Raw genomic sequence first — 72089 nt, forward strand, 5'->3', positions numbered from 1 at the left:
TCTTCGCTTTTCTTGAGTCTGTTCAGTCTTCTACCGTTGCGGAGACGGGCTCCCTCTTGATAGCGGAGATCCCGCTAGGAGACTGCCCTGATTACTTAATGATCCTCGACGCGGGAAAATGTTAAGAACAGGGGGTTGGAGTGGCAGGCAGAATCATAACACCCCAACGACAAGCAAATCCAGCTCTTTTACTCTGTTACTTCCCGATATCCTTTTGCACCCTTCCTTTTCAAATACTCCTCTCATTCTCTTTCCTGATGGTCCTTCTACCTGCTTCCTCCAGTTGAAGGAGTAAGTGAGATGTCTGGCAGCTGGGCGTCAGTGGGAACTGGGTAGGATTGAGATGGCCCTGTCCTCCTAGTACAGTCCCCACCACTCGCATCGTCCCCGCTTATCCCGGACTGCCGCCTGTATCGGGCAAAGGGCGCTGACCGTTTGCCAGCACCATCGGCATCAATTACAAAGGTTCCACCTAAGCCGTATTGAACGGGCCGACTATTTTGGGCATTTCGAGCAGCTGTTCGGGGGTCGCCTTCTGTCTGCCCCGTCCCGGTCCACTGCCGACCCCCCTGCAACACTGGTTTAACGTACCTGAATCACCCCCTTATTAAATGTTAATTTCTGAAAGACATTCACAAACAGCGGCTCAGGGACTTTGAAATCGACCAGGCCAGGGCAGTGTCATTTTTATTATTTAAAGTGGTTCCACTGAGTGGGATTAAGAGTGTGTTGTCTGTACAGCCCTGGCATAAATACTACGCGGTTCGGAGATGCATTAGGACGAGGAAGCAGCTGCAACTCAATCTTTTCTGTTCAGGGCTTTTCCCCTCTTAGAGGACGTTTTTTAGGGAGTCTGATGGATTCGCCATCCACCAAGTCTAGCGGGCAAATCCCGTTTGCTCGAACGTGCCCGCGATATGCAGTGGGGACTGTATCGATGGCTCCGCGACTGACTCTCTCACATCTGCTGCTGTGGTGACCGGCTGGTCCTGTCTGCTTTCTGGCACATCTTCTAGTTATTTGGCCAACAGGTCAGTGTGGCGTCACCCAGAGAGAGAGAGAGAGAGAGAGAGGCTCTCAGGCACGCTTATTCCTATCACGCCATTGCTGCTAGGCTGTAAGGAAGGGGTTAATCAGACTGTCTTGAAATCGGCTAGTATTGTGCTGCCTGGTGTTGTGCTTCAGGTTTTGCCTCTGTGAGAAAGGATGATTGGGGGAGAGGAAATAAGAGGAAGCCAATGGTACTGGTGGAAGAGTCTTGAGGTTCATCCTCTCCCATTCCCTCCATACCTCAGCAGTCCCTCTCCCACATCCAGCTTAAAGAGCATATTATTTTTTTTCTTTAAAAACAAGCATAGGAAAAGCTGGGATGATAACTGAGAGGATAGTACCAAGGACTTTTACAGGCTCTTATAATTCAAAGTGTAAAGATGCGGTATCATGTAATGAAATCAAATATAATCGAAAGGGAGCCTGAAAGGAAAACCACTTGAATCAATTTGGGTGGAACCCTGAAGTAGCAAGAGTAGAAAAATTATTGTACATCGGCCGTTAAGCAAAGTGAGCAAGCTGACATTGCATCATGTGGACAAATAAGGGAAGCTGCAGGAACATGTAATGCCGTGATCGCGGAGGATTTCAATTATCTGAGAATAGCAGAGGTCACCCTTAGAGGAAGGAAATCAATGTATTCAAATAGCTCAGGACTGCTTTGTGATACAGCACGAGAATCAGTGCACCGAGGCAGGTTATATTTAGTGTCTAACAGTGAGTTGGAAGTCATCAGTAATCCAGGAGGGAGAGCAAAATCTAGGTGCAAGCAATCATATATTATTAAAGTTAATCCAGGTGAAGGCACCTGCCGTCATAGAGTAAAGTTTCAATACTGCAAAGGAGAAACTGGGGAAAGATTAATTGATGGGATTTTATAACCTTTAGAGGAAAACCAGAAGGTATCCAGGTAAAATTCATTAAGGCAAAGGGACAATATAAAAGTAACAAAGTGCAAAGATAAAGAACAGTATACAGATTCTGTCTGTCTAATTATTTATTTTAAGGTTTCTTTCCTTCTCCTTGCTTCGGCCTCTCAACACACACAACTTGCATTTATATAGTGCCTTTAACCGAGTAAAACTTCCCAAATATCTCAAGATTTGCGAGGGGGGGGGGCTCCCAGGAATATCTCAATATTTGTAGGGGATCCCAGGAATGGCTCAATATTTATAGGGGAATCCCAGGAATGGCTCAATATTTATAGGGGATCCCAGGAATGGCTCAATGTTTATAGGGGGGGGGGGGGTTTCCAGGAATGGCTCAATATTTATAGGGGATCCCAGGAATGGCTCAATGTTTATAGGGGGGGGGGGGGTTTCCAGGAATGGCTCAATATTTATAGGGGATCCCAGGAATGGCTCAATGTTTATTTGGGGGGGATTCCAGGAATATCTCAAGATTTATAGGGGATCCCAGGAATGGCTCAATGTTTATTTGGGGGGGGGGGATTCCAGGAATATCTCAATATTTATAGGGGATCCCAGGAATGGCTCAATGTTCATAGGGGGGTTCCAGGAATATCTCAAGATTTATAGCAGGGTGGGGTGAGGGGGGGGGGGGGCGGGGTTCCCAGGACTATCTCAATATTTGCAAGAGGGGGGTCCGAGGAATGTCTCAATATTTGCAGAAGTGGGGATCGTGGGTATGTCTCAATTTTAAAGGGCATCCTGGGGAATGCATCAATAATTGCAGGGACCCCGACCCATCAGAAACGTTTGAAAATAAATTTTATTATACAAATTATATTTTTTCTAACATCCAACACTCTTGCAGGTGGCGTTCGTTCCAATATAGCTAAAAATATTTCTGTTTCTACAAGGCAGCCGAGTACTTTTTAAAATTTAATTTAATTTTGCGTTATTTTATTTTTTTTTGTCCACTGGTTGCAGCTGACTGATGTTCAGTGAGGAGCGCAATGAAATAGCCCCCACTCACTTCCTTTCGAACGTTTAATAGCCCTCAGCGAGACAGAGTCCTGCTGAATTCTGCAATCTCCTGGTGGACATGATGGTTAAATAACGTTATTCATGTTTGGGGAACATTTGTGTTAATGGTTTTTATTCTGCTATTTACAAAAGAGCCAGTCTTTGATTGCTGTGGATGATTTCAATCATTAAAGCTCATTGACATTCGATAGGAGCAAAATGTAATGGAGTTAAACCAATTAGTTTAAAGGGTGCTCTGGGTAATTTGAATCTTCCGCGCATCTGTGTGTTTATTGTGCACTTAAACAGGTTGTCCCCCTCCGTCCCTGCTGCATTGTACAGTTAATGACAGATTGCAAGTGAAAACAAATTTATTTTTCAATTCTCTCTTATCCTCGCCTAGCTCCCGCTGGGGCATTGCTGCACAGATGCCAGAGCTAATGTACCTCACCCTCGGGGTCATTCTTCATGTTGAAGCATCACCCCCCAATCCCACCCTCACCGCCCCCCCCACCGCCGCCATTTCCACCCAGGTGTGCTTCTCAGCAAGGATCACTGAATTTTGCCTTTAATCACGAGCGCTAATGGTCTCACGGGGACTGACTCAGGTTAGAAACCAGAGGACACGGTTACAAAGGTAACTGGCAAAAGAACGAGTGTGAGGAGTCTTACAACACCAGGTTATAGTCCAACAGTTTTATTTGAAAATCGCAAGCTTTCGGAGGCTTCCTCCTTCGTCAGGTGGAGTGTGCTCACCTGACGAAGGAGGAAGCCTCCGAAAGCTTGCAATTTTCAAATAAAGCTGTCGGACTATAACCTGGTGTTGTAAGACTCCTTACATTTGTCCACCCCAGTCCATCACCGGCATCTCCACATCAAAAGAACCAGAGGGGAGATGAGGACAATTTTTTTTTTAACGCAGCGAATTGTTATGATCTGCAATGCGCTGCCTGATAGGGCGGTGGAAGCAGATTCAATGGTGACTTTTACAAGGGATTTGGATAAATGCTTGAAAAGGAAAAATTTGCAGGGGTCATGGGGGAAAAAGCAGGGGGGGGAGTGGGACTAATTGGATAGCTCTTTCAAAGAGCCGGCACAGGCACAATGGGCCGAATGGCCTCCTTCTGTGCTGTACGATTCTATGATGATTGTGATGAGGAGTGGGAGCCTTAGTTTATTTTCCCCTCTTTAGCTGAGACCATTAACCCATTGGAGAAGTGGGGCTCACACTTGAAAAAAAAAGAACCTGGGATTTTCAGTAAAAAGTATTAGCATTTCCATATCTCCAAATTTATAGCAGTGACTCCTCCTTATGTAAATTTAAGGGGCTCTGCTGGTTTTCTCAGATCAGTTTAGCTGTACTCTGGTCTCCTGTGCTAGATCTCGCTCCTCCACTGCCTCCTAGTTTAGTCCCGAGTTCCCCTTGGCTCGCCCTCTGCTTTCCTGGATTCAGCCTCTGTTCCTGCAGTTGGTTGTTGGACCGTTTTCCACCTCTTCTCTGGCCTCCTGCCCTGTGCCAGACTCTTCCCCGGCTCCTAGGCTGTTAATGCTCTTTCCGGTTTTCCGACACTCCGCTTCATTCCCGGATCATTCTCTGCTCCTATTCTGACCTCCAGGATCATCCTCAGTTTTGGCCTCCATCAGCTCCCTCTCTCTCTAAGCTACTATGGGCCAACCTCTACGGAATCTTAACCCATCTTCTCTAAGCAGCCCCTGGTTTACCACTGCTCCTTGTCCACCGGCTGTTGTCATTATCCCTTAAGCCGGAAACCTCACTCCTCCATTGTCCTGTTATCTATTTTCATTTCAGCATTACCTTCCAACTTCTTTACCCAGAGAGTGGTGAGAAGGCGGAGTGCGCTACCAAAGTAGGTAGTTGAGGCGAATAGCATAGATGCATTTAAGAGGAAGCTAGATAAACACATGAGGGAGAAAGGAATAGAAGGATATGCTGATAGGGTGAGATGAAGTAGGGTGGGAGGAGGATCGTGTGGAGCATAAACACTGGCATGGACCCATTGGGCCGAATGGCCTGTTTCTGTGCTGTAAATTCGATGTAATTCTGTGTAATTTCAATGAATTCCCATATTTGGTTCTCCATGGTATAATAGTATAATTTGAAAGCAACACTTTATATGACACATGCAGCAGCTTGGTGCACTTATATTGATTGCAGTCAGGTGAAAGGATCATCATATGTCAACTGTGCTGTTACCAGATTCATTACATTACTTTGCTAGTAAGTATTATTGTAAAATATGTGATAGAAGAAGGGGCAGTGACAATTTACGTGGCTGACAAGGTGACTTTCAGTATGTGGGTTCCCAGCAGATGTTTGCCACATATTTTGCTTTGATAGGCTGAGAAAACAGGTTTGTCCAGCAAATACCCTAACACCAGCATCTCATGTACTTCATATCGTGGGGTTCGGATGCAGAGTGACTGTGGGTTCATAGAATCATAGAGGCACACAGCACAGAAGGAGGCCATTCGGCCCATCGTGCCTGTGCCGGCTCTTTGAAAGAGCTATCCAATTAGTCCCACTGCCCTGCCTTTTCCCATAGCCCTGTAAATTTCCCCCCTTCAAGTATTTATCCAATTCCCTTTAGAAAGTTATTATTGAATCTGCTTCCACCGCCCTTTCAGGCAGCGCATTCCAGATCGTAACAACTCGCTGCGTAAAAAAAAATTCTCCTCATCCTAGCTAAGGAAAAGGTGGGACCTATCAGGGATGATAAGGATAGCTTGTGTGTAGAAGCAGTGGATGTGGGTAGGGTTTTAAATGAATATTTTGTCTCCGTATTCACAAAGGAAAGGGATGATCCGGACGTAGTAGTTAAAGAGGAGAGATGTGAAATATTGGATAAGGTAAATATAATGAGAGAGGAGGTACTAGAGGGACTGGAATCCATGAAAGTTGATAAGTCACCAGGGCCGGATGGATTGTTTCCTAGGCTATTGAAGGAAGCCAGGGAGGAAATAGCGGATGATCTGAGGATCATTTTCAATCCTCACTAGATACAGGGGAGGTACCGGAGGACTGGAAGACTGCAAACGTAGTACCATTGTTTAAAACGGGTACGAGGGAAAGGCCGAACAATTATAGGCCGGTCAGTCTTACCTTGGTGGTGAGCAAACTATTAGAATCAATACTGAGAGATAGGATAAACTGTCACTTGGAAAGGCATGGTTTAATCAGGGATTGTCAGCATGGATTTGTTCAGGGAAGGTTATGCCTTACAAATCTGATTGAATTCTTTGAGGAAGTGACAAGGTGGATTGATGAGGGTAGTGCAGTGGATGTTGTCTACATGGATTTTAGTAAGGCATTTGACAAGGTCCCACATGGCAGACTGGTCAGAAAGGTAAAAGCCCATGGGATACAGGGAAATGTGGCGAATTGGATCCAAAATTGTCTCAGTAACAGGAAACAAAGGGTAAAAGTCGATGGATGTCTTTGCGAATGGAAATCCATTTCCAATGGTGTGCCACAGGGCTCAGTGTTGGGTCCCTTACTGTTTGTGGTATATATTAATGATTTGGACTTGAATATAGGGGGCATGATTGGCAAATTTGCAAACGACACAAGAATTGGCCGTGTAGTTGATAGTGAAGAGGATAGCTGTAGACTTCAAGAAGATATCAATGGGTTGGTGGAGTGGGCGGAAAAGTGGCAAATGGAGTTCAACCTGGAGCAGTGTGAGGTAATGCACTTAGGGAGGGCAAACAGTAAAAGGGAATACACAGGAAACGGGAATATATTGAGAGGGGTAGAGGAAGTGAGAGACCTTGGAGTGCATGTGCACAGGTCCCTGAAGGTGGCAGTACAGGTAGATAAGGTTGTGAAGAAGACATATGGAATGCTCTCCGTTATTAGCCGAGGTATAGAATACAAAAGCAGGGATGTAATGATTGAACTATATAAAACGCTGGTAAGGCCACAGCTGGAGTATTGTGTGCAGTTCTGGTCACCACATTACAGGAAGGACGTAATTGCTCTGGAGAGAGTGCAGAGAAGATTTACAAGAATGTTGCCAGGGCTTGAAAATTGCAGCTACGAGGAGAGATTGGATAGGCTGGGGTTGTTTTCCTTGGAGCAGAGGAGGCTGAGGGGAGACTTGATTGAGGTGTACAAAATTATGAGGGGCCCAGATAGAGTAGACAGGAAGTACCCGTTTCCCCTAGCGGAGAGTTCAAGAACTAGAGGACATAGATTTAAGCTGATTGGCGGAAGGATTAGAGGAGACATGAGGAAAAACTATTTTACCCAGAGGGTGGTGGGTGTATGGAATTCGCTGCCCGAATTGGTGGTAGAGGCAAGGACCCTCAACTCTTTTAAAAAGTACCTGGACCTGCACGTAAAGTGCTGTAAGCTGCAGGGCTACGGACCGGGTGCTGGAAGGTGGGATTAGAATGGGCACCTGGTTGTTCTTCGAGCCGGCACGGACACGATGGGCCGAATGGCTCCCTTTTGTGCTGTATCTTTTCTATGGTTCTATCTCCCCTCTGATTCTTTTTCCAATTACCTTAAATCTGTGTCCTCTGGTTACCGACCCTCCTGCCAGTGGAAACAGTTTCTCCTTATTTACTCCATCAAACCCTTCATATTTTGAACACCTCTATTAAATCTCCTCTTTAACCTCCTCTGCTCTAAGGAGAACAATCCCAGCTTCTCCAGTCTCTGCACATAACTGAACTCCCTCATCCCTGGTATTATTCTACTCTCATATACAACGGGTTGCATAAATAAATAAATCTCTGCATACAAAATGGGATAGTAGGGTGACTCAGGGATATGTGGCTGCATAATTCTTTTGTCCAGTCGAGTGATGTAAGGAATAGTTTTGAAACTGGGGTCCCCAGACCTGAGGGAGTCTATGAGGGAATCTCAAGAGGTTCACATAGTCATCAGATCTGACAACAGAGCTCTGTATTCCTCTGCATTTGTTAACTTACTAGCAAATTACTTCCGTTGCTGTATACTAATGAATAAATGTTTTCTAAAGCAAACTGACGACAGCGTGATGTTGCTATCAAAGCACCCCATGTGATCTGTAATGACTGGTGTCCGTCCCTTTCCGCAGAAGATATGTATTTCCGACAGGCGTACAGACGGGTGTAGGAAGTTTCCACCTGAACTGGCAGAAACTTGAGACTGTATGGTGATGATAGGAAAGTGATGCAGTAATATCTTTCAGTCATAGTGTAACGGGCAAAGAGGGGGAGGAATTTCTGAAGTGTGTTCAGGAGAACTTTCTTGATCAGTATGTTTCCGGCCCAACGAGGAAGGAGGCATTGCTGGATCTGGTTCTGGGGAATGAGGTGGGTCAAGTGGAGCAAGTGTCAGTGGGGGAACATTTAGGGAACAGTGATCATAGTATCATAAGGTTTAGATTAGTTATGGAAAAGGACAAGGAGCAATCTAGAGTAAAACTACTTAATTGGAGGAGGGCCAATTTCAGTGGGTTGAGAACGGATCCGGCCCGGGTAAATTGGAATCAAAGATTGGCAGGCAAAACTGTAATCGAACAATGGGCAACCTCTAAAGAGGAGATGGTTCGGGTACAGTCTAGGTACATTCCCACGAGGGGGAAAGGTAGGGCAACCAAAGGCAGAGCTCCCTGGATGATGAAAGAGATAGAGAGTAAGGTGAAGCAGTAAAGGGGGGCTTATGACAGATGTCGGGTTGATAACACAAGTGAGAACCAGGCTGAATGTAGAAAGTACAGAGGAGAAGTGAAAAAGGAAATAAGAGGGGCAAAGAGAGAGTATGAGAATGGACTGGCGGCCAACATAAAAGGGAATCCAAAAGTCTTCTATAGGCATGTAAACAGTAAACGGGTAGTAAGAGGGGGGTGGGGCCGATTAGGGACCAAAAAGTAGATCTACACATGGAGGCAGAGGGCATGGCCGAGATACTAAATGATTAATTTGCATCTGTCTTTACCAAGGAAGAAGATGCTGTCAGTCACAGTAAAAGAAGAGGTAGTTGCGATACTGGATGGGCTAAAAATTGATAAAAAGGAGGTACTAGAAAGGCCGGCTGTACTTAAAGTAGTTAAGTCACCCGGTCCAGATGGGATCCGTCCTAGGTTGCTGAGGAAAGTAAGAGTGGAAATTGAAGAGGTGCTGGCCATAATTTTACAATCCAACTTAGATATGGGAGTGGTGTCAGAGGACTGGAGAATTGCAAATGTTACACTCTTATTCCAAAAAAGAGTGTAAGGATAAACCCAGCAACTACAGTTCAGTCAGGTTAACTTCGAAGGTGGGGAAGTTTTTGGAAACAATAATCCGGTGATTGGCAAAAAAAAAACCAAAGGCGACATGAGGGAAAACTTTTTTCCGCAGCGAGTAATTATGATCTGGAATGCGCTGGAGGAGGTTACAGAGATAGGGAGGGGCGAGGCCATGGAGGGATTTGAAAACAAGGATGAGAATTTTAAAATCGAGGCGTTGCTGGACCGGGAGCCAATGTAGGTCAGCACAGAGGTGATGGGTGAACGGGACTTGGTGTGAGTTAGGATACGGGCAGCAGAGTTTTGGATGAGCTGAAGTTTATGGAGGGTGGAAGATGGGAGGCCGGCCAGGACAGCATTGGAATAATCAAGTCTGGAAGTAACAAAGTCATGGATATTCAACAATCTTTAGGTTATTTCTGGACCCTTCTTCGTAATTGTTTTTTTTTGCAGACACTTAGGTTCTTAAGACCGTTTTCGTCAATTGTTTCCACTTTATTTGCTCCGGCACCATTCTTGACCATAATGGGTTTCCCAATTGGAATTCCCCTGTCTGAGGTTCTTGGAAGAAGAGGATGAGAACAATTGAAATGAGGCAGATCAGGCTCCACGAGAGGTGATCTATACCAACCTGCCTGTACATACACACTCACATCTGCAGACAGATGTGAACCTAGCTCACTTTGGCAGACAGTTAGAGCATGCCGAGGCTCCAACTCTCAAATGTAAGTTGTGACATCAAGGCTCGTGGCACCGATACATGTGAAGACTTGATGGATGAATAGATATCAGCACCTTATGAACAGGAAGAAATCACCTTTAGCCAATAAGATTGCAGTTCAAAGAGAATTTAAAGAAATAACTTGCATTTATATAGCGCCTTTCATGACCTCGGGACGTCCCAAAGCGCTTTTCAGCCAATTGAAGTACTTTTGAAGAGTAGTCACTGTTGTAAGGTAGGAAATGCTTGAAAAAAAATGCTTTCGCCACTTTACGCATAATGGTTTACACCATAAGGAAAACATACTGCACCTTCACAACACACACCTCCCCTCCTCACATAGACACAGGAGGAGGCCATTCAGGTCATCGAGCCTGTTCCACCATCTACAAGGCGCAAGTCAGGAGTGTGATGGAATACTCTCCACTTGCTCGGATGAGTGCAGCTCCAACAACACTCAAGAAGCTCAACACCATCCAGGACAAAGCAGCCCGCTTGATTGGCACCCCATCCACCACCCTAAACATTCACTCCCTTCACCACCGGCGCACTGTGGCTGCAGTGTGTACCATCCACAGGATGCACTGCAGCAACTCGCCAAGGCTTCTTCGACAGCACCTCCCAAACCCGCGACCTCTACCACCTAGAAGGACAAGGGCAGCAGGCACATGGGAACAACACCACCTGCACGTTCCCCTCCATCCCGACTTGGAAATATATTACCGTTCCTTCATCGTCGCTGGTTCAAAATCCTGGAACTCCCTTCCTAACATCACTGTGGGAGAACTTTCACCACACGGACTGCAGCGGTTCAAGAAGGCTGCTCACCACCACCTTCTCAAGGGCAATTAGGGATGGGCAATAAATGCCGGCCTCGCCAGCGACGCCCACATCCCATGAACGAATTTAAAAAAAATAGGGGGAGCACCATCTGAGGGCATCTGGTTTGGCAAAGTGCAGCCTTTCATTCTTCAAACTCTTCCTACATAACACCTGCATCTGGAGCTGTGCAAACTATCGTCAGTTGACTTTTGAACTTGTAGAGTCTTGAGAGCCGAAGCATCTTTCATTTAAAGCAGTTATGTCACGAGCCCTTATCTTGGCATCAAGGACTCACGTACGACACAGGTCAGGGCAGAACCATCATATTTTATTTTGTACGCCGATATTGATAGCTGTTCTGCCCCATGCTTCCTTTTATTGCCTAATATTGCATCTGAGTTCCACAACAGTTGAAGTTTTATCCACTGTCTCAACATTTCTTCCATTAAAAGGAGCCATCAGTTAGTTGGTTCACTTCAGCATTAACTATTTGTGTAGATAAGGTGAAAGGCTTCATCACTCTGCTCTGTTGTTTTATTTCATTTGGACATAAACCTTTTGGTAAGACTATCATTAAGTAAGGGTTAACAGACTGGCTGCTCTGTTTTAATTCCTGGCAAGTTACGTGGAGAGACTGGAGAAGCTGGGGTTGTTCTCCTTGGAGCGGAGAAGCTTAAGAGGAGATTTGTTAGCGGTGTACAAAATCATGAAGGGTTTTCATAGAGTAAATAAGGAGAAACTGTTTCCAGTGACAGTGGGGTCAGTAACCAGAGGACACAGATTTAAGGCGATTGGCAAAAGAACCTGAGACGACATGAGGAAATTTTTTTTTATGCAGCAAATTGTTATGATCTGGAATGCACTGCCTGAAAGGGCGGTGGAAGCAGATTCAGTTGCAACTTTCAAAAAGGAATTGGATAAATACTTGAAGGGGACAAAATTTCAGGGCTATGGGGTAAGAGCAGGGGTATGGAACTAATTGGATAGCTCTTTCAAAGAGCCAGCACAGGCACGATGGGCTGAAGGGCCTCCTCCTGTGCTGAATCATTCTATGATTCTATAAGCGACACCCACTGGGGAGATCTATTACTTGTATAGTGGCTGCTTATTGAGACAATACGCAGAGAACTCCCCTGGAGCCCATTCGTGAGGCAGCAGTCTGGACTAGTGTGCATGCATTCATTGGTCATAACTGTCCTGTTTGAACAACGTAGGGCAGCGAGCACTTTGCTCTGTTCCAAGCTGGCCTAAACAACGTAGAACCTCAGAACCCCATCACCAATTTTTGCTCAAATTTAATATACTCCTAACTTTTGTGCGGAAGTTCCACGAGGAAGACGGTTAGACTACCTGCAGCGGGTGCGATCTTTCTCATCGAAGGGAATTCAACTTCTACATTTTAAACCTTCTCCCGACCTCTCATTTCTCTTTCTGGCCTCGTGAGGTTTTCATTATTGCTCGTTGGGTATCTAGGGTTGTGTCTGCTGGGCAAAGAATTAAATGTTCAGCCCAAAATAAAGTCTTTTATAAAGCAAAGTGAAAGAAAAGCACTCAGGAATATGTTTTTCTTAAACAGAGATTGTCTTAAGTGATTTTCACCCATGGGAAGCTGGCAATATCCTATTTGCATGTTGACATTATACTTCTTTCAAAGAATGAGGAATATAGCTCCTACTGTAGGTAATTTAACATTCTGGTAGAATACAGCCCATATCCCTTGTAATGAAGTTTAAAGACTAGAGGATTGATATGATCCTCTCCCAAGTGACATTCATAATGCTCTGCTAACAGTGATATTCTTATCTTGTGAATGACAATACCAGAGCACAGTTTTACATTGAAATGAAATGCATTTTTCATCTTGTTCAGATTATTCATGCATAATGCATTTTAAAAGTACATGAACTCATATTTCTTAAAAAATATTTCCAGACACTGTCTTCAACAATTCATAGAGTCAGAACATTATGTATAATTCATATGCTGTCAGAAGACTGGGCATAAATCATCGATTTGATTACATAAATGCATTAAATGCCTCTTTTTAAAATATTTTTAACCCTATATACGCCTCTGTAACCAAATGGTCAAAATGTTCCATTTGGACTTGTTAGCTATTCCCTCCAGCTATAAACAGAAATAAAACATTTCCTGAGTTTTCTTTTAAGGCAGAATAATAACTGTTATTAAGGCAGGTGGCAATATTATTCTTAACAGTTACAACTACTTCTACTACTACAACATGCATTTATATATTTTTTAATTCGTTCATGGGATGTGGGCGTCGTTGGCGAGGCCGGCATTTATTGCCCATCCCTAATTGCCCTCGAGAAGGTGGTGGGGAGCCGCCTTCTTGAACCGCTGCAGTCAGTGTGGTGAAGGTTCTCCCACAGTGCTGTTAGGAAGGGAGTTCCTGGATTTTGACCCAGCGACGATGAAGGAACGACGATATATTTCCAAGTGGGGATGGTGTGTGACTTGGAGGGGAACGTGCAGGTGGTGGTGTTCCCATGTGCCTGCTGCCCTTGTCCTTCTAGGAGGTAGAGGTCGTGGGTTTGGGAGGTGCTATCGAAGACGCCTTGGCGAGTTGCTGCAGTGTTCCCCACATTAGAAAGATATCTCAGAGCACTTTTCAGTGCGGAGAAGATAAAAAGTGGACACTGATGGGGAGGAATAAATACGTTCATGGAATTAAGGGATGGGGCCAAAAAGATGGGAAGAGAGAAAAGTTTTGAGAAAAGCAGCAATGGAGGAGACAAGGCAGGGGGGTTTTATGGAGTGGGTACTACAGGGCAGGAGCATGGTGGTTGAAAGGGTGACCACCAACGGTAGAGTGCAAAGGACAGGGAACAAGGTACAGACTAGTGTCAGAGGAGTGAAAGATGAAGGCAAGAGACATAGGGCTGTAGGAAGCCACTGAGGTATAAAGATTATGGACGTGGACTCAATTTCCAATGCACACTCCAGGAGGACGAGGCTCCCCACCAGGAAATCAGCATCATAAAATGACTCCCCATAATGTCATCTGTGAGACAAGTATAAATGGAACTAGTAAATGGTGCCATGTTAGGTGGGTGCTGAGGAGAGAATTAAAGGAGGATAGACTAACTAATGGTGTCAAAAATTACTCGAGAAAGTACAGACAGCTGTCACAGTGGATGTCAGTAATGATTTAAACCAGAGAAGCCTCTGTTTTATGGGCAGCGCAGAAACCAGATTTGCAAGCTTTCATGTTGAGACCAGTGAGACAGGTAAGGTGTGCAGTTGCGAGGCAACAATGCATTTCAGGATTTTGGACAGGAAGGGTCGTTTCGAATTCGGGTGCCAACTGAAGAGGGTGGAGGTGGATACTTTGAGATGGGGAAGGGAGGGGTTGATGATGCTGTTTTGAAATCAACCGGATGAAAATCGAGCAGGTTCTACAAGAGGGCGGGTGATCCACTACACCAGATTACCACTCAGGCATAGAAGGTGAAAATCAACATTGGTAAACATAACGGCTCATGTTTTGTGTTCAAAGTTAAAGAATGACGGTAATTCCAGTCACTCAGAGCTGCCTGGAATCATCGAATCTTACAGCACAGAAGGAGGCCATTTGGCCCATTGTGCCTGTGACTGGCACTTGGTAAGCATTATCCTATTGGTCCCACTCCCCTGCTCTTTCCCCATAGCCCTGCCAGTAATCACATAATTGGTGCCAGCTGTGGCTCAGTGGGTAGCACACTCACCTCTGAGTCAGAAGGCTTGTCCCACTCCAGAACCTTAAGCATAAAATCAAGGCTGACACTCCCAGTGCAGTAATGAGGGAGTGCTACACTGTTGGATGAGATGTTAAACCATGGCCCTATCCGCCCTCTCGGGTAGACATAAAAGATCCTGTGGTACTATTTCAAAGAAGAGCAGGGGAATTCTCCTCAGTGTCCTGGCCAATATTTGTCCCTCAACCAACATCATTAAAAACATATTATCTGGCTCATTATCACATTGCTGTTTGTGGGAGCTTGCTGTGCACAAATTGGCTGCTGTGTTTCCTACATTTCAACAGTATGTCATTGGCTGTAATGCATTTTGGGAAGTCCTGCGGTTGTGAAAGGTGCTGTGTAAATGCAAGTCTTTCTTTCAGGTTGGAAGATGGCACGAAAGCCAATTATTTCCCATCACAAATTCCAGCAGTAACCGCTGGCAATGTCTGCTCCAACTTAAAGTTGGCCTTAATACCATTAGACTAATATAAAGTGCCCTCAGAAACATCGTCCCTCTGAAATCTCTCACACGGCAGTCTCTATAAGGTGAAGGTGGAGAAATGGCCAATATTCACAGCCCCAAGAGTATTCTTTGCTCTGACAGGCAATGCCGAAGGCTTTCAGGGCTCAGTAAACTCTTGAATTAAATATTTTCACCAACGCATAATGCATATACATAAAGTACACGAGTGGACGTAATTTCTGCCACGTTGCCAAACGCCTTTAAAGTGACAGCAGCCACTTAACCATTATGCTACTGGTGCTGTCAACAAAAAAATAACCGCACATGAAATGGGTATCTGGAGATCTACATATGTCTGATAAAAATATTGCACCCTTAACAAAAAGGTATGTCACATGTACGGCACTGCATATCATGAAGCACTGTACCGCCGAGCATTTCTAACCCATACAGATTTATTTTGGTGACGAAAAGGAACTCTCAAAAGCAAAATGGAGATAACTAAACTAGAGACTAGTGTTTTGGGAGAAAGTTAATTGCCAAACTACTTTGGAGCGTGTAAATATATTTTACATTCTGTAAATAAAGTTTTGAATTCTTTACTGCTTACTTGAAGAAAACATTTCTGGGCTGATCGGATTGGACTTGCAATCGGGGATGCGCAAGAGGCCAGAATTGGAGGAGTGCAGAGATCTCGGAGCGTTGTCGGACCGGGGGAGGTTACAGAGGTAGGGAGGGGCGAGGCCACGGAGGGATTTAAAAACAAGGATGAGAATTTTAAAATCTCAAAGCCTCAAAGTGTTTTCTCTGTTAAACCATGATTGAGGTACATGGCAAGCTTGATAAAACAGTTCTTTCCCTGCTTCAGATGTATACTGTAATGCAGCAGGGCACATGGGGGACAATTTTAACAGAACCCTCCCGTTGGGAAACTGACAAGATCGGGTGCAACGTTAGCTTTACATCCCATCCAATTTTACTCTCCCTTCTTTCCTCAATGTGTACTAATCCAGGTAAGCAACTCACCATCCTATAGGTAATGTTTTTATGTGTCCAATGTGATTACAACCTTCCTGTGACCTGTAAACTGCTTCTTAGTTCAAGCTGTCCTCTCTGTTTTTTCTATTTCCTCTTCTGAGACCTTGGGTGGTAATTTTAACCCAACTCTCTGGGCGGGAAACCCACAGGATCGGGTGGAATGCTGATTTTACTCCGCTCCCGATATTAATCTTCATTGACTCCAATGGAGAGTAAAATTGGGTGAGGTGTAAAACCAGCATTGGTAAGTTAGGTTAAAATTGTCCCCCTCTTGTTTCTTTCATCACTTGTGGTCAGTGGCTGGGTATCTGTTTGTTAATATAATCTATTCAGTGACGTCTGTGGGCTTTTTTTTCTAGTTTTACCAAACTTAGTGTATCCATTATCCCCATTTTGTTGGTTTCCCACGGCACTTGTTTCCAAAACATGGCAACTCTGTCCTTGGTTGTCCTGGTCTCTAACTCCACTCTCTCATGGTTCACTTTCAAGGTCTAGTGATAACCTGCACCTTTCACTAATCTGTGGTTTAATTCTATCCATTTTCCTGTCACTTACATCTGCCCTGGTAAGCTTTTGTACCTTTCTCTCTAAACCCATAATCTTTCCTTTAAGGTTATTGATCAGAAGGCAATTTTTCAGCTTTTCGCCCATCTATTAAACCTGGCAATTTCCTTCTTAAACATCTCACAGCGAACGCGCCTTATTACTTCCATCTTACTTTTCCTTCTCTTTTCTATTCCTCCTTAAATCTTACTTTTCCTGTTCACTCCTTTTTGCTTTTGATTTGGAGATGTGCCCCTATATTTCTTTATCTCTTCCGTTTATCTCCTTTTAGTTAAGCTTCTGTCAGGTATATCCTTTATGAATTTACTTCAATCTTTTGTTCCCTTTGATTGCACTCCTATCTGTAATCCACTATGTCCCTCGATCTTGATTTCTTTCTGATGATTTGCCTTAACTTTGCTGAATCCTCTTTAGGACAGAGATTTCCTGTAATTTCTCCTCCTCTCTTTGAACTCACCTAGTTTGCTGAGATTTTGTACTGTTTGGAAAGTTTAGGACAACGGAACTCTCCCAGTGGCAAATCATTTCCCCAATTAGATTCCCTAAATTCTAATTGGGATAGTTTCCGATGAAGTCTAGCTCCAACAGTGCCTCGGGTTGCCAACTCTCCAGGATTGTCCTGGAGTCTCCAGGAATTAAAACTAATCTCCAAGACACCGCTGCCAGCAAAAACCCAGCCGAAAAATCACAGGGGCATTAAAAAAATTGTGTGTTATTTTCATTTTCTTTCAACGCTTTTGTTTATTAGTTATAAAAATATTGGAGATGGGGGAAAAAGGCTGTTTGACTGACAGTCAAGAATCATCCAATCAGGTAACAAAGAGTCTGTTCGCTTTCCAATTGGCCGTGGGACGGCAGGGCACCGCGAAGATGGACGTGTCGGGTGGCCAATGGCAGGAGCGTGGGGGCGGGGTAACTGGCGACGGGAGGTCATGTGATGAAACCTCCAGGAATACGTCCAACCAGAAATGGCAACCCCTACCTGTATCTCGGGTGCTGCTGATGATAAATCTTTAGCATCTGTCCACCATGATATTTGTGGATTTATGTTTAAATCCAAAGTCAGATTGCAAGGAGCCCTCCTGGAATGCAGGACTGGAAATTTAAACAAAGTAAATTAGGATGATATTTCAGCACAATATCGTAGAACTACACAGCTGTGTCACATATACCTATGGAATAACATGCATATCATGTCTGTGTTAAAGAACTTAGAACATTATTTACTGTGTTACCTGTGAATAAAAGGAACGAATCACTAAAGAACCACAAGTCAAGAGGCTTAAGAACCTTGGTACTAAACATAAAATCAACACTATTCTCAGTGATGATGGTCACATTGAGCATCACTGTGAAAGTGTACCAATTTATTTATCCCAATCCGGTAACAGGGTTTATAGTGATATCGTCATGTACTTTGCTGAATTTACCCCAGTTTAATTGTCTTGGGGGTGGAAGGTTAATATTTCTCATGTGCCAAGATGTACTTAATGCAGGAAATTGTATTTTTGCTGGTGTAAATTTGAAATATTACATAAATTCGAATGGGCGTTGCATTTTACTGTCATTTCCATTTGTACTGAGTTATAACAGCAGTGACCTATGACCCTCCCATTAGCATTTGTGCGCACAAATGTATGTTTCCTGGAAGCCCTTACTTTCTGCCCCATATAAATCTTACTTTCAAGGGTACAGAGCAATCTAGCAGTGTGTTTCCCATCTTTTCAATTCACCACTATCTAAGCTCCATTCGGTAAAATATTACATGCCACTTTCGGATGGCAGTTTGTGATTTGAGAGGCAAGTTTTTTTAATATTGTACCCACCTTGGGAAACTCTGCCGCTAGCTCATGGGAACTGCGAGTAAAATTTGTTGTGAGTGCCACTTTGAGTTCATGCCCTTAAGCTGAATAGAAGTAGAACAAATCTATTTCCATGTGACTGATAGCACTGATTATGTCTGAACTATGACAACATCATTTTATTTGCAGAAGGACTTTCTAAAGTTAAAGGCAAAGTTCCATTCAATGTGGTTTTTTTATTCCATGAAGAGGATAATGTTTCATATTTATTTTGTTTGAAGTGCTGCACATCTCTGAAATTACATGCAGGTATTCCCAGTGCAGAGAAGCAGTAAAATACGACATACATCTATTTGTTCAGTCGATTAAAATCACATTCATTTATAGCTGTGTGATGATTTCAGTAATTTATCCCAATAAAATATTGTTTGATGACATATAAAGGATAATATTCCAACTTCACGCTCCCAGTGAGAATCCTCACCAGTCCAGAGTACGTATTGGAAATTTGGGCTTATGAGGCATTTGATTTGTTGGCCATTAGGTGGAAAATCATTTGTGGCGTGCCCACGTTTTCAACCTCTCCCAGTACTGAGGGTGTGCTGCACTGTCAGAGGTGCCGCCTTTCGGATGAGATGTTAAACCGAGGCCCCGTCTCAGGTGGATGTAAAAGATCCCACGGCTGGCTATGAAAGACCTGTATCAGCACCTTAAATAGGACGGGTATTAACACTGGGAATAAAAAGAAGCAGAACTTTGTGGGCAATAAGCAGCAAGTCTGTTTAAACTACTGCAGCTGAGGATCCCATTATTGCTGTAAATGACCAGTAAACAACTTTAACCACCCGTGGTCGGTGAGTAGGAGCAGAAACTGGTGGTCGTCAGACCGTCCGTATAAATATATGTACAAGCCTCCCGCCTGGTTTTGACAGAAGTTCCATTTTCCAGGACGGAGGTCCGCCTGAAAGTTAGGATGGAGGACAACACAACAATAAGTCAGCACAACCACCCGCTGTTTGAATTTGATCTCGAAACTGCCCGTTTTTGACGCACAGGGGCAGTAGCAACGTGAAAATCAGCCCCGATACCTCTTATTTTGTTTTAATTCTGTCTGAGGAATGCTACATGTGTTTTTCTGTATATGACTTCAGGAAGGACATTCCAGTGATTAATAAGAAGTTAACAAGCCCTTAACAAGTTTTTTTTCTCTCTCTTTTTGTTACTTTTCTTTCTTCACTTTCCCAGGGAAAACTGCCCAAAATAGTGAAAATATGAACTTTACTCACCATTTTACTTACATCTAACTTTTTGGAGTGCCTTATTTATTGAGGAAAAGATATTCCATTGAATCAATGACCAGTCACTTAGTATCACACTATTTGCTGTTGCTCAGTTGGTAGCGCCTTCACCTCTGAGTCAGAAGGTTGTGGGTTCATAATCCCACTCCAGAGACTTGAGCACAAAATCTAGGCTAATACTCTCAATGCAGTACTGAGGGAGTGCAGCACTGTCAGAGGTGCTGTCTTTTGGATGAGATGTTAAACCGAGGCCCTCTCTGTCCTCTCAGGTGGATGCAAAAGATCCTGTGGCACTATTTCGAAGAAGAGCAAGGGAGTTCTCCCCTGTCTCCTGGCCAATATTCATCCCTCAACCAACATCACTTAATCAGATTATCTCATCATTATCACGTTGCTGTTTGTGGGTCCTTGCTGTTTGCAAATTGGCTGCCGCGTTTCCTACATTACAACAGTGACTACACTTCAAAAAAGTACTTCATTGATTGTAAAGCACTTTGGGACGTCCTGAGGTTGTGAAAGGCACTATATAAATGCAAGTCTTTTCTTTTAGAATGAACCTTGAATGATATAGCACAGAAGGAGGCCATTCGGCCCATCGTGCCTGTGCCGGCTCTTTGAAAGCGCTATCCATCTAGTCCCACTCCCCTGCCCTTTCCCCACAGCCCTGCAAATCTTTCTCCTTCAAGTATTTATCCAATTCCCTTTTGAAAGTTATTATTGAATCTGCTTCCACTGCCCTTTCAGGCAGCGCATTCCAGATCATAACACTTTGCTACTGATAGGACATGGACTCTATTCCATTATTTTACCATACCAAGTTCCAACCTTCTTAAAAAAATTGCATGTGTACATTTTTTGGGGGGGAATGGGGGAGAGAAGAATACTCTTATGAATTTCCAAGAACAAAATAGACTTACTGTCATTTTTTTTAAGTATACATTTAGAAAATGCATGAGGTGGAACATGATACAAAAGCGTCAGATTTATAAAATCTGGCCAGTTTTCAAAATACTGTGACAAATACAGAAAACTTATTTGATACCGAAAATTGTCATGATGCAAAAGCGGTTTTGTTCATCAGCGGGCTGTGAATTTCATCTATGCAGCGCTTATTAAATATAATTAGTGATAAAGTAAAACTATTTCTTGCAGCAAAACATGAATGGGACGACTAGAAAAATGAACAAGACCAGGTTTTCATAGACAGCAGGCAAGAATTACTTCTTTTTAAGTTTTAACACCAAAGGTATTTTAATAACTTCTCTTATGTTGGAGCAATTTACTATTTATGAAGAATATAAAAACAGAGAGATGAGGATATGGAATAGAACCTAACACATTAATTCACTCCCATGGGTCCTATACATAATGCTATATATGTTCTTTATTTGGCATTCATTTTTATCTGGTTACAGTATATTTAAATATTGTAATTAGAAACATTTGTTTCGCTTGTGTAATTATCTGCTGCGTATAAATAGCACAGTAACATGCTGTGCCTCAAATGCTAAGTAGTAAATTTACGCTCATGGTTCCCCGCACAAAGCTTTAAGTTTTAGCCGTGTCATCAGTGAAAGGGTAAATGAAGGCGACACACTTTCCTGCAGGGAATGAGGGAAAGCAGATGAGCCAATTATCTCAGACAATCTCGCACGTCTCTTACTGGCCTCTTCGTGTACTCACATGAGGCTTAGGAAGATGGTGTAATCCTTTTCTTTTAGCTGTGGGGATGATGCTGGTGCCGGGAACAAAACCCTAAAATGACAAATCTTATCTGGACGGATGATACCTGATATCACGTGGCGATGTATTTGTTTTTTTTTTAATTGACAAATTGACTGAAAAGCCTAAAGGATAACACGGGCCGAGAATTTCCTCGGAGCTGCTCCCCTTCAGCTGCCATAACTTCGCCGGAAGTGCGACGGAAAACCTGTCCATGGGCGTTAACGGGGTTTCTGCCGCACTTCCAGTGAAGTTATGGCGGTGGGTCAGAAACGGCTCCGAGGAATTTCCCGGCCACAACCTTTTGCTCTCAACACATAACTAATTCAGTTCAAGAATGAATGCTGCAGCTGGATAGAAGCACCTCTGGCAGGTGAAAGCTGTGGCTCAGTGGGTAGCACTCTAGCCCGTAAGTCCTAGAAGGTTGTGGGTTCAAGGACCCACTCCAGAGACTTGAGTATAGAATCCAGGCTGATACTCTAATGCAGCACTGAGGGAGTGCCGAACCATCGGAGGTGCTGCCTTTTGGATATGATGTTAAACCGAGGCCCTATCTGCCCTCTTGTCGACATAAAAGATCCCATGGCACAATTTGAAGAAGAACAGGGGAGTTCCCCCTGGTGTCCTGGCCAATATTCATCCCTCACCCAACATCACTAAAACAGATTATCTGGTCATTATCTCTGTGTGCAAATTGGCTGCTGTGTTTCCTACATTACAACAGTGACTACACTTCAAAATAAGTACTTAATTGGTGCTATATAAATCCAAGTTCGTTCCTAAAGCACTTTGGGATGTCCTGAGGTCACGAAAGGCACTATATAAATACAAGTTCGTTCTTTCTTTCCGTGATCTTGGTCACAGCAAGCTCAGAAAGCTATTATCTTAGACACATGGTCATTTCTGGAATGTCGAATGGATCTTTACTTTGTAATTGGTTGCTTCATGTCAAGAAACCTTCAATAAAAACAAATCTTTGCTTGTTATTATTATCTGTGTCTTCTGACCTAACCAAGGAGAGTAAATAGATGTTGGAAATTGTGAGTCATTACGGATTTGGAGGGCATAATTTTTCCTCAGCAGTGAAGTTGATTGCTAATTCCCTTTCTCCTTACTATTTAAAAATACAATGTATTTGTCATTTTAAGACATTTTTCATCACTTGTGTTTGTGCCTTTTTGCCTCCATAGTAGAATCATTTCGAGTTAAAATTAAAACAGAATGTGTTCTGAGAGGTGGCTCTGTGCATTACACAATTACTTCCTGGAGTGTTCAAGTCCCTGTGGTGATTTTTTATCCTCTGGGCCTTCAATACTTTACCGTGGGCGTGTAAAGCTGGCTTGACCCATGCGCGGAAATTCATAACAATATCAGTTTGTACAAATATCATAGTTTGCAAATTTCCTTTAAAGGGGAAGGAAAGTTCAGGGAATTTACCACCTCCTCTCCCCCCCCCAACCTCCTTCCTATCTGTTTCCCTCAAGAAGGCCTTTTTTACTTTCAAAAATTCACTTTTTTTTAAGAAATCACATAAAATGCGAAAAGAAATTGCCTATTTGACTTTCTCTCCATTTGTGTCTTATGCTGGGAATTTCCTCAGGGATTCTCCCAATCAACCACCTAACTTCAGCAGAAACCCTGAATAAACAGGGTCTGCACTGATCTTCCACTGAGGTTATGGCAGTCAATGGGGAGAAGTCTACGGGATGTCCCAGCAATGGTCTCTCCCGTGCTCCCTCCCTCTTCCTCACAGGCATTGGAAATTAGAATGTTTGTCTCACAAGTGTCAACAAAACACAATTGTGATAATCAGTTTGCTTCAAAATTCAACGTATTTATTTTGAAAATTGAAGTATTAGTAAATGAAAAAAGACACACTCTATCTCTCTCTCTCTCTCTCCCGTCTCTCTCTCTCTCTCTCTCTCCATCTTTCCCTCTCTTCCCCCTCAGCTTAATACACTTTCTAAAATTTGTACAACAAAAAACAAAAGCTACAACAGGTGTGTAATCAGAACATAGTCATTTACTTTATCTCTCTGTTTTGTTTGAAAAATCAATAGAAATTTTGACTCAAAGCTTTTGAAATTTATTTTCTTTATTTTCAAAATTATTTGAAAAAAAAAGCCACACCAACGAAAATGTTAGAAGGTAATTACGTAAAAAATATCCTGTAAACACGGCTGACTGAACACGGGGTTGCAGCGTGGGAAATCAGGCACACTGCACGTGTTCAGACTGCACAAACCAAAGTCAGTTCTTAAAGCCAATTTAAAACGTGCGATATTGGCTCACCCACCCATTAAACACCTCTCCAGATTTTTCCATTGGCCATCACTATCATCCAGTCAAAATTACCCCCATTGTGTCGAGAGTTCCTTCATCCTGGGCACTTGGCAGGGGATGTCTGCAATAGGCCCTCCCCTCAGGTTGTCAACACAGTGAAATAAATGCAAAAGGCAGGAACACGCATTGACAGTCAGGGTTTTGCAACAGAAAGATGTGTGGGAAGACGTTTGCAAAGCTCCGAAGGCCAGAATGCTGGAGGATAGTTGGAAGTTATTTCGTTTAAGTCAAGCAAGACGGCCCTTTGATGTAGGGAAGTGTCATTATTTTGTATTACTACATGAAGACAAGTTGTACTGATTGAGTTTGATCATAACTGTTACTCCGTATGTTCACTTGCTGTGAAATAAAGCAGCTTAACAATTCCTACCGGGCCTCACCTTAAGTGATTTTGGTCCACCTTCAAAAAGATTGAAGAGATATACACGGAGGCAAACACGAAAGACATGAATATCCAGTTCACGTCACATGGAGATATTATTGTTACACCCTGGATTTTGTTATTGTACAGTTAAGACTTTGGACAGTATGGGCACACCCTCCTATACATGAGACAACAGACTGCTTACAGGAATGAATAGCCCCTCTGGACCTCAGAATAGCTAAGATAAGACCTGAAACTTCTAACAGGAATCTTTTACGCCAACTTGGTCAGCGAAGCAAGCCTTCGTTTAATGTCTCATCCAAAATACAAGACCTCAGACAATGTTGCACTCCCTCAGTACTGCAGTGAAGTGTCGGGCTAAATTATGTGCTGGAATCCTAGATGGGGAAAGGCAAGAATGCTGCCAATGAGCGGAGTAATAGGAAAAATAATACCACCCCCATCCAAAAAAAATCACCAAGAAAAGAATCAGTTGTTAGAGTATTGTATTTAATCTGTAGGCAAGATAAAAAGTAAAATATCTGCCGGTAATAGCAGTCCATGATTACCATGGAGAACAATCTGTTTCAGACCATCAGTGGGCTATTCTTCGCAGTATGATATTACTGTGTTCTTTATGAACCAATTATGGTTGTATTTGATAGAGATAATCTATTTTGTGTTTTTAAGAAAGAAGTGTATTAAGCCGTTGGTTTGGGCCCGAGACGATTGTTGAGCTCAGTAATTGATGTTGCGTCTCATTGAGAACAGATCAGTTCTTTCATGGGAAACAGGTGATCATAAAGCTCTGTCTGAAAATAACTATTCATCTGCCGAATAGCTCCATATAAAAACAGTTATCGCTTGCAAAATAGCTTTATACCGCCAGCCATCTATCTGAACCATTACAGCTCACAGCCACTAAAGAAAATATATAACTTACTAACTCACTTCTGGTTAGAGCCGCATGCAGGATATTCCTGAATAAAAACAGCCTTCGGATTTTTGGGGTCGAACCCAACTAAACCAGAAACTTTCTTGCTCAAAGATAAATTCCAAAAGTGGGTCTAATGCTAATAAAACATGGAAATAAAAACGTCAGCGTTCTCCAGCTCTGGTGCGGACCAGGCAGCTGCCTTTCCCTTTTGGAGTAGGAGCATTTCATCTTCCCTCTGTAGTGACAGACAGCATCTGGTACATAGAATTAACAGCACAGCAACAGGCCATTCGGCCCAACTGGTTTATGCTCCACACGAGCCTCCTCCCACCTTACTTCATCTCACCCTATCGGCATATCCTTCTACTCCTTTCTCCTTCATGTGTTTATCCAGCTTCCCCTTAAATGCATCTATTCTATTCGCCTCAACTACTCCACGTGGTAGCGAGTTCCGCATTCTCACCACTCTCTGGGTAAAGAAGTTTCTCCTGAATTCCTTATTGGATTTATTAGTGACTATCTTATATTAATGGCCCCTAGTTTTGGTCTCCCCCACAAGTGGAAACATCTTCCCTACGTCTACCCTATCAAACCCTTTCTTAATTTTAACGGCCTCTATTAGCTGACCCCTCGGCCTCCTTTTTTCTACAGCGGCACACCTTTAGTTCCATGCTGGAGGAGACAACTACTGATACCAACCAACTCACTTGAGCATTGTACGTTACAAAGGAAGTGTTTCGTTTTTGCTGGTTAAACCTGAAACTTTCTAATTATGAATATCGGCCTAGAGATCGGATCGCACCCGAATCGCGCCGAGTGCGGCACCCGTCCAACGAGGGCAGTGGCAGGGCTGCAGGAAATCGCTCCATCGGCGTAATTTTAGGACCACGCTACCTCAACGTGTTTTGTTTTGGGTGGATTCTAGGGTTGGAGTTTGAAATGTAGGGGCGGATTTTACTCTTTATTGTGTTTCAGGAGAATCAGACAGGCTCCATTACAAACATACAATCCCCCTCGCCAGATTCTCCTCTGATCCCTTTACATCCAAATGCATGAAGAGGAAACTCTGCGCTATGTTTTTAATTTTATTTTGCACCAAGCGTTAGCGTCAAGTACACTTAATGCAAAGTAAAGTTTCTCCTCTGTTGTCTGCCCCCCCACCCCCCACAACGATATCTTTTAACCCTCAACTTCAGATGGGAACTCCCACTCCCCCGACTGTATCGGCCTGACATTTCTGTGCAGCAATTCTTGCGCCCTTTCTAAGTGAGGTGACAGGTACAGTTCAGCAGGAGCAAGCGTAAAATAATTAGTATGGGAACGAGGAGCCTCAAAAAGGGAGTTTGTGATAAATGGAACAATCATACAGTGCGCCGGTCAGGGGAAAGATCTAGGGGCTAGTGTCAGTCTAGTAAAGAAAAAAGGCAAATAAGATAAACAGAGGGATGGCATACAGAACCAGCCTGAAAACAGGTTCAGACGGGACGTAATGGAGTGCCAAATTAGGCAGGAAATCAATTCTGGCTGTTTCCATACCCCGCCCAGGTTTCGGGTCAGGTCCGGTGTGGGCAGGTGAAAGCAGCTGTCCAAAACAGCTGGAAACATCATTAATTACATAGAATTTTACGCAAAATAAACACGCTGAAGCTCGGGGGGACTTCAACCTCTAAGCTTCAACCAGTGTAAGCAGATTGGAACTGTGCGCTTATAACTCTTCCTGATGAGTCCCCCCGTGAGTATCTGCCTGTACCTGTAATCTCACGGTCGCTGTGTGATCTGCCTGTACCAGTAATCTCAGGGTCACTGTGTGATCTGCCTGTACCAGTAATCTCAGGGTCACTGTGTGATCTGCCTGTACCAGTAATCTCAGGGTCACTGTGTGATCTGCCTGTACCAGTAATCTCAGGGTCACTGTGTGATCTGCCTGTACCAGTAATCTCAGGGTCGCTGTGTGATCTGCCTGTACCAGTAATCTCAGGGTCACTGTGTGATCTGCCTGTACCAGTAATCTCAGGGTCACTGTGTGATCTGCCTGTACCAGTAATCTCACGGTCGCTGTGTGATCTGCCTGTACCAGAAATCTCATGGTCACTGTATGATCTGCCTGTACCAGTAATCTCAGGGTCACTGTGTGATCTGCCTGTACCAGTAATCTCACGGTCGCTGTGTGATCTGCCTGTACCAGTAATCTCAGGGTCACTGTGTGATCTGCCTGTACCAGTAATCTCAGGGTCACTGTGTGATCTGCCTGTACCAGTAATCTCACGGTCGCTGTGTGATCTGCCTGTACCAGAAATCTCATGGTCACTGTATGATCTGCCTGTACCAGTAATCTCAGGGTCACTGTGTGATCTGCCTGTACCAGTAATCTCAGGGTCACTGTGTGATCTGCCTGTACCAGTAATCTCACGGTCGCTGTGTGATCTGCCTGTACCAGAAATCTCATGGTCACTGTATGATCTGCCTGTACCAGTAATATCACGGTCGCTGTGTGATCTGCCTGTACCAGAAATCTCATGGTCACTGTATGATCTGCCTGTACCAGTAATCTCAGGGTCGCTGTGTGATCTGCCTGTACCAGTAATCTCATGGTCACTGTATGATCTGCCTGTACCAGTAATCTCAGGGTCGCTGTGTGATCTGCCTGTACCAGTAATCTCACGGTCGCTGTGTGATCTGCCTGTACCAGTAATCTCAGGGTCGCTGTGTGATCTGCCTGTACCAGTAATCTCAGGGTCACTGTGTGATCTGCCTGTACCAGTAATCTCAGGGTCGCTGTGTGATCTGCCTGTACCAGTAATCTCACGGTCGCTGTGTGATCTGCCTGTACCAGTAATCTCAGGGTCACTGTGTGATCTGCCTGTACCAATAATCTCAGGGTCACTGTGTGATCTGCCTGTACCAGTAATCTCACGGTCACTGTATGATCTGCCTGTACCAGTAATCTCAGGGTCACTGTGTGATCTGCCTGTACCAGTAATCTCAGGGTCACTGTGTGATCTGCCTGTACCAGTAATCTCAGGGTCACTGTGTGATCTGCCTGTACCAGTAATCTCAGGGTCACTGTGTGATCTGCCTGTACCAGTAATCTCAGGGTCACTGTATGATCTGCCTGTACCAGTAATCTCACGGTCACTGTATGATCTGCCTGTACCAGTAATCTCACGGTCGCTGTGTGATCTGCCTGTACCAGAAATCTCATGGTCACTGTATGATCTGCCTGTACCAGTAATCTCACGGTCGCTGTATGATCTGCCTGTACCAGTAATCTCAGGGTCGCTGTGTGATCTGCCTGTACCAGTAATCTCACGGTCGCTGTGTGATCTGCCTGTACCAGTAATCTCAGGGTCACTGTGTGATCTGCCTGTACCAGTAATCTCAGGGTCACTGTGTGATCTGCCTGTACCAGTAATCTCACGGTCACTGTATGATCTGCCTGTACCAGTAATCTCAGGGTCACTGTGTGATCTGCCTGTACCAGTAATCTCAGGGTCACTGTGTGATCTGCCTGTACCAGTAATCTCAGGGTCACTGTATGATCTGCCTGTACCAGTAATCTCAGGGTCACTGTGTGATCTGCCTGTACCAGTAATCTCAGGGTCACTGTGTGATCTGCCTGTACCAGTAATCTCAGGGTCACTGTGTGATCTGCCTGTACCAGTAATCTCAGGGTCACTGTATGTAGTGGGTTGTGTAATATGATTAAAAAGCATTAAGTAACATCTCAGTGTTTCCTAGTTTTCGAGCTTGTTTAAAAGGGGTCTGGATACGGATTATCCTGTAAAAAGCCAATGTATATTTAGCCTATTAGGAGGTTAGCAGATTCAATAGTAACTTTCAAAAGGGAATTGGATAAATACTTGAAAAGGAAAAATTTGCAGGGCTATGGGAAAAAAGCAGGGGGAGTGGGACTAAATGGATAGCTCTTTCAGAGAGCTGGCACAGGCACGATGGGCCGAATGTCTTCCTTCTGTGCTGCAAATTTTTCCTTTTCAAGTGTATATCCAATTCCCTTTTGAAAGTTATTATTGAATCTGCTCCCACCGCCCTTTCAGGCAGCGCATTCCAGATCATAACAGTTCGTTGCGTAAAAACATTTCTCCTCATCTCCCATCTGGTTCTTTTGCCAATTATCTTAAATCTGTGTCCTCTGGTTACCGACCCTCCTGCCAGTGGAAACAGTTTCTCCTTATTGCGTCTATCAAAACCTTTCATAATTTTGCACACCTCTACTAAATCTCCCCTTAACCATCTCTGCTCTAAGGCGAACAATCCCAGCTTCTCCAGTCTCTCCACGTAACTGAAGTCCCTCATCCCTAGTACCATTCCTTGGTGATTACAGCACCCTGTATCAATCAGCATTGTTCACAGGCCATAAAAAATGTCAAGGGGCTGAAATCTAGCTACACAGTATTAGTAACAGGCATATTAACATGAAATATGGCATTCTGTTATTTTTAAGGAACGTGTTAACCATGTCTTTGTTGTTAAAAGGGACAACACCTTTGTTAAAGAAGAGGCAGAGCCACTCCATACATATGTGATTTTAACCCAAAAGACTTTGTTTAAAATACAGCCAACCCTTCTTTTCAAGGACCAGAGAGGTGCAAAATCCTAGTGCTTGATATGTGGCACCAAAAATGATGGAGGAACGATCTTTGAAAAATCAAAAGTATGAAGAATGCTAATTGCCCTTCAGGGAAACCTTACTGTACAGCAGCTCAAGCACAGAATCAGTCAATTATCTGTGCAGTTATTGGACATGCAAGACGTTTGGAACTAGCAAACTAATCATCCACAATTAATTTCACACGGGAGATAGTAGTTCAACATTATTACATTTGCGAATTGTTTTGTCACAAAGCGGGTTTTGCGGGAATAACCCAATTGGTTTTATTCTGTTACTTCCACCACAATGGCCGACGAAGCATCACCTTGCAGCTAAGGCGGTCATGTGGTGAAGCAAGGCGAGTTCCTGCGCATAGCGCCCGAAATGAAATGTCAGACAAGAGCTAGTGTTATCTCTCTGATCACCAAACAGTGGAGATCACGGAAGGTTGCTGTTTCAGGGACAGGCTTGTAATTGGGTATTGACTATTCTTCTAATATGCTGGATTGTAATTGGAAGCAGTCACAAGTTCATTATTAGTCTCAGCTTTGAAGAGAGCAGAATACAATAAAGGTCTGAACAAAATAAATACACGTAGGGAGCTGCAGTTAAGATGCTGCTGTGAGCAATTTCACACTCTTCTTATCAATGTGCGTATTTACCCGATGGCAATTATTTAGGTTGTTCAGAAACAAGGCAAAACAACAATCAGTCCTGTAATTAAAGCAAGTCTATCTCTTTCCTTGTCCGCAGTTTGCGCTGCAGAGATGCGCCAGATTTATAACAACAACTTGCATTTATATAGTGCCTTTAACGTAGTAAAACGTCCCAAGGCGCTTCACAGGAGCGATTATCAAACAAAATTTGACACCAAGCCACATAAATAGGTATTAGGACAGGCGACCGAAAGCTTGGTCAAAGAGATAGGTTTTAAGGAGCTTCTTAACAGAGAGGAGAGAGAGGTTTAGACATTTACGGAGGGAATTCCAGAGCATAGGGTCTAGGCAGCTGAAGGCCCGGCCACCAATGGTGGAGCGATGAAAATCGGGGATACGCAAGAGGCCAGAATTGGCGGAGCGCAGAGATCTCGGAGGGTTGTAGGGCTGGAGGAGGTTACAGAGATAGGGAGGGGCGAGGCCATGGAGGAATTTAAAAACAAGGATGAGAATTTTTAAATCGAGGCGTTGCCGGACCGGGAGCCAATGGAGGTTAGCGAGCACAGGAAATATCTGTATATCGAAGGCCTTTCTAAAGCTGACATAAATAAAGAGCCCTTTCGGCTGTCAAGCAAATTGCACCATGTAGACCTTGTCAAAATCTGTATTCCAGATTCATTCTGCACTCTCAGAGCATCGCAACTGAATGAGAGTGAATGCAACCTCATCTACTCTAGCAGATTTGCCAGCTCTCTGGATTGGAGCAAGAGATTGAAGATTTTCAGGTAATGTCTCCTAGTTCAGGGCGATTGATTTTTTTTTTCCAACTTCACTGGGTTACAAGGCGAAAGTCGCACTTTCCATTTGGAGACCGGAAGACAACAATTCAGTGTGAATAGAAGATTATTGTTTTTTGCCTCTACCTAGAGCCTGTGATTTTAAACTTAACAAAATACGAAATAAACCTCTGTGGCTACATCCTGGGACTGAATTTCTGAACCTGGGCTAATGACTGGGAGCTTCGCCTACCAGCGACACATATTGAGAAATCACCAGCACTCCTGCCCTGGATTCTCCAACCGTTACATTCAGTGGATGGGAATTCACGGATCACATGCCCATAATTTCCTGGAATTTGCAGTTGGCAGGAGAGGCTCCTCACCAACAACACAAACTCAGAACATCACCCCGGTTAACTGTTCATAGCAGTGCCAACCGGCAATCCTTTGAACAGATTGAAATCCAGATGGCGTTAATCCAGATTTCTATTTGCATTGCTATCGCCATTTTATTTTAAAACAGTAAGATTTCGCAATTGTCGAGTGAGTTGTGAATTAAATGGATATAATTCAACAACGATTTTAGTAAAATCAGAATCCGAGGACCTATTTTCAGTTAAGTAGCTTGATTGCCACCCCATATTCAGAGGCTTGTACCGAGCTAAGAGCCAACTGAAAACACCAAGACTGATACATCCCCTGTTCCACTCATCCACAGCAATTCAAAAGGGGAGGCCATACACAAGTAAATTTTGCCCGATACAGACAAATGGAATACAGAATTCTCTTGCTTGAGTCATCTTCCATTATCACTCCTTCTCCGCTGAAGAAGATGGTATCATTGTCTATTTACAAACAGCTGGAATGCAACATGTGTCCAGTGGTACCTTCACAGGAAGGCCCAAGACATAGTGCACTGGAGTTTGGTGCAATAGAGAATATCTATATTGTAAAGAAAATGAAAGAACTTGCATTTATATAGCGCCTTTCACAACCTCAGGACATCCCAAAGCGCTTTACAGCCAATAAAGTACTTTTGAAGTGTAGTCACTGTTGTAATGTAAGAAGTGCATCAGCCAATTTACGCACAGCAAGGTCCCACAAACAGAAATGAGATAATGACCAGATAATTTGTTTTTAGTGATGTTGGTTGAGGGATAAATATTGGCCAGGACACCGGGGAGAACTCCCCTGCTCTTCTTCCAATAGTGGCCATGGGATCTTTTACGTCCACCTGAGAGGGCAGACGGGGCCTCGGTTTAACGTCTCATCCAAAAAAAGGCACCTCCGACAGTGCAGCACTCCCTTAGTACTGCGCTGGAGTGTCAGCATAGAACCTGGACTTCATCTCCAGCAGAGTCATGAACCATAATGACTGGACTAAGGGACAAAGTTCTGAAGATAAGTAAATAGGAAGCAACTCTTCCTCACCCTCTCCAACACTGACCTTTAACCTCAGGCTGTAAGCAACACAAATGCATTGGCATATTTTCAATTGCCACTCCCACAGGTGGTTGCTCATTGATAATCTAGGATCTGTACCACAAATAACCTTGCATTCCTCAACCAAAATTGCACAAGTAAGATCACTGACCTTGATTTCTTGCAAGGGAAATGGGCTCACCATAGAAAACTAATATTTATAACGAAGTGCGTATTGACACCACTGTGTCAGCCAATGAGTTGGAGGCAGGGTGGGACTTACAGCAGGGACTCACAGCAAACAGAGTCTATTTACTGAGCAAACAGAGTCTGTTAAAAAAAAGAGTCTCTACGAACTACAGCAAACAGAACTCATGACCAAAACTACAGCAAAATCTCCCAATAAGAGCAGGATTACTTATCCAGCAAAATGCAGTGAGTGGAGGATAGTTACATAATACAAATTATGTGCATAAAATCAATCCCAGTCACTTACAGCAGTGTGGACTCCAGGCGTGATTGACAGGGGAATTACCCAATCATCTCCATTCTGGGCGGGACTTGTGGTGTCACTATATGCAGCCAATTTATAAAGCAGCATAACCTCCCACCTACTGTCAGCAATAGCCTGGGATAGTTACTCATCTTTAAATGATCATTTTAACTAGTCCAACCCCTTACGTTTTTATGGGTTTTTAGTGAGTCCCTAGTGGGATCCAGTATCCCTGTAGCTTGGCATGCAAAGTTGGGTAATCCGAGTTTCACACTGAAGTGAAAGGGGGAGGGTGGGGTTAAACACATTTCCATTCCCAGACTGCATATGATGCTACTTCAAGGAGAGCTGCCTCACCTCTATTAATGCAGATTGCTTGACAAGTATTGTAGATGACAATCCTGATCTGTATTGGACGTTCAGTGGTGGGCCAGACTCTCTCTCATGGTGGATGTGCTTCGTCCTATAGGTATGAAAGATTGAATCTGTCAGAAAGTTTTTTGACTGACAAACTTTTATTTTATTTTGATCTTCCTTTGGATGATCTTAACATCAAACATCAAAGGGAAAGATTAAAAAAATAGCTCAGGGTAGCAGTGCTTTTCATCAGTTTGTTTCTCGCTGTACAAATTTATGGTAGAAGTTAAAGAAGGACTCTGAGGGTTTTGCATCACATAAATCTTCTCACCACAGAAGCCTGGTCCAAATTAAAAAATGTTTCTACCAAGAACTGCTAGATCAGGACATTTATTATTTTGAAAGAGACACTGTAAACTAGCTAATTTACAGTTTTCTGTCATCTTGTTTCTTAATAAATATGCTTAATAGATTTTAGCCCAAGACAAATGGCTATTTGTGGGTGAAATCAGGAGTGTAATGCGATATCCCATACTTTTTCCAGTGCACATAATCACAGTAAATACATTTATTGTTCACCTTAGGCGTGCTACATCCCATCCCAGATTACTTTGTGAATAAGGTCACATTTCTGTACATAAGGAGTGAGGGGTGCTTTTTAATTGTCTGAGATGGGTGGTTACTTTATCTGTGGACTGAGAAAATAAAAAGTTTTCTTTTTGTGCCCGTGCTTCTACTAATAGTTAGTACAAGATCGAGAAACAACATCACGTTTAAGGTGATCGGCAAAAAAAAACCAAAGGCGACATGAGGAAGCATGTTTTTACGCAGAGAGTAGTTACGATCTGGAATGCGCTGCCTGAAAGGGCGGTGGAAGCAGATTCAATGGTGACTTTCAAAAAGGAATTGGATAAATACTTGAAGGGAAAAAATTTGCAGGGCCATGGGGAAAGAGCGGGGGGATGGAACTAACTGGATAGCTCTTACAAACAGCCGGCACGGGCTCGATGGACCGAATGGCCTCCTTCTGTGCTCTAACCATTCTATGATTCTATGTTTTTCTGTTCCATACTTCGACAATACTAGACTCTCTCTGATGGAAGTGTTCATCGAAGGCAACATAAATTTAATTATCTCCTTTGATTTTGCTCCATAATTAGTGGTTGTTCTCCGTTAGACAGTATTGGCTTACAAAATGCATTTATTTCCATTTGTTCCTCCAGTCCTTGTCAGGGCATTTTTGAGTGACTGCTGACTTAAATTATCTACAGCATCAAATGTACCAACAGCTTGGATTTATACAGCGCCTTTAACATAGTAAAAACATCCCAAGGCCCTTCACAGGAGCGATTATCAGACAAAGTTTGACACCGAGCCACATAAGGAGATATTAGGATAGGTGACCAAAAGCTTGGTCAAAGAGGTAGATTTTAAGGAGTGGCTTAAAGAAGGAGAGAGAGGTAGAGAGGCGGAGAGGTTTAGGGGGGGAATTCCAGAGCTTGAGGCCTAGGCAGCTGAAGGCACGGCCGCCAATGGTGGAGCGATTAAAATTAGGGATGCGCAAGAGGCCAGAATTGGAGGTGCGCAGAGATTGTGGAGATCTCATCTACTTTCCACTCATTTCATACTCACTTCTACTTTCCACTCATTTTATACTCACATCTACTTTCCACTCATTTTATACTCACATCTACTTTTTAATCATTTTATACTCACATCTATTTCTGCTCATTTTATACTTATATCTACTTTCCACTCATTTTATACTCTCTTCTACTTTCTAATCATTTTATACTCACATCTATTTCTGCTCATTTTATACTCACATCTACTTTCTACTCATTTTCTACTCTCATCTACTTTATGCTCCCTTTCTATTTTCTCCTCACATCTATTTTCTATTCACCTTTACTCGATTAAAATTAGCAAATGAAGGAAAGCATCCTCCATAGTTTCCTCGTTAGATCGAACCACATAATTTTAATTTGTTGCAGATAATGAGTTGCTGATTAGAAACTTCAGTGTCACCTCAGGAAGCTTGTTAATGACTTGCAACAACAGAATATTTCCTGCAGTAAGCAACAGTTCTGACCTCTAACTTCCTTCTCTCAGATTAACATTCACAATGAATACAATTTATTTTCGCAGTTTCCTTAAAGACTCTGAAGTGAATGCAATCATCTTGACATGATAGAGAGTAGAAAGTAGATGCAAGTGTAAAATGAGTCTGGAAACGCCAAGTCATTTTACACCCAGAGTCCAAATACTGATAAATTTATGATCCCTGCATATTAATCGATGAATCTAATGTAACTGTCAAAAGTAACAGAAAAGTAGCTAATCTTAATCAGATCTGGTTCTAATATCTTCTAGAATGTTCCTCCACAGTGTGTCCAGTTCCCATGCCAGCCCTTCAAAGGCCAATAATGCCTTTGTCGGGCGCTCATCCTCTCTCTCTCTCTCTCTCGCTCTCTCCCAACAACCATCACTTACCCCAGTGCTTCTGCTCAGAGTGCACTGCACATTTTCTACCAAATACATCTTCAGCGGTAGTGCAAAACAGGTTATAGCAATTCAGCCACCCACTACACACCCTGAATCGGGTGGGACGTAAAACAGGCAGCCAATTCGCTATCGCCCATTTTGTCCCACCACCGAAATTGAATTTCATCCCCTCGGTATCAAAACTTTAAAATCAGCGGCAGCCCCCTGGCTGATTGCTACTTGCTTTAAGATCTCTCTGCACCTTGTAACAATTGGTTCCAATCCAAACGTTTTTCATTTGCACATACGCCGCAGAAATACAGGGTCTGAGCTTTCAGCTTCCCTGATTGTGAGTTTGCTCTGATGGGACTGCATCGTGTCAAAAGATCATAAACAATGGAAATCTGCCATGTTCGAAATTCAATATTAAGCTCAGCAATAACAAAATAAAACGTACACTTAAGGGTTACTTCACTGAAGTCAAGAACGTACAGTATTAATGAAATCATATCTCAGGTGTCCAGGATATAGATCAAGTGTTGAAATGCATCCATCTTTAGAAGTAATCTTCTGTCACACCTATTGCATTATTCAAAGACAAAGGATACTTCCATATGAAGGTGTTACTTTTTCAGAAAGGTCCTGAAGGATTTTAGACTTTTCAATATGGACTTTTAATACTTGTTTTTAAAGAAGACTAAAAGAACGGACTTCAAACCCTCGATTACTCGGTGAAAGAACGCGGCATTGTCAATTTGAGCAAAATAAGAATGCTGGGAAATTAGGCCATTGACATGTCCTGCAGAGGATCATGGGTGTTTTTACTACAATACTGGGGCGGACGCAGTTTTGCGGAGTTAACAGGTCGGATGTGTCAACAAGACTGGCATTGGTAAACCACAAGACCTGATAAGAAGAAACAATGCTGATAGTTGTCGAGATAAGGAAACAAAACCTGCGGACCTGATAGAAGATTCTATAGTGTTAGTGTTCCAAAACAACCCGTATATGGCATGATGTTCAACAGCAGATTTTGAAGGTAAAGACACATAAAACAGCCCAATCTACAAGGGTTTTCAGGAGAATCACATGCGACGTCAGGACAAGACGGCATAGGAGAGGACCCTTCATTCTCCCTGGAACGAGGGACTTGATCAATCCTTTGTCATGAGTTGTACTCACTAGAAAAAGGTTGTATGAGAAGCTGCTACTTTCTTTCTTGTAAAAACTGTGTCGTGTCTGTATGTCAAATTAAATTCTTTCAAGTTAGACAATAAGTACACAGTGGGCTCGATTTTTGGACGTCCGAGCCGGCGGGTCCGTGGCGGGCGGGGGGGCTCCGAAAATCGGGGTTCCCCAGTGACGCGCTTAGATGCGCGCGCAGCCCCCGCATGCAGGACTCCCGCCGGCAATTAAAGCCGGCCAGATACCACTTAAGGCAATTAATTTGATAGTTCAGGTCGTTAGCAGACCTGATCTGGAGGATATTTTAGGAGGGGTGGGATTTTCATCTCAACTGAGCGTGCTTCCCCTACTCCCAGTTGAAATGGACGTGTTGCAGCCTCCAGCCTGTGGCAGCTGTAACGGTCTATTTGACAGGTCGGGGGGGGAGGAGACCCTCACTCATTGCAGGAGGCCACTCTGTCACTCTGGACAAAGTTTGGCCTCCACCACTCTCCTCCTAACAATAAAATTCACCAACTTGAAACCTCAACCCCGGTGTGCAGACACATTTACCTACCTTGCGGACCCCCTCAAACATACATCTTCCGGATGGGGGCTGCCATAGCTGAGGTCATGACCTCCTCGGAGGACGAACAGAATCACCAGCCTCGCCGGCTACGCCGTCCACCTCTGACATGTGGAGCTCCACAACACAGTGCTGTGACACATCCACCTGCACAGCAGGAGGGAGGGCAACCGCAGAGAGGGATGCGTCGCAGAAGGCACTACCCTCGCCACAGGGTCCACAGACCGAGGCTCAGCTTCCTGGACCTCTCTGAGCAGCAGTGCACACGGAGGCTCAGAGTCACTCAACATGTAGTCGTGGACATCTGCAGCCTCCTTCATGCCGAGCTGCTCCCGGCTGGCCCAAGCACCATCTTCTTACCTGTCGCTGTCAAAGTCACCACTGCCCTCAACAACTTCTCCTCCGCATCCTTCCAGGGTGCCACCGAGGACATTGCCGACGTCTCTCAGTCGTCTGCACAAAAGAGCCCTGCAAATACATGTACACCCACTCTGCAGTGACGCAATGGGTGGCATCAGGTGTCGGTCTTCATGGTGATCCTCAGGAAAGGGCATTATTGCACAAACCAGACAAGATTTGCAAAGACGTGGCAGTAGTGGTGACAATATAATATGTAATGTGAGTTGATCAGAAATCAAATATAAGTAAAAACTATGACAAACCCTCAAACACCCTTGTGCATCCCCTTCATGCTCACGACACGTTTGCCTTACGCTTGCTACTGCACATACGTGATGCATGCCCTGTGGCTACAGCACAGGTAGTGGCAGGTTGAGTGAGGCTGACTGTGAAAGAGATGCATGAGAGGGTGAGTATGAGACAGAGCCATGAGATTGTATGAGGATTGGGTTGAGATGTAGTGGTGGGATGAGTACTGGCGAGGTGAGTAAGTGCAGGTAAGATGAGGATGAGCTTTGAGTGGGTGTGAGGGGTGATGTGACAGAGTAGTGTTGGCAGTGCAGAAGGAGATGTGGGGTGGGGGCGGTGATGTGGAAGACGGAGTGTAGGGGAATGAGTAAGTTTACTCTCTTCGGCTGACCTACTTGGGTCATTGAAGCGCCTCCTGCACTGTATGCAGGTGCGAGATATGTTGGTGGTGCTGGTGACCTCCTCTGCCACCTCGAGCCAGGCCTTTGTGGTAGCAGAGGCAGGCCATTTCCTCCCATCCTCCGGGGAGAAGATCTCTGTCCTCCCCCCATCCAGTAGGACCTGGAGTGAGGCATCATTAAACCTGGGAGCAGCCTTCCCTCTGGGCTGCTCCATGCTGTAATTTTGGCTCCTTTCTGCAGCATCAGTCAGTGGAGGACTGCCCCTTTAAATAGGGCTCCTCCAGCTGACAGCCTATGATGCGGGTGCGCAGTCCGCCTGCTGCGCAGCTTTCCAGCGCGAAACCCGGAAGCCAAGGTAAGTGGCTTCAATTAGGCTGCAATCGCGTGCGGAGCACCCCGAATTCACTGGGCGCGTTACCCACGCGCCCTGTCGACCCCCCGCCGCGAACCCGCCTCCCTCCTAATATCGAGCCCAGTGTCTCGCTTGATCCTTGGCCTTCTGTATTCTGAACAAGAGAGAAAAGAAACCCTACAGTCCTCCTGGTCCAGGGACAATTTCATCATCGTCACTTATCAGGACTATAGGGTGCAATCTTCCATGCGGATTCTCCCGCTTGGCTCCCGTCAACTTCAACAGAGGGGCTGCTAATAGCCCAGAGAAACCTTATCAATAGCACTTGCCTTCAACTTTAATCTCATCTGTAAATTTGGAGATTTTTTGATGCCCTCATCCCAGGCATTTATTTGCATTTAAATAATATGTGTCCCTGAAACTGACCCTGGGTTTACCAATGTGAAGTTCTTAGCTTCAAAAGTTTCCATTTATGGCTACCCTCTGTTTCCTGTTTATGAACCACAACAATTTTCCATCCAGCACTCTAACTCATCGGCTATTCCAGGATTCTTTACTTTAGCTGTTGATTTCTGATCTGAAGCATTGTTAGAAGGTTTTAAAACTCTTAAGTATAAATCATTTCTCAAAAAAGAAAAAAAAAGATTTGCATTTATATAGCGTCTTTCACGGCCTCAGGTCGTCCCAAAGCACAAAATAGGAACAGGAGTGGGCCATTTAGCCCCTCGAGCTTGTTCCGCCATTCAATGAGATCATGGCTGATCTGTGAACTGACTCCATATACCCGCCTTAGCCCCATATCCCTTAATACCTTTGGTTAATAAAAATCTATCGATCTCAGATTTAAAATTAACAATTGAGCTAGCATCAACTGCCGTTTGCAGAAGAGAGTTCCAAACTTCTCCCACCCTTTGCGTGTAGAAGTGTTTCCTAACTTCACTCCTGAAAGTCCTGGCTCTAATTTTTAGGCTATGTCCCCTAGTCCTAGACTCCCCACCCAGCGGAAATAGTTTCTCTCTATCTACTCTATCAGTTCTTGAAAACTTTGATCAAATCGCTCCATAATCTTCTAAATTCCAGGGAATACAACCCTAGTTTGTGTAATCTCTCCTCGTAATTTAACCCTTGGAGTCCAAGTATCATTCTAGTAAATCTATACTGCACTCCCTCCAAGGCCAATATATCCTTCCTACGGTGCGGTGCTCAGAACTGAACACAGTACTCCAGGTGCGTTCTAACCAGGGTTTTGTATAGCTGTAGCATAACTTCTACCCCCTTGTACTCTAGTCCTCTAGAAATAAAGGCCAGCATTCCATTAGCCTTTTTGATTATTTTCTGTACCTGCCCACAAGCTTTTCACCATTTAGAAAGTACTCTTATCTATCTTTTTTAGGTCCAAAGTGGATGACCTCACACTTGCCTACATTTGCCACAGTTTTGCCCATTCACTCAATCTATTACTATCTCTCTATAATTTTATGCTTCCATCTACACTGCTTACAATAGTTCACAGAAAATGAAATACTTTTGAAGTGTAGTCACTGTTGTAATATAGGAAATACGGTAGACAATTTGTGCACAGCAAGATCCCACAAACAGCAATGTGATAATGACCAGATCATCTGTGTTTTAGTGATGTTGGTTGAGGGATAAATATTGGCCAGGACACAGGGGAAAACTCGTTGAAATAGTGTCACGGGATCTTTTACGCCCACCTGAGAGGGCAGACGGGGCCTCGGTTTAACGTCTCGTCCAAAAGACAGCACCTCCAACATGCCCTCAGTACTGCACTGGAAAGTCAGCGTAGATTTTGTACACAAGTCTCTGGAGTGGGACTTGAACCAATGCCCTTCTAACTCAGTAGGTTGAGAGTGCTACTGACTGAGCCGCAGCTAACACCTCATCTCCAATATGCCAGGAATACCTCTTATCATTTCCTAACTCCACGCTGCCTGCTCTTTATCATGATGATTTTCTCTTTGCGTGTAAGTATAAAGCAGTGTTCCTGCTTCAATTCCTATTTTTTTCACTAAAATTAACTAACAAGGGGGAAATATTTTCCCAGTTGACATAAAATGATTTTGACAGAAAAAAAAGCCATAGCAAAATAACCAAATCGTCCTTGGATTTCCTTTGTGTATAAGGTCTCCTTCTGAAAATTTGTACCTGAAAGGAATCACACCTTTGTTCTTAGAGCTGCCTTTCCTGCAATAAGTCACGGATTCCTACGGATCTCTGCTCCTGCATTGTATTTCAGTTCTCCAGCAAGTACAACTTGCATTTATATAGCGTCTTTAACATGGTGAAATGTCTCAAGACGCTTCACAGGAGCGATTATCAAACAAAATTTGACACCGAGTCACATAAGGAAATATTACGGCCGGTGACCAAAAACTTGGTCAAAAAGGTAGGTTTTAAGGAGCGTCTTAAAGGGGGAGGGAGAGGTTTAGGGAGGGAATTCCACAGCTAAGGGCTGAGACAGCTGAAGACATGGCCGCCAATGGTGGGGCGAAGAAAACTGAGGACCAATACAACATTGATTCAGTTTTCTGGCAGGAAAAGTGAAGTAAAGATGTGACGTAGAGATGTGACAACTCCACGCTCGTCTTGGGCTCAATGAGAAAAGCTGTAGAGTATAGTTAACGATGGAAAAGTAATAGAAGTATCAAAGAAAACTCCTCTTTGTTATCTTTGAAAACTTGCCTTCGTCGGAATCTGTTGGTATAAGGCATCAACGTCCTACCTTAGGGTTTGAAATTGTACTTTCAGTCTGTATTTTCAGCCATCTTCTCCTTTGACTCCAATTTCAGCTCATTAAGATGTTTCCTGCAGTCTTCTAAAAATGCAGTGAATTGCATGTTAGCAATTGGCCAATGAACATGGTTATAAGTACATATTTTTTTTTATTCGTTCATGGGATGTGGTCGTCACTGGCAAGGCCAGCATTTATTGCCCATCGCTTAATTGCCCTCGAGACGGTGGTGGTGAGCCACTTTCTTGACAACAGAGTGGCTTGCTAGGCCATTTCAGAGGGTGATTAAGAATCAACCACATTGCTGTGGGTCTGGAGTCACATATAGGCCAGACCAGGTAAGGACGGCAGGTTTCCTTCCCTAGTGAACCAGATGGGTTTTTATGACAATCCGGTAGTTTGATGGCCACTATTACTGATACTAATTTTTACTTGTATCACCCACATACCAACCCCCCTTCACCCAGGACATACCTACCCCTTCAAGTTTTATCATTTAAATGAGCTGAAACCTTAGGAAAGTTTCTCTTTTTTTTTTCAGTCTCATTTGTTGAGATTCGGTTTTGCAAAGTCGTCTGTAATTCATTGCATTGATATGAATGAAAAGCTAAAAAGACAATGAAAAATGATGCCTTTACCTTAAAATAATTTCTAATTCCAGGGTAAAGTGTTGTCTTATAGCAATCTTTTAAAACCGTATTCCTCTAAAAGGGTTCAGTAAGTACTCTGCAATGTATTTTATGAGGGAATCATAAGGAACTTCTCAAACAAAAATTGTTTTCTTCAGTTGCACTAAATCTTCTACAGTGCATTTCAAACGATGTTAAGCACATTGTAACCCATTTTGTTCAATCTGATCACTCTTACAAGTGTCAACTTGTGTAATATACTGCAATTTCATGTATAATAAAAAATATTGAAAACAGATGCCTACAAATAAAATCAGAACCAAAATAGCGCTGAGTGAAATGATTTTTTTTTTGCTGCTCTTGTCAAGGAAAAACCTAATGAATAAATTGGTATTCAACTGTCTCATTTCCACAGCTCATAAGGTCGTGGGGAGTGGGAGTAATTTCCTGCTCTGTTCATGCTCCACAACTGCCTCAGTTACAGCTCTGAAAGCAGCGCGTTTCAATAATTTGTCACAGTCTACGTCTAAATTTGTACCTCTGGTGGCTCATCAGCGTTTTAAATATAAACGCAGTTTAAATTGCCACTTTGGGATGAACTGAGGGAGGAGGTTGTTTTGTTAACCAGCAGTTAGTGCTAAGACAGCGGGGTGCCACGGCTCAAACATTTATTTATAGTTCTGTACTATTTAGAATGCTAAGAAGCTAGGGAGTAGCAAATTCAAACCAGCTTGGTGATAAGTTATTAAAACACACAGTCGTTGAGACTGTACACTTTAATCTTTGCTAATGGGATTTTCACGACAACAGACAATATTCTGCGGCGACTGGTGTAAACTACCTCATGTAAAGACACTGGAGATATTACAGTAATTTATAATAGGGACACTCAATTACAATCGACGTGGAAATGAAATAAAATTCAATGTTCTTGCGGGATAAACAGAATGTTCAGAAGTAAGACATTGAATAAGGGATGTGTTACACTCGTGAGCAGGGCCTGCTCTTGTGCCCGTGACACTTGTGAGTTATTTGGCACGTCTCCCACCTGGAAGAAGTTTCACATTCAACCACTTGCCATCAAGAATCCTCTAATGTGCACAAACTGCCACAACATGGCGTCTAATTTACAAGGGCTATTGCCTTTCTCCAAACAATTTTTCCCACCACCTTGAAGATTCTGCCAATGGGGATTAAAGTTGAAAATTGTGTCGTGATCACATCACAACAAACCTGCACGTTAATAACTTGTTGTGGAGGTAATATCAATTTACAGTTCCCTGAGGGGTTCTTTGCATCTCAGCCGAGTTTTTCATTTTTCTTTATTTTAAGTACTGGTCACAATTTATAATTCTAGTGCAAACAGTCCGGCAACAGAGATCACTATTGTGGTCTGGAGAACAGAGAAACCAAAAACAGTAGTAAAAAGAGAACCCTAGCTTACCTTTTTGTCCTAACCAAAGCTGAGGCTCAGTGAGTAGCACTCTCATCTCTGAGTCAGAAGATTGTGGGTTTAAGTCCTAGTCTAGAGACTTGTGCACAAAACCTAGCCTGACACTCCGGTGCAGTACCGAGAGGGTGCTGCACTGTCGGAGGTGCTGTCTTCCAAACGAGATGTTAAATCAGGTCTGCCTTCTCAGGAGGACATAAAAGATTCCAGGGCACTATTTTTGAAGAAGAGCAGGGGAGTTCTCCCCGATGCCCTGGGCCAATATTTATCCCTCAACCAACATCACTAAAAATAGATTTCAGGTCATTATCTCATTGCTGTTTGTGGGACCTTGCTGTGTGCAAATTGGCTGCCGCGTTTCCTACATTACAACAGTGACTACACTTCAAAAGTACTTCATTGGCTGTAAAGCATTTAGGACGTCCTGAGGTCATGAAAGGCGCTATATAAATGCAAGTCTTTCTTTCTTTCTTTAGTTCCAAGCACTAAATTATTTTTATTTCATCTACACAGTACAATGTCAGTAAAATGTGAACGATTCTCATTCAATGAGTGCAGCCATTAATTACCATGATTAAAATATACGAGGAAAATATAAATGTCAGCATAGTAGGGATTTATTTTTAATTAGAAGCTTTATTAAAGACAAGCTTTTACTGGTGATGGAACAGAAGTCTCTGGTTTGTTAATGGGATGCCCTGGTAGCCCAATGAAAAAACTAAATTCAATTAAAAATTGCATGAACCTCCAGATACAATTGTAATTTAAGCCAGCAGCAAGCAATATGACATCTCCACCTGGTGATAAGATCCTGCTAACAATCTGTCTGTATCATCATGAATGTGGAACTCGCTACCACATGGAGTGGTTGAGGCGAATAGCATGGATGAATTTAAGGGGAAGCTAGATAAACACATGAGGGAGAAAGGAATAGAAGGTTATGTTGCTAAGGGGAGATGAAGTAGGGTGGGAGGAGGCTCGTGTAGAGCATAGAACCGTTGGGCCTAACGGCCTGTTTCTGTGCTGTAAAATTCTATGTAATCAACGTCCTTGTATATTGAATGGAAATGTTTGAGAAGCCTGGGGTTTGTCTTTAAAAACAATTTCTGGACTTAACTTCTGCTTCGATAATTCCCTCCTCACCACCACCGCCCCCCCCCCCCAATTCCCCAATAACCTCTCTCTATTGGAAAGAGTTCCTCTGTGCACTTAGTATGGGAAAATCCTTACGTTATTTGTAAAGAATGCGTTTACGATCTTGCGACACATAGTGCACAGAGGAAGTCTTTGCCCAGTGTTTTAACTGTGGATCTCGAGGAACGTTTTTTGAAAGGTAAACGATCATATAAATCTGCTCATATAACTCATCCCACCAATGGAAGATCCTCTCACACTGACGAACTTATCTTGACCGAGTCCTGTCTCATTGCCAGTTGTATTATCATAGGATTAAAAGATCCTTATGACACTATTTGAAGACGAGCAGGGCAAGTTTGGGAGAAAGAAGTTCCCAGATACCCTGCTCTTCTTTCATCCTGAAATCCTGCTCAATATTCCTCTGGCAAAAAAAAAACAGATTAACAGGTCAATTACCTCATTGCTGATTGTTGGGGCCTTGCTGTGTGTAAACTGGCCGCTACATTTAACAATCTAACCTCACTAATTGCACTTCAAGAGTAATGCATTGCTTCTGAAATGCTTTGGGACTTCCTAAAGATGTAATACGGCACTATATTATTGCAAGTACTTATCTATGTAACAATGTGCAACGTGTGAATGTAACATATCATTTATGATTTGTGCATAGAAAGCAATAAGATGCAATATCGCACCACGTTTTTTCAATATTTAACTAAGAGGATTGTACTGGTGGATGAAGATAGGACCAGGATGCTATTCATTACATTGAAATCTATCAAGGCATCTTAAGTTTCACACCTCTCTATTTGGCTGGGGGGTAAAACTCCTCTTTTAGTGAAAAACGTGAGATTGCCTGTTTTTTTCCTAATTAGCAGCCTGCTAACAAAATCAACCTCTCAGATATCAAGCGTTTCAAAGCAGCTAGATCACTGATTACAGAGAAAAAGAGGCATTCTGTTTTTCATTAAAAGGTAAGCTACGGCCAGTTTTAGGATAAAGAGGGTTTCTTTCTCACTCATAGGGAAGAGTTTAATAACCTCCTGGGAGGGAATTGATTCACAATAATTTTAGAGAGAAAAAGAGAAGGAGAGAAAGAAAGAATAAAGAAAGAAAGAGAGGAAGAAGGAGAGAAAGAAAGAGAAAAAGGAAATAAAGAAGGAAGGAACTTGCATTTATACGGTGCCTTTCATGACCTCAAGACATCCCAAAATGCTTCGCAGCCAGTTATGTACTTTTTGAAGTGTAGTCATTGTTGTAATGTAGGGAAAAATATTGAAAATAACTACGTTAATCTAATTTTAGTACAAATCCTTTATAATTGTGGAGTTTTTCTTTTTACTTCCACCACAATTGCTTCTGTTTTACTCTTCCTCTCAGCCTCCTTTGGCCTTCCACTCTTTCTCCCAGTACAGCTCATTCCTGCTCCCAAAGCGAGCGCAGCATTCCACCCTCCCACAGACCGAGAGGCTCTGGTGCTTGATGTTACTGTAGCGACTGCATCACGGCACCGCCAGCTAGTTTTCGGACACAGACAGCCGCCGCGAGAATGCAAAAATCAATACGGTTTTCAATTTAAATAACCTATTCAATTTAAAACATATCAAGTTGATGTCCGCTCTCGTCGTAAGCAGGATCTGTAATGGGATCACCGGGGTGATTACTGAGAATGCCCCGTAGAACCGAATCGGGCCTTTCTGACATCTTTGCTCTTCAAACTCATGGGTTATATAACCCAGCAGTACCCCTGGTTTATTTTTCAGCAAATAACTGAACCCCATTCTGTATCCAATATATCACGCTGATTTTCTTTGCTGGAACATTGCTCTAACTCCTTGTTCATTTCTTTAGCTTTATGTCCTAATGATTTCCTAGCTTTTTTCACCAATCTTCACCAGTCTGCTCCAGCATTCTGATAAGATCATTTTAGCCTAGCAAGCAGCAAATTATTTACTTGAAATCTCTTTTTAAGAATGTGCAATACCTCCGAATGGCATCTCATTGCATGAGATTACTTTAATTCTTTAATCTCTTATTCCATTGACTTAATCTTTTTTTCTATCCTTCTTTTCCTGTATGAAGAATAAGATTATTTTACTACTCAGGTAACTTCTGCTGAGTTCCAGAGAGTGGCCACACTTATATCATCTCCATCATTCAAAGTTAAACTATTCAACTCCCTCTTGTTAGAAAAAAAACAAACTTGCATTTGTATTGCACCACATTCTCGGAAGGTCCCAACGTGCTTTACAATCAATGGATCACTTTGGAGTGCAGTCACTGTTGTTAAATGGACAAACATTGTAGCCAATTGGGTGTGCATACAGCAAGTGAATGGTTGACCAGGTAATCTGTTCTTGATGAGGTTGGTTGAAGCAAGAGTGTCGACTAGAACATTAAAAAAAAACTCCTGCTCGTCTTCAAATAGTTAGCATTGGACTTTTCACACCCAACTGAGCAGGGCCACAGTTTAACACCTCATCCAAAAGACGGCAGCTCCAACAAGGCAGCACATCCCCAGTACTGCACTGAAGTCCCTCCCTAAACCTCTCCGCCTCTCTATCTCTCTCCTCCTCCTCTAAGAGGCTCCTTAAAACCTGCCTCTTTGTCCAAGGTTTTGATCGCCCGTCCTAATATCCCCTTATGTGACTCGGTGTCAAATGTTATTTGAAAACGCTCCTGTGAAGCGCCTTGGGATATTTTACTACATTAAAGGCGCTATATAAATGCAGGCTGTTGTTGTTGTTGAAGTGTAAAGCAAGACTACATGCTCAGGACCTGGAGTGCGGCTTGAACCTGCAACTTTCTAACTCAGAGGTGAGGTTGTGGCTACAAGAGCAGGTCAGAGGCTGGGTGTTCTGCAGCGAGTGACTCACCTCCTGACTCCCCAAAGCCTTTCCACCATCTACAAGGCACAAGTCAGGAGTGTGATGGAATACTCTCCACTTGCCTGGATGAGTGCAGCTGCAACAACACTCAAGAAGCTCGACACCATCCAGGATAAAGCAGCCCACTTAATTGGCACCCCATCCACCACCCTAAACATTCACTCCCTTCACCACCGGCGCACTGTGGCTGCAGTGTGTACCATCCACAGGATGCACTGCAGCAACTCGCCAAGGCTTCTTCGACAGCACCTCCCAAACCCGCGACCTCTACCACCTAGAAGGACAAGAGCAGCAGGCACATGGGAACAACACCACCTGCACGTTCCTCTCCAAGTCACACACCATCCCGACTTGGAAATATATCGGCCGTTCCTTCATCGTCACTGGGTCAAAATCCTGGAACTCCCTTCCTAACAGCACTGTGGGAGAACCTTCACCACACGGACTGCAGCGGTTCAAGAAGGCGGCTCACCACCACCTTCTCAAGGGCAATTAGGGATGGGCAATAAATGCCGGCCTCGCCAGCGACGCCCACATCCCATGAACGAATTTTAAAAATTACCAACTGATCCAAGATGACCCCCTTCTACACCTTTCTTTTAAAAATAAGCCATTTATCAATTTGATTTCCAGATAAAGGATCGATTTTAAGGACAAAATTTACAATAGTTTTATTTGTAGTTATCCCCTTGAAGTTTTGTCTGAGGCAAGTCTCCCAGACTAGTGTAAAATCAAAGACCTTCCACTGAGTTATAATTTCTAGCAATTCTACTAGATTGTTAAAGTCTTTACTATTTCAAGAGGTAACAGTTAACATAATCCGACCTTGCATCATTGTTTAACCATTTTTATTATTAATTCTCATGTTCCGCCCCTGTTGCAGCTGGCTCAGTCTCGGGTGCAGAGACCTCAAATCGAAAGAGTCAAAGATGTTTTTTTTATTTAGTATTCCAAAATAGTTCTTTTAACTTCTACTCTTGCCTTTGATTGAAGTTTGCTAATTTTATATTCTAATGCGCTCGCTGACCTACATTGGCTCCCGGTCCGGCAACGCCTCAATTTTTAAATTCCCATCCTTGTTTTCAAATCCCTCCATGGCCTCGCCCCCCTCCCTATCTCTGCAACCTCCAACAGCCCTACAACCCTCCGAGATCTCTGCGCTCCTCCAATTCTGGCCTCTTGCCCATCCTCGATTTTCATCGCTCCACCATTGGCGGCCGAGCCTTCAGCTGCCTCGGCCCTGAGCTCTGGAATTCCCTCCCTAAACCTCTCTGCCTCTCCCCCCCTCTCTCCTCCTTGAAGGTGCTCCTTAAAAACCTGCCTCTTTGACCAAGCTTTTGATCACCTGGTCCTAATATCTCCTTATGTGGCTCGGTATCAAATTCTGTTTGATAATCGCTCCAGTGAAGCGCCTTGGGAATTTTTAATAGGTTAAAGGTGCTATATAAATGCAAGTTGTTGTTGTGTTAAATATTCAACCGCTGTTTACCTTACAAAACCCACATTGTCCAGTCACCTCGATCATATACCCTCTCAATCTTTTCTCCAATAACAACATGTCCAGTTCTATTCTCGTAACAGCATTTTGAGTGCTGAAGTAATCCCTGTACTGTCTATCCTTTTGAATGTAAGATGCTAATAAGTGTGGTGAACACTCTCTGTTTTTCATTGTTACAAATAAATTTACTCATCCCTATGCCTTCGGCCTCCAGGGACACAAAATTATTCAATCGGCAGCTCCTTTCCTGTTTTGACGTACAGATTCACAACAAAGGTTGACCTGGTCACATCTGTGATGCCAATCTTCAATGTCTGCACCTCTCATTTCTTTTTTAGAAAACAGCCCTGCAAAGCTGGTTTTCAACCAACCATTTTTAAACAAGGGTTTTGATTGAGTAAATAAAGAGGAACTGTTTCCAATTTGCAGGAGGGTCAGTAACCAGAGGACTCAGATTTAAGGTAATTGGCAAAAGAGCCAGAGGCGTGATGAGGAGAAAATTTTTTACGCAGCGAGTTGTTATGATCTGGAATGCGCTGCCTGAAAGGGCGGTGGAAGCAGATTCAATAGTAACTTTCTAAAGGGAATTGGATAAATACTTGAAGGGGAAAAATTTGCAGGGCTATGGGGAAAAAGAGCAGGGGAGTGGGACCAATTGGCTAGCTCTTTTGAAGAGCACAGGCACGCTGGGCCAAAAGGCCCCCTTCTGAGCTGTCGGATTCTATCATTCTATGATATTACTGAAGATACTGTTTCCATACTACAAAGCTTCAAATGAGTTTTGGTTCTATGAACATCACAACAACATGAATTCTGTTATTATGATAAAAAGAAAGAAAACTTTACAAAAACTCAAACGAAATGCACAACAAAGACACCCACCAGGATCCTCTAAAGCACATAAAATGGGACAACATATCACCACAGGTAACGCAAATAATGAGGTTTCTGAGGAAGTAGCAGAAATTTCTGATGGACGCAGAAAACAAAAATGCCAGGAAGAGAAAGCAAATCTATTAGCTAAATTCTACACTCAGTGGAATTGGGTCAGTGCAGAATAAACTTCCTCACATACACAGACCAATACCACAATCATAGAATCATAGAATGGTTACAGCACAGAAGGAGACCATTTGGCCCATCTAGCCCGTGTCGCCTCCTTGTAAGAGCAAATGGTAAAGTGTTTGCATTCAGACATGAAGGTTATGGGTTCAGATGGGAGTTCTATCTGTTATTTCCTGCAATCCATTTACTTCAAGTCGCTTGAGTTTCATTAGTCTTTAGCCGAGCTGTGACATTGATTGGTGCATTACAGTAGGCCATTCCATCTCAGGAAAGCAAAAACTGACATTCTTTTGCTTGACGCACATCATTTAAAGTTTGTCAGTCTATTAAGGACAAGTACTGCTGACTTTGTGTACTCCCAGGCCCTGTTGTAGACACACAAGTGTTAGTGAATAGTCTGAAAGAGGAGGCAATTGAAGGGAAATTAATCTAATTTAAATGTTCTTCTCTTTTTTGCAGAAAAGATGGAGAATATAAATTAATACCTAAATTTATTTTACAAGATATAAATCAACACTAGAAAAGTAAAAATTAAGTGAATTAGCACTGCCTGAACAGATATATTAAATGCAGAGCTATTCAATGTGGATGAGTGCAAAATAATGATTATAGAAACAAGGAACCATATCCTCTCCATCACCAAGGCCGCCTACATCCACCTCCATAACATCGCTCCTCTCCACTCCCGCCTCAGCTCATCTGCTGCTGAAACCGTCATCCATGTATTTGTTACCTCTAGACTTGACTATTCCAATGTTCTCCTGGCCGGCCTCCCACCTTCCACCCTCCATAAACTTGAGCTCATCCAAAACTCTGCTGCTCGTATCGTAACTCGCACCAAGTCCTGTTCACCCATCACCCCTGTGCTCGCTGACCTACACTGGTTCCCGGTCCGGCAACGCCCCGATTTTAAAATTCTCATCCTTGTTTTCAAATCCCTCCATCGCCTCGCCCCTCCCTATCTCTGTAACCTCCTCCTACATCCCTCCAAGATCTCTGCGTTCCTCCAATTCTGGCCTTTTGCGATTCCCTGATTTCCTTTGCTCCATCATTGGTGGCCATGCCTTCAGCTGCCTAGGCCCTAAGCTCTGGAATTCCCTCCCTAAGCCTCTCCGCCTCTCTACCTCTCTCTCCTCCTTTAAGACGCTACTTAAAACCTACCTCTTTGACCAAGCTTTTGATCACCTGTCCTAATATCTCCTCATGTGTCTCGGTGTCAAATTTTATTTGATAATCGCTCCTGTGAAGCGCTTTGGGACGTTAAAGGTGCTATATAAATGCAAGTTGTTGTTGCTGATATGACATGACAGTGCTGCAGGCATTTAAGGCAGGTTTCAACTTCTGCTCCTCAATTTGGAACAAGCCCTGATTCCAAGGCAATTTCCACGTGACAGTCACCAAACAAACACTAATTGGCTAAGTTCCCAAAAAACATTCAGGGTTCAGTAGTGGGGTGCGTGTGAAAAGCACTGTTGGTGAGTTTGCTGACTTATACAGACCTTAATAAGTATAAATTTCGACAAAGAATGGTTTAACCAAAATAAAGAGGAAAGTGACTAAAAAAATAAATCCATTTTTGATTAACAATCTCCTTGCTTCCTTTTCTAACCATCAACAAAGAAATGACAATTAAGGCACTGCTAACCATAAGTCCTGCCAATCACAAGGGCTGTCTGTCTGAACGGCTTATAATGGAAAGCAGCATGTTAATAAATTTAAATGTCATCACTTGCCCGGAGAATTCCATCGTCAGTTTCTTTCAAAGCTTTTTGGAAAATAGCAAAGACACTCATCAATTCTCACAGGATGAGGGACCCGACCTTCAGTTCCTGCACAGATAGAACCTAAGCTGGAAAACTTGCGTAAACTTTACATGCTGAGAATTCACAGATTGCACACTGAGAAATCGTGCAAGCTGCAGATACTCACAATGTGGTTGGAGGATCCGTTCAACGATATCTGGAATGGAAGCTGGAAAAGGTAGTCGGAAAGAGAGGGAATGGAAGGAACACACAAGTAGCTGGGCAGGGAGCAAGTGGGAAGGGACTGAGAGCACTGGCAGTCAAGGCGGAGGAGCAAATACCATTAAGAGAGGACGGGAATGAGGGCCGGTTTTGATACTTGGGGTAGGAGGTGGTGAACGTTGGGAAGGCAGCGTGCGAGTGTGAAGTGTTGGTAGACGGTCAGACAAAATGCAGTGAATGTATGGGATCAGAGAGTGGTAGAGGTGGTTTGAGGATGTGGGGGTATTGGGCGCTGTTTGTAAGTGCTGCATTCTTTCTTTGACCTGTGATTTCCGTCCGTCTCTGATTTATTTTCTTGTCCGTTTGTTATTCCCTTGATCTTTCTCTCTCTGTCTCCTGATTTCTGTACTCCCCCAGTGCTTCTCTCTACATTTGACCTGTCTCTCTCTCTCAGTCCCCGACTTACCTCTCCCTGATCAAGCTTTCATTTTCTATAGTAGACCTATATTTTCTTGGATTCTGAATCCTTTGGGTTAACTGGTGCAGGGACTTGAGATCCAGGCTTTTTGAAGCCACCAAGCAGCTAGAATTCTGCCAACAGGAGGGGGAGGCTCCAAGTGGGGACTGGAGATTCCATCTTTCAGGCATCAGGGCAACTAGAACGTTGTCTTTGGTGGGGGAGACGGCAAGCAGGAATGCCAGTCTGTGGGCCAGATCAGGTGTGGGCGAGTGGCTCGATCATAGACAGCCAAGGCCCAAGTGTCAGCTGTTGCTCAGTGGGTAGCACTCTGGCCTCCGAGTCAGGAGGTCGTGGGTTCGAGCCCCAGTCCAGAGACTTGAGCACAAAATCTAGGTTGACGGCTCCCGGTGCAGTACTGAGGGAGTGCTACACTGTCGGAGGTGCCGTCTTTCGGAAGAGATGTTAAACCAAGGCCACGTTTTCCCTTTCGGGTGGACATAAAAGATCCCAGGGCACTATTTCGAAGAAGAAGAGGGGAGTTCTCCCTGGTGTCCTGGTCAATATTTGTCCCTCAACCAATGTCACTAAAACAGATGATCTGGTCCTTATTATTTTGCTGCTTCTGGGACCTTGCTGTGCACAAATTGGCTGCCACATTTCCTACATTACAACAATGACTACACTTCAAAAGTACTTCATTGACTGTGAATCACTTTGGGACGTGCTGAAGTCATGAAAGGTGTTATATAAATGCAAGTCTTTCTTTCTTTAAAGCAGAAGGGGCAACATCAGGTCAGAGATTCCCCAACTTTGCCAAGAAATTCGCACCAACCACCTACATCAGGCTCTAGTTCAACAGCAGATGCCCCGTTAACCATAGCAGAAATCGCACTGAGCAAATTAACATTTCTTCAGCTATGAAGTAATATTCTCAGTGAGGAAAAAAAAATACATTTTCAGCTAAGGCCACACTTTGAATACTTCATGTGGAAAAGTGACCAGAGTAGGTGAATGCTGCTGCTGCTGTAGAATCATTGAATCATAGAATGGTTACAGCACGGAAGGAGGCCATTCGGCCCGTTGAGTCCGTGCCGGCTCTCTGCAAGAGCAATCCAGCTAATCCCACACCCCCTCCCTTTCCCCGTAGCCCTGCATGCAAATTTTTTCCCTTCAAGTACTTATCCAATTCCCTTTTGAAAGCCACGATTGAATTTGCCTCCATCACCCCCCCAGGCAGTGCATTCCAGATCACAGCCACTCACTGTATAAAAAAGTTTTTTCTCATGTCGCCTTTGGTTCTTTTGCCAATCATCTTAAATCTATGTCCTCTGGTTCTTGACCCTTCCACCAATGGGAACAGTTTCTCTCTATCCACTCTGTCTAGACCCTTCATGATTTTGAACACCTCTATCAAATCTCCTCTCAACCTTCTCTGCTCTAAGGAGAACAACCCCAGCTTCTCCAGTCTATCCACGTAACTGAAGTCCCTCATCCCTGGAATCATTCTAGTAAATCTCTTCTGCACCCTCTGTAAGGCCTTCACATCCTTCCTAAAGTGGGGTGCCCAGAACTGAACACAATACTCCAGTTGTGGCTGAACCAGTGACCTCCTTGCGTTTGTACTCCATGCCTCTATTTATAAAGCCCAGGATCCCGTATGCTTTCTTAACCGCTTTCTCAATCTGCCCTGCCACCTTCAATGATTTGTGCACATATACCACCAGATCTCTCTGTTCCTGCACCCCCTTTAGAATTGTACCCTTTAGTTTGTATTGCCTCTCCTCGTTCTTCCTACTGAAATGTATCTGCGTTAAAGCAATTTAGCAACAAATAAAGCAATTCTTTAATTAATTAACTTTTTCCCTTTCTTCCGAACTATCACATTCCCACCCTGGAGAATAGCCCAGAACTAGCTAAACGGTTCCTGCAAGAACTGACAGATATTCAAGTAGGAGTTCAGGGTATTGAAGCACCATATTATATATATTATACCTTGCAATATGTCCTGCTGACTCATGCAAGGTAAAGGTGATGATTGCAGATGCTTTCATACCTGTTCATGTGTAGTGTTCCAATGGAGAGAGTCTGCTGATTGTAGGACAGAAGAACCCAACAAGAAGTAATTGGCTTTCTCTCTCTTTCTCTTTTAAGGTTATTTTACATCTGTAATGAAGTGTGGTAGACACGCACTACATGTAAGACATCTTGTTTTTTACCATGAACCTCTCAAAGTAAGTCAGAGAATAACGCAAAATCGTCGAGCAGAAATTAAAGCCAAGTTCCGCACCCATGAGGACGGCCTCAACCGGGATCTTGGGTTCATGTCACGCTACACGTAACCCCACCAGCGAAAAAAAGTTATCTGTTTTTAATGCAACGGGTCACTCTCTCTCTTTCTCTTCCTTTCGGATGTTTCTTTTTCTCTCTCTCTGTCTTTTGTTCTGGCCGTTTGTATATTCGGTGGTCCTGTATGTAATGTCTCTCTGTCTGAACACTTTGATTGCCTTGACAACGGGCAGTTGGAAAGATTATCTGTAATCACCAGGCATTGTTCTCTGACTATAAATGCGGTAACGTTCAAGGAATCCCACACTTCACCTGACGAAGGAGAAAGCCTCCGAAAGCTTGTGATTTTCAAATAAAACTGTTGGACTATAACCTGGTGTTGTAAGATTCCTTACTGTTTCATAAGGACAGAGGCATGTCACGCCCAATTAACATGCTGCTGCTAAAGTGCACGTATGTGGAACTAAAGTGTGGGTCTTTGTGGCTTTAGAGTTACAAATTGTAATTGCTCCGCATTCTTGAAAATGAATTATATGTTGATTGTTCTTAGCAGCTCCTCAGGCCAATTAGAGGTCAAGTAGGCTTATTTATATATAGTTTTGCTTAAATGCAACTTCTGAGATAAAGTAGAAGGTTCTGTGTCTTGTTCAGTCAATTAGAGGCTAATTAGGTTTAGCAGAAGATGAGGTTGATTGGAGGGTCGGACGGGCTTTCAGACGCTATTTTTTAAGTGTGAAATAGAAATTTACATGTGTGATGGTATGACAATTGGAGTCTGACCGATGCAGACGTTCTCTAGATGCAACAGTCCAGATTTTGCGACCGGGAATGTCCATTTTTTTTCGGTGTAAAGTCTGCATTTCAACACAGAAAATCAGGTAGAAAGTTATTGTGCCAAATAGAATCGTACAGAACAGAAGGAGGCCATTCGGCCCATCGTGCCTGTGCTAGCGCTCTGAAGGAGCTCTCCAATTGGTCCCACTCCCCTGCTCTTTCCCCATAGCCCTGCATATTTTTTTCTTTTTAAGTATACATCCAATCCCCTATTGAATCTCTTATTATTATTCCCTTTTCAAATTTCAGCTGATTTTTCACTGGTTGCGGTTCTTTGAGCGGATTTTGAATTTGCGCAGGAAGCAGAGGTGTGTAAATATTTCCTAATGACTTCATCTGCCTAATTTTCCGATTATTTCATGCTGTTTCCTTCACCAACCTGGATATTCAGGGTTGCTAGGCACTAGGCTCCAAATGGAAATCTGTTTAAAGGAGATTGGCACTGATATTGCAATATTGTCAGGACATTGCTGAAGCTTTTCTGTCACTAATGTATTTGAAGAATCTTGAGACTACTGGTGTGATATCCCTGCTGCTACAGTGGCTTTCCCAATGGGAGTTGTCCAATATCACTGCTTTTTGAAGTAAGGACAAAGAAGAAACAACTTGCATTTATATAGCGCCTTTCACGACCTCAGGACGTCCCAAAGCACTTTACAGCCAATGAAGTACTTTTTGACATGTAGTCACTGTTGGAATGTAGGAAACATGAGAGCCAATGTGCAAGGTCCCACAAACAGCAACGTGATAATGACCAGATAATCCGGGTTTTTTTTAGCGATGGTGGTTGAGGGATAAATATTGGCTACAACACCGGGGAGAACTCCCCTGCTCTTAGCATCATAGAAAGGTTACAGCAAGGAAGGAAGCCATTCAGCCCATCGAGTCCGTGCCGGCTCTATGCAAGAGCAATCCAGCTAGTCCCACTCCCCCGCCCTATCCCAGTAGCCCTGCAATTTTTTTCCTTTCAAGTACTTATCCAGTTCCCTTTTGAAAGCCACGATTGAATCTGCCTCCACCACCCCCCCTGGCAGTGCATTCCAGATCCTAACCACTCGCTGTGTAAAAAAGTTTTTCCTCACATCACCTTTGGTTCTTTTGCCAATCACCTTAAATCTATGTCCTCCACCAATGAGAACAGTTTCTCTCTATCTACTCTGCCTAGACCCTTCATGATTTTAAATACCTCGATCAAATCTCCTCTCAACCTTCTCTGTTCCAAGGAGAACAACCCCAGCTTCTCCAGTCTATCCACGTAACTAAAGTCCCTCATCCCTGGGATCATTCTCGTAGACCTTTTCTGCACTCTCTCTAAGGCCTTCTCATCTTTCCTAAAGTGCGTTGCCCAGAACTGGACACAATACTCCAGTTGTGGTCGAACCAATGTTTTATAAAGGGTCATCATGACTTCCTTGCTTTTGTACTCTATGCCTCTATTTATAAAGCCCAATATCCCATATGCTTTTTTAACTGCTTTCTCAACCTGCCCTGCTACCTTCAATGATTTGTGTACATATACCCCCAGATCTCTCTGTTCCAGTACCCCTTTTAGAGTTGTGCCCTCTAGTTTATATTGCTTCTCCTTGTTCTTCCTATCGAAATGTATCCACTTCGCATTTATCTGCATTAAATTTCATCTGCCACGTGTCCACCCATTTCACCAGCCTGTCTATATCCTCTTGAAGTCTATCACTATCCTCCTCACTGTTCACTAAACTTCCAAGTTTTGTGTCATCTGCAAATTTGGAAATTGTGCCCTGTACACCCAAGTCCAAGTCATTAATATATACCAAGAAAAGCAGTGGTCCCAGCACCGACCCCTGGGGAACACCACTGTACCCCTGCAGTCCGAAAAACAACCATTTACCACTATTCTCTGTTTCCTATCCCTTAGCCAATTCTGTATCCATGCTGCTACCGCCTCCTGCCCCTTATTCCATGGGCTTCAATCTTGATGACAAGCCTATTATGTGGTACTTTATCAAACGCCTTTTGAAAGTCCATATACACCACATCAACCGCATTGCCCTCATCTACCCTCTCTGTTACCTCATCAAAAAGCTCTATCAAGTTAGTTAAACACGATTTGCCTTTAACAAATCCGTGCTGACTCTCCTTACTCAATCCACACTTGTCCAAGTGACTACTAATTCTGCCCAGATTCTTCGAAATAATGCCACGGGATCTCTTACATCCACCTGAGAGGGCTGACGGGGCCATCTCATCCAAAAGATGGCACCTCTGGCAGTGCTGCTCTGAAGGCTACTATGAAGTCAGACTGCATCTCAGGCAATCAGCATCGCTACCCCTACACCAGCTCAATATTGCTGTGGATAGACGATGTCCCTCCTCCTGCCGACCTCCTCCACCAATACCTCCAACGCAGCATCAGAGAAACTGGGAGGAGGGCCTGGTGGAGCTGCCATTATCAACAATCTTCAGGGACAGTTGCCAGTAGCCAAATGCCCCACCCCTTTAAGACGTGCAGGTTGCCTTTAAAAGGCGTCAGCGATGCACGATATTGATGCCCCCCCCACCCCACCACCATTAGACGAGCTGTGAATGAAGAGCCCACCTATTTTATTTAAATTAATCAGGTGGACCAATTTGGGGCCTTAGTTGCGTCTCCGTTGCCCATTCTGCGCCTGAAAACGGCCTCAAACCAATTTCTATAGTTCACATTCCAGCCTGTTTCAAAATCATCTGAAAAAAGCAAACTCAAAGTTACTGTTAGAACCCGAAGGAAAGCCGTGCTTTGAGTAGTTACACATAGTAATGCACGCTGCAGATTCTCCATACGACCGTTTGCTCGGACAGTGGCGTTCTGGTAAATTGCAAGCACAGTTGCAGTTCTTACTTCCCTTCAACTGACAGCGTTTTGGGTTCTGAGAAAAATATCAGCTTTAAGAACATAAGGAATAGGAGCAGGAGTAGGCCATCCGGCCCCTCGAGCCTGCTCCGCCATTCAACAAGATCATGGCTGATCTTCTACCTCAACCCCATTTTCCTGCACCATCCCCAAATCCCTTGATGCCTTTAATATCTAGGAATCTATCAATCTCTGTTTTGAATGTACTCAATGACTGAGCCTCCACAGCCCTCTGGGGTAGAGAAATCCAAAGATTCACCACCCTCTGAGTGAAGAAATTTCTCCTCATCTCAGTCCTAAATGGCCGACCCCTTATTCTGAGACTGTGACCCCTGGTTCTAGATTCCCCAGCCAGGGGAAACATCCACCCTGCATCTACCCTGTCGAGCCCTGCAGCTTTAATCCTAAACTGTTCAGAAAGGCTGAAGCTTATTGTGAAATGTTACAAACTAAATTGTGTGGGACACGATCCCAGGCACTATACTGGGATTGTACTCTTTAGCACTGACCCTGCTAGATTGATATAATCACTTCCTTTCTGTTTATCACTGAGCTACGATGTCTCTCTGAATTCAAAAAAATGAAAGTTTAAAGCTGAAATTTTACCTGAACAAAGTTCATTCTCCAACTTGTTTTCAAAATCATTAGGGAAATCGTGTTTGACAAATTTATTAGAGTTTTTTTGAGGATGTAACTAACAGGGTGGATAAAGGAGAACCAGTGGATGGCGTATATTTGGATTTTCAAAAGGCATTCGATAAGGTGCCACATAAAAGTTTGTTACACAAGGTAAGGGCTCATGCGGTTGGGGGTAACATATTAGCATGGATAGAGGATTGGTTAACGGACAGAAAACAGAGAGTAGGGATAAACGGGTCATTTTCAGATTGGCAGGCTGTAACTAGTGGGGTATCGCAAGGACCAGTGCTTGGGCCTCAGCTATTTACAATCTATATTAATGACTTGGATGAAGGGACCGAGTGCAATGTATCCAAGTTTGCTGATGATACAAAGCTAGGTGGGAAAGTAAGCTGTGAGGAGGACACAAAGGGGGTGATTTTAAACCCCAAGAACAGGTGGGTTGGGGGTGGGTGGGAGTTGAAAATAGTTGTTTTTTGGGTCGCGACCGCAACCCGGCTTTATTTCCAGGTTTAACGTCGGCATGTGAAAGTACCAGGCTTCCCGCTGGGAACGCAAAGTCTGAAAATTTTGCGGTTGCGACCCAAAAAAACAACTATTTTCAACTCCACCCACCTGTTCTTGGGGTTTAAAATCACCCCAAAGAGTCTGCAAAGAGATATAGACAGGTTAAGTGAGTGGGCAAGAAGGTGGCAGATGGAGTATAATGTGGGGAAATGTGAGATTATTCACTTTGGTTGGAAGAATAGAAAAACAGAATATTTTTTAAAATGGTGAGAAACTATTAAATGTTGGTGTTCAGACAGACTTGGGTGTCCTCGTACAAGAAACATAAAGTTAGCATGCAGGTACAGCAGGCAATTAGGAAAGCAAATGGCATGTTGGCCTTTATTGCAAGGGGGTTGGAGTACAAGAGTAAGGAAGTCTTATTACAATTTTACAGGGTTTTGGTAAGACCTCACCTGGAGTACTGCGTACAGTTTTGGTCTCCTTATCTAAGGAAGGATATAGAGGCAGTGCAACGAAGGTTCACTAGATTAATTCCTGGGATGAGAGGGTTGTCCTATGAGGCGAGGTTGAGTAGAATGGACCTATACTCTCTGGAGTTTAGAAGATGTGGAGATGCCGGTGATGGACTGGGGTTGACAATTGTAAACAATTTTACAACACCAAGTTATAGTCCAACAATTTTATTTTTAATCCCACAAGCTTTCGGAGGCTTCCTCCTTCCTCAGGTGAACGGTGTGGAAATAACATTTTCCAAGAAGAATGAGAGGTGATCTCATTGAAACATATAAGATTTTGAGGGGGCTTGACAGGGTAGATGCTGAGAGGTTGTTTCCCCTGGCTGGAGAGTCTAGAACTAGAGGGCATGGTCACAGGATAAGGGGTTGGCCATTTAAGACTGAGATGAGGAGGAATTTCTTCACTCAGAGCGTTGTGAATCTTTGGAATTCTCTACCCCAGAGGGCTGTGGATGCTCAGACGTTGAGTATATTCAAGGCTGAGATGGATAAATTTTTGGACACTAGGGGAATCAAGGGATATGGGGATCAGGCGGGAAAGTGGAGTTGAGGTCGAAGATCAGCCATGATCTGATTGAATGGCGGAGCAGGCTCAAGGGGCTGTACGGCCTACTCCTGCTCCTATTTCTTATATTCTTATGTTCCAGCAGAGGATCCTGACCACTGCATTTACTCTTTTGGCTCCCACAACCTTCTAGACCAGGCACTCCCGAGGAGAGGGTGACTAGCCATCAGTCCCATATATTCTGTCCCTCTGCTCCCTATTTCTTGACTGCATACAGTGACATCAGTCACACCTGTAAGTGACTGGGATTGATTTTATGCACATAATTTGTATTATGTAACTATCCTCCACTCACTGCATTTTCCTGGAGAAATCACCCTGCTTTTATCGGGAGAAGTTGCTGTAGTTTCGGTCATGAGTTGTTTGCTGTAGTTTGTAGAGACTCTTTTTAAATAGACTCTGTAGACTGTTTACTGTAGAGCGCTGTTTAAACAAACTCTGTTTGCTGAGTAAATGGACTCCGTTTGCTGTAAAATAGACTCTGTTTGCTGTAAAATAGATTGTTTGCTGTGAGCCCTCCCTTAAGTCCCACTCCACCACCCACTCATTGAATGACACAGTGGTGTCAATAGGCACTCTGCTAATTCTTTGCAGTGGGACTTCTAGGATCTGATTAGTAAACCTTTCTTTCCTCTCTCTGCAACACTCCGTTCTTGCAGAAAATCGCTCAGTAAACAGCTGCCTGGGGCTCCCTTGCACTATTTCAGCGTTCCAAATAGCTCATTATTGTAGGTCATAGCTGATAGGCTATATTATTGATTCAGCCACTTCATTAGATGACCTGCTGTGAGAGTGTTAAAGTGCACGTTTCAGTGCAGCTCGAAGGAACATTAAAAAGGGGTTGTTAACCAGCACATCTAATAATTCTCAAAAAACCCCAAGCCACATTCAGTTAACCCTTCAATAATAGTGCTGAAACAATCATTTCTTGGTTATATAAATCAGAATTACAAAGAAGTAGATTTTTCTATTTCTTGCGACCTCTGGTTCCTTACAGAAGGTGAGCCCAACTCTTTATTTCTTCACAGGAATCAATATTTTCCTATTTTCAAAGCAATTGTGAAACTTTTGATATTTTCGTGTTATATTTATGCATCATGGCACAGCACAGGAAAGGAACGCAAGAAACTTTAGCGACAAGAAAACATCATTTGGCCCCAACAATCTTTTCCCTTTGGTCTCAACCTCATTGGTCTACCTTCTCCCCTCATCCCTCAATCCTCTCTTTCTCCAGAAACGTGTCCATCGGTACGTGGGTTAGACAGTGGGGTCTGCATGTGGCAAAAACACCGAGCACAAGCGAGCAGCAGCTGGTACCTGTAGCAAGGACAATCCAGAGGACAAAAGTCCTCTCCCAGCTCTGCTAAGCAGCACAGAGGCGAGTTCATCAGGGACTATGAAAAGAAAACTGTTTGCCTCTCACCAGCAGTTGTACCAGGTATTGGCGGGGCTAGGAACACAGCAGAAGGCCATTCAGCTCCTCGAGCCTGTTCCACCATTCAGTTAGATCATGGCTGATCTGTATCTTAACTCCATCTACCCGCCTTGGTTCCGTAACCCTTAATATCCTTGCCCAACAAAAATCTATCAATCGTAGTTTTGACATTTTCAATTGACCCCCAACCTCAACAGCTTTTTTGGAGGAAAGAGTTCCACATTTCCACTACCCTTTATGTGAAGACAGCCACTGCGGATGAAAGTATGGAGGAGTCCATTTCCAGTGCGTCACCTCGCTTGGCATTAGCATTCTGCAGTCTACCCTGGAGAGTGTGGCCATCTCCTGGGATGCTGCAGCCAGGCCCTCACAATGGAAGCCAATGTCAACGCCTGTCATGCAGGCTCTGGGCCCCACCTTGGAGAGACAGTGTGAATGGACTCACCTTCTGCAGCCTGCTCTCCCCCAGACCAGTGGAAGTGAGAAGCCCCTGTCCCACCTGAGTGGCAGTGGGGGCCATGGTAGATTTGCTCCTTCACCACCCCTTCGACCAATACCTGCCACGGTGCCAGCAAGGCAGCCAGGCCGGACTGTCCGGGCAATCAGCCGAGGGGCAGCAGTCTCCAGCTGGGCCCTGGCTCAGGGGGTAACAATCTTGCCTCTGAGGCAGAAGATTGTGGGTTCAAGTCCCACTCCAGAGATGGGTGGTATATTAGCAGGTGCAGACAATATGCCTCTAGTACCCCCTAATAAATCAGGTAGCCCTTCTCTGCTCCTACTTGACCTCCTCCAGCAAATCAAGGGACACAAGCATTGTAAGCAATCCCCCATTGCTGGTTACTTTTTGACTGCGAGGTTCGATAGACTCTGCTACAGTTGCCTTCTGATTCCATGGCTCAGTGCGTTGCACTCTCTCCTCTGAGTCAGTAGGTTGTGGGTTCGAGTCCCACTCCAGAGACTTGAGCACAAAATCCAGGCCGATGCTCCCAGTGCAGTACTGAGGGAGTGCTACACTGTCGGAGGTGCCATTTTTTAGATGAGATGTTAAACCAAGTCCCTGTCTGCCCTCTCAGGTGGCGTAAAAGATTTCATGCCACTATTTCGAAGAAGAGCAGGGGAGTTCTCCCCGGTGTCCTGGCCAATATTTATACTTCAGCCAACATCACTAAAAAAAATTATCTGGTCATTATCACGTTGCAATTTGTGGGACCTTGCTGTGCGCAAATTGGCTGCCGCGTTTCCTACATTACAACAGCTTCAAAAGAAAGTACTTCATTTACTGTGAAATGCTCTCGAGGTCGTGAAAGGCACTATATAAATGCCAGTCTTTCTTTCTTTCTCACACAGGCTCGAGCTCCCAGAAGTTGCCAGACATGAGCATCTCAAAGGTCCCAACATGAGGAAGGGCAGCCTTCCACCGACTTTGCTGTGGCCACTAGGGGAGCACCTCGTAGGACTAGTCGAGTTAGTAAACCTTCTTAATAAGAAAGACACATGCGTTGACACTTGGGTGGGAAATTAATTCAAGGCAATTATAATTTGGGGTTAAATTCATCACCTTCATCACCGTTGGCACTCTTGTCTGCCATGTGGTTTTAAAGCAGCTTCTGAGTCTGAAACATTCGTATGTTATTGATATAGACATTGTCTGAATGGGTTCACTGGTTTTTAAAGCAGGATTAAGGGGGTGTTGAAGGATGCAATAAGGGCTGTTAATGCAGAGGGGCTTCGTCTATGTTTTCAGGGTAGGGGAATGAGCAGGTCAGCGGAATCGTTGGGCAATTAACTCATCCCTCGCACCTCCTGCTACAAGGTGTTCAGCTTTGGCAGATAATCCTTTGGAGTTGCAAGTTTTCTGAAAATCAATGGAAGGCATAAAATTTGTAAGTGAGTTTGGAAACAAAGGTTAGAAACTGGACAACATAGGAGTTTGGCAGTGCTTAATGGTATATACCTCAATGCAAGGAGTCTAGTGAATAAGGCAGCTGAGCTAATGGCACAGATAGACACATGGAAGTATGATATCATAGCTATTACAGAAGCATGACTTAAACAGGGGCAGGAATAGCAACTCAATGTTCCTGGTTACAGGGTTTTCAGAAGAGATAGAGAGGGGGGTAAAAAAGGAGGGGGATGGCAATATTGGTTAAAGAAACAATTACGGCTGTGAGGAGGGATGATATGTTAGAAGGATCATCAAATGAGGCCATATGGGTTGAGCTAAAGAACAAAAAAGGGGCAGTCACACTGCTGGGAGTGTACTATAGACGCCCAAACAAGCAGAAGGAGATAGAAGAGCAAATATGTAGGCAAATTTCTGAGAAGTGCAAAAACAATAAGGCAGTAATAGTAGGGGATTTCAACTACCCGAATATTAACTGGGACACAATCAGTGCAAAAGGTATAGAGGGCGCAGAATTCTTACATTGCATTCAGGAGAACTTTTTTAGCCAGTATGTAGCAAGCCCAATAAGAAGGGGGCAGTTCTGGATTTAGTTTTAGGGTATGAAGCTGGACAGGTGGAAGGAGTATCAGTGAGAGAGCATTTTGGTGCTAGTGATCATAATTCAGTTAGATTTAGTTTAGTTATGGAAAAGGAGAACAGGAGTAAAAGTTCGAAATTGGGAAAAGGTCAATTTTACTCAGCTGAGAAGTGATTTAGCAAAAGTGGACTGGAAGCAGCTACTTGAAGGTAAATCAGTGTCAGAGCAGTGGGAGGCATTCAAGGGGAAGATTCAAGGGGTTCAGAGTAAACATGTTCCCACAAAGAAAAAGGGTGGGACTGCCAAATCTAGAGCCCCCTGGATGACAAGGAGCATACAGGGTAAGATAAGGCAAAAAAGGGAAGCTTATGTCAGACACCAAGAGCTCAATACTGCAGAAAGCCTAGAGGAGTATAGAAAGCACAGGGGTGAAATTAAAAAGGAAATTAGGAAAGCAAAGAGAGGGCATGAAAAAATACTGGCAAGTAAAATTAAGGAAGACCCAAAAATGTTTTTATAAATACATAAAGAGCAAGAGGATAACTAAGGAAAGAGTAGGGCCTATTAGAGGCCAAAAAAGGTAACCTTTGTGTGGAATACTTTGTGTCTGTCTTCATGAAAGGGGGGGGGCGGTGATGCAGAGATTGTAGTTAAGGAAGAGGAGTGTGAAATGTTGGATGGGATAAACATAGTGAGAGAGGAAATATTAAGGGGATTAGCATCTTTGAAAGTAGATAAATCGCCAGGCCTGGATGAAATGTATCCCAGGCTGTTAAGAGAAGCAAGGAAGGAAATAGCGGAGTCTCTGACCATCATTTTCCAATCCTCCCTGGCTACAGGCGTGGTGCCAGAGGATTGGGGGACTGCTAATGTTGTACCGATGTTTAAAAAGGGAGAAAGAGATAGACCGAGTAATTATAGGCCAGTCAGTCAAACCTTGGTGATGGGCAAATTATTGGAATCAATTCTGAGGGACAGCCTAAATCGTCATTTAGAAAGGCATGGGTTAATCAAGGACAGTCAGCATGGATTTGTTAAGGGAAGGTCGTGTCTGACTAACTTGATTGAATTTTTTGAGCAGGTAACAAGGAGGGTCGATGAGGGTAACGCATTTGATGTAGTGTACATGGATTTTAGCAAGGCTTTTGACAAGGTCCCACATGGCAGACTGGTCAAAAAATTAAAAGCCCATGGGATCCAAGGGAAAGTGGCTAGTTGGATCCAAAACTGGCTCAGTGGCAGGAAGCAAAGGGTAATGGTTGACGGGTGTTTTTGGAACTGGAAGGCTGTTTCCAGTGGCGTCCCGCAAGGCTCAGTGCTAGGTTCCTTGCTTTTTGTGGTATATATTAATGATCTGGACTTGAATGTGAGGGGCATGATCAAGAAATTTGCAGATGATACAAAAATTGGCCGTGTGGTTGATAGTGAGGAGGAAAGCTGTAGACTCCAGGAAGATATCAATGGACTGGTCAGGTGGACAGAAAAGTGGCAAATGGAATTCAATCTGGAGAAGTGTGAGGTAATGCATTTGGGGAGGGCAAACAAGGCAAGGAAATACACAATAAATGGGAGGATACTGAGAGGTGTAGAGGAACAGAGGGACCTTGTAGTGCATGTCCACAGATCCCTGAAGGTAGCAGGACAGGTAGGTAAGGTGGTTAAAAAGGCACACGGGATACTTTCCTTTTATTAGCCGAGGCATTGAATATAAGAGCAGGCAGGTTATGCTAGAACTGTGTAAAACATTCATTAGGCCACAGCTTGAATACACCGTACAGTTCTGATCACCACATTACAGGAAAGATGTGATTTCACTAGAGAGGGTACAGAGGAGATTTATGAGGGTGTTGCCAAGACTGGAGAATTTTAGCTATGAGAAAAGATTGGATAGGCTGGGGTTGTTTTCTTTGGAACAAAGGAGGCTGAGGTGAGATTTAATTGAGGCATATAAAATTATGACTGGACTAGATAGGGAGGACCAGGGAACATAGATTGAAAGTAATTGGTAGAAGGATTAGAGGGGAGCTGAGGAGAAAGTTTTTCACCCAGAGGATGGTGAGGGTCTGGAACTCACTGCCTGAGAGGGTGGGAGAGGCAGAAACCCTCAACTCATTTAAAAAGTACTTGGGTGAGCACTTGAAGTGCCGTAACCTACAGGGCTACGGACCAAGTGCTGGAAAGAGGGATTAAGCTGGATGACTCTTTTTCGGCCGGCACGGACACGACGGGCCGAATGGCCTCCTTCTGTGCGGTAACTTTCTATGATTCTATGATTCTAGTGCAGGGTATACACACACACACACATAGCTGTTATGTTCAGGCATTTATTCAAGTATAAATTGACAACTTTTGAAAACAAGTAGACATGTTTCTTTCCCCCCTGAGGATGTATTAGCATTGGTGCCAAGGGCATCGTGCCCTACAGTGCCCTGAGGCACTCTGTTAGCTATTCTGGACCCATCTCTGTTTTCAGCAATGTGACAAAAGTGTAAAGGAATTGGTGGGGGGGAGGAGGGGGGGGAAGGACAGACTGCTCATAATCAGTCTGAAGAAATGATGGAAAGGCAATTGTGCTTCCCTGGGGTCCCCTTGATTGAGGAAACCAGAACATCTGCACGCTGTTTAACTGAGTGATTTCAAGACGTGTCGGCCTCCACAAAGGGAGAACTGTCAATGGATATTATTCAAAACTAACTGACACAAAGGAAATGGCCACTTACCTATGATGTATCTAAGTAGAAACAGTCGGTTTCGCTCCCTGGAATTACCTTTTCTGTCCATTTAGAATTTGTTACAGAAATGAGCACCACACAAAATCAATATTACATATTTATGGTGCACTTATATAAATTTCTAGACGCCAATATTTTTTGGAATTTATTCATAAAAAGACAAATAAATGCGATGCCAATAAGGTGGAATCTGTCGCTGGTAACACTTTGTTTTGCAATCCATTAAACATGCTCGTTCAAGACTCGAGTGTCCAGAAATACAAAATGAAACAAATTGTAATGGTAGCTTAACGGCAAATGCTATTAAAACATTCTAAAGACAGTATCTCTTCTCTAACAACTCAGAAATACTTAAACCACTAACCTCCCAAATGTACCTACTCGACAACTCAGGTGTCATTAAAACTGAGTAACTGGGACAATGATATTCCTGTCACTGTTTAGACATTAGAAATGAATTAGCTAAGGTGGTCTGGGAGTATTCTCATCTGCCGGTTAACCCTCAATATTGTTATTTTAAAGCAAAGTAAATAGTGACTCTGGCCTTGATTTTAACCCCGGCCCCTGACGGGCGTCAGAGGGGAGCAGAGTTAAAATATCGGGATCGACCAACACGACCCCATTCCCGGACGTAAACTTAACTGTAGGTCAGGGGGAGTCAAGGCGGGAGGCACTGACTGCCCCAAAGTGAGTACTGAAGATCAGCTCCCTTTCGAACTCCTTGTGCCCCAGCCTCCCCCCGATCTCCGAGCCTCCATCAAGATGCCTGACCGGGCCTTCATCCTTTCAATCACTCCCCTAATGTCTGACTGAGCCAGCCTAAAAGTAAAGAGGCAAAAAAAAAACAAACAGCATTAAGATCCTTCCTCCTCCCCAATCCCCCCACCTCCCGATCGCTGCCCAGATTCTCCCTTCCCCCCCTCACCCCGTCTCTTGATCATGCCTAGAGGCTTCTGCCCGCGCACCCACCCCCCAGACTGAGGCCTCGCTAAATTTCTACTCCCTCCCGCCTAGCAGTCCAGGCAGACAATCAGGCCGGGGGGTCGGGCCGGAGTCTGCGCATATTTATTTAAATGAGGCCCTGCCGTTAAGATCGGCAAGGTCCCCATGTTCACCGGTCCCTTGCCGGGTTCCTCGCCCGCTAGCGGGCTCCCCGCCCCTGACTCCCCGTTAATATCGGGGCCGCTACGTGTCCTTACGTCAGGTTTTCAGGCCTGCGCAACGCTCCTGCGCTTCGCTAGGCCTGACGTTGAGATCAGCGAGTGCAGCCCAACCTCCCAATGCAGTGCCTGCGGCCCAGGCAGAGGTTCCCAGTTGACTGCTGTCCAATGACACATTCCCCTCCCACCCCCACAACTCTCCGCCATTTGTCACTACACTTCTTCACAAGCCCAAACATTGTGGTCAACCACGGCAGCCATTTTGAAAAGCATGTGCAAATCCCGCCAGCTCCCGCCCACGTGGTTGGCTGTCCAGTGGAATGTTAGCACCAATTGGGAAGCTTAGCAGTGGTCAAATAGCTTAACTAGCCGTTTAAACCTTTACATTTGCATGGGGTTAGTGTCTTAATATCGTTAAAGAATGAAAAAACTTGCATTTATTTAGCGCCTTTCATGACCTCAGGACGTCCTAAGGTGCTTTGCAGCCAATTAAGTACTTTCTTCAAGTGTAGTCACTGTTGTAATGTAGGAAACGCGGCAGCCAATTTGCGCACAGCAAGATCCCACACACAGCAGTGTGATAAATGACCAGATAATCTATTTTTAAGTGATGTTGGTTGAGGGATAAATATTGGCCGGGACACCGGGGAGAACTCTTCTTCGAAATAGTGCCAAGGGATCATTTACGTCCTCTTGAGGCCCGTAAAGTCTCATCCAAAAGACGGCACCTCCGACAGTGCAGCTCTCCCTCAGTACTGCACTGGGAGTATCAGCCTAGATTTTGTGTTCAAGTCCCTGGAGTGGGACTTGATAACCTTTCAGGAAACATTTACACATAGATACAGGCAAAGTGAAAGACATGCACACAGGCAAGCGAAAATAACTCAAAGAGCAAATGTAGACTACAGCACCTCAGATCCTTACACAGACACAGGCTGAGAAAAATCTTTCTCTGTTATTTCTCCGAAAGAAAGAATTCGCACAAAATTAGATTTTGTAAGTTTTTATTACAAAACTTTAAAATAAATCAAAAAGATCGGTATGGCGATTTCTTTACAGCATTTTCTATATCATTCATTTGAATAAACGTTTTACCTTGATATAAATAAAGATTTCTGTGGAAGTATTTAGAAGAGAAACATTGGCCCAGAAATTGCTTTCAAAATAACGATAAGCCCAACGGCGCTCACCGTTATTAGTGGCAAAACTGAACAGCAAGTTCCGGCGACCGCACATGCCTGGTCAAACACGGAAATCCGGAACTTGCTCTTCCTGGTTCGCCGGCAATCTGACAGCTTCGCCTTTGAGGGACATCACCGGCTGCAATCAGTAGAATCAACGGACCAGCGCCAACTTAATCTCCTGCCCAGTTGAAAACTAACTAATATCACCACAAAACAGGTACACTCAGTTTTTTAAGTCTAAACTAAGTTTTAACAGCGTGGTAAGTCTTAATGACTGCCAAACAACTTCTCTGGCACTAAAAATTAACTTTTAAAAACATGGAGTCTCGTTACTCTTGATTTTAATAGATTTTGCACATTTAAAAAAAAATAATTTTTAAATTAAAAAATTATTTTTTTACGTTTTCCTTCTTTCTCTTTTATCTGAGTCTTTTAATCTCATCCTCTCTATATTTCACTTTCTCTGTATCATTTTTTAATACCTTATTGGGCACAGTTTTAGTCTGCGTTGTTTGTCTATGAACTGCGCTTCCTGGTGCTCACAGCATGACTTGCTTCGAGCTCATTGGCTGAGAAAACACAGAGATCCCTTCCCCACTCACACAGCCCGGCAACGAACGCTGATGTTATTGGAGCTCGCGGTTCAAGGAAGTTGCCACCAAAAAAGAACGCATTAACTTAGTGGGTGAATTTAAATCTAATGAGTGACGACCACTGCTGGCTCGCCACTCGGAGCAATTTACGGGCCAATGGTTAGAATGTTTATCAAATCTTATAGTTTCTTCAACTTGATTTTTCCCACCTTGTATTTCAGGAGAACAAGAAAACTGGAATCATAGAATCATAGGGCATAGAAGGAGGCCATTTGGCCCATCGTACCTGTGCTGGATCTTTGAAAAAGCGATCCAATTAGTTTCACTCACTTGCCCTTTCCCCGTAGCCCTGCAAATTTTTCCCCTTCAGGTATATACCCAATTCCCTCTTGAAAGTTACTACTGAATCTGCTCCCTTTCAGGCAGTGCATTCCAGATCGTAACAACTCGCTGCATAAAAAAAAAAATTCTCCTCATCTCCCTTCTGGTTCTTTTGCCAATTACCGTAAATCTTTTTTAAGAAATGTTGTTTCTTTCAAAATGTACCAAGGAAGTCTAATGTTCAAAAGGTTAATACTGACGAAGGTAGGCTGGGCTAGTGCCATAGCTGGTCGGACAGGTAACACTATCTCTCTTAAGACCTTCCTTGTACAGTGACAGCCTTCGCTACCTATCCCATTGTTAGCTGCAATTCTTCCAGTAGCTTCTCAGGCCAGTTCACATGTGGAAGACCTCTGCTGTTTTCCTCATACTACTTTTGTTAACCTTGTTTGGCAGCCGTGAGGCTTGTTATTATCCAGAATGTCCCAGCCATTCGTCATGTTTGAGCAACGTGCTCAGGAAATCCCCTTCGAGCCCAACCTGTCCTATTTTGGTTTTATTTCCTCTGGATCATCATTTTTCTTAAGCCCTTGCCTCCCAACTATACCTTACAATAGGTAAGATCAGAACAGATAACAAGGGATGTTTAGTGTCTAGACTTGTTGCTACCGTGTCAGGTTTCCATAGGCAATTGAAGGATGAGACTGCTATTGCTGTTCTGATCCTAGTATTCTTTGAGGTGTTATCACTTGTCAGCTCGGCTCTAATACACTTGAATTAAGTTACATGCTCTCGGTCCATAGAGACCAGCTGATACACCAAGGAATGAATCACTGGCTGTGTCTGGAGATGGGATCCTTAAATTTTAAAACTTTGAAATGAGAAAGTGACCTGAGCTTCAAAGGTTTAACTTTGTTCTACAAACGCTGTCAGTCCTGTGACTATTGAATACCATTACATGCCCATGGAATGACACAAAACAAAGGCACCCGCCACCATTCTTGTTGTGAATTCAAACATCTATTTCACTGTCAGAAAAGATTACATATTGAATCTCGCCTAGATCCATGTTTTCATGATCTGGAATGCACTGCCTGAAAGGGCGGTGGAAGCAGATTCAATAATAACTTTCAGT

At 43.7% G+C, this 72089-nt stretch overlaps 1 long non-coding RNA gene across 1 annotated transcript; it reads right to left on the minus strand.

The window, feature by feature from the left end:
* Positions 1–17342: 17342 nt before the first annotated feature.
* Positions 17343–41794, minus strand: LOC137322599 (uncharacterized). Its single transcript, XR_010963200.1, has 3 exons — positions 41729–41794; positions 33351–33456; positions 17343–17663 (listed from the first exon to the last, which is right to left on the minus strand). It is a non-coding gene; the product is annotated as an uncharacterized lncRNA (long non-coding RNA).
* Between the last annotated feature and the right edge of the window lie 30295 nt (positions 41795–72089).

The sequence above is a fragment of the Heptranchias perlo genome, chromosome 6, assembly GCF_035084215.1.
Source record: "Heptranchias perlo isolate sHepPer1 chromosome 6, sHepPer1.hap1, whole genome shotgun sequence".
NCBI lineage: Eukaryota > Metazoa > Chordata > Chondrichthyes > Hexanchiformes > Hexanchidae > Heptranchias > Heptranchias perlo.